We start from the raw sequence: 67,914 nt of genomic DNA, 5'->3' as shown, positions 1-67,914 counted from the left end.
GTGATTTTATTTGGGTCAATGAGTGAGTGTATTTCAGCCATTCCTTCCCTTTCAGTAATATGTTTGTATAATAGATAACCCGTTCAGCTCCTGAAACTAAGCCCACCCTTTGCTGTTTGTCAGTAAAATAGTTTTTTGCATGTTTTGCATCTGAGTGGTTTTTCCCAACCCTTTGGACCAAACGATATTCCTGGGGTCAGAGGCTGGAGGTCTGCCCGGGGCACTGCAGACTAGCAGGTCACCAGCTTAAGGGCAGGGGTTTAAGAGAAGAGGTGGTACGAACACGGCTTGAATGGTGTGGGGAAAAGCTGTGCCCAGCCTCGATCTATGATGAAGGGCTGTGCAATTTCCCCCAGATTATGTGACATGATAGATACTGTCCCAGATTTCAGCCTGCTTGTCTCCCACTCACTGGGAACACAGGGAAGCTCTAAGGTCCAAAACTGAGTTACAAAGAAGCTAAATATTTTCCTGTTAAAACCAAATTCTAGGTGCAAGCCACGTCTAGGGAGGAGGGTGGGTGTCTCTTGCCTATTGCCTGCAAGGGCAAGCAAGGAAGGCAGGGTCCAGGAAACCTAGGGCTTTGGCTCAGACAAGGAAAGGTGTGCTCGTTCCCCATTCTAGCAGAAGCGAAATCTGCCACCATGGACTAGTCCTTTAACATTCTTCATTCTGCTCTTTTCTCTCCTGGAACAGGACCACGCATACACAAACAGAGCAAGTCTGACACTGAGCGAGACGTCAGTCCTTATGCACAGGTGCTGATGCTCAAGTTGTTCTACAAGTCTGGGAAAATCTGGGCACATCTTACTCAGGCTTGGTGGAGATACTATGTGAAAGCAGAGCAGCAATAAAAAAAAAAAAACCCAACACCCAAGCAAAGAAACCCTCACAAGAAGAATAAAACTCACAACCCACAGTGGCAAGAGAGAGGGGAAAAAAAACCCACCCAGGCAGCAAGGCAGGAGCTGTCGTCAAGGAACTGACTGATGGTTGCAGGCACTGGCATCTCAAATTACATCTGGGGGTAAAAAATGGCCAGCAAGAGAGACAAATGATTTGACTTCTTTGAGGAGAGAAAAATCAGAGATAGGGCAAGAGCTGGAGGACTGCCTGGGGACTTCTCCAAGCTACTGCTGCGCTGCTCCCCTTTGCACATCTTAGAAAATAATAATGTCACGTAGCCTGGTAATGCTGCTAGAGCTTCATTCCAGGAGATGACATGTATCAGAAGACATCACCAAGATTTGGTAAGGCTGTGCTACTTCAAGGAATCAGGGTAAAGAAAAGGAAAACCAGACAGCAAGGATACACTGTCCCAGGTCATTCAAAGCAAGATCTGACCCATACCTGTCCTTCACCAGGTACCCAATCTCTCCTGTCCGTGCTTGGTAGGAAGAAACGATGCGTAAAGCAGCCTGGTGGCACTTACTGAGGGTCTAGCTGATTGAAGTCCTTTGGTTCCTCTTCTACTGCAGCTCAGATGGGCAAACCTTGCCTTATCCCAATGCCTGAGTGGTTGATCTCCGTGAGAGACATGCTGGCTGAATCACAAGGCCCAGCAGAGTACCAGGAGTCTGTGAGAACACTGACTCAGGGATGCACATCATGAATGGCCTGGAGGTTGCAAGAGAGGCAGGGTGAATTGGGGAGCATCGGAGAAAATCTTTTCTATTGTCATTTTTGGCTTGTGAAATTGTTGTGGGACAGGTGACCTACAATTAACCTTCAAACTGGATTCTAGCTCCTTGGTCCCCAAGTGATGCAGTGACACAGTTGTGCTGCTTTTCAAGACACCCCAGGACCATATCTGCGTTATCTGTCAAAAGCTGACGCACAGCAGCTGGGCTGCCCTCACATGCCCATTTGCTGCTCCAGCACCCGCTTTGTTGGTGCAGGGGTGACGAGTAAGCCCTGCAGTTGTTGCAGCCACACTATCTGCCAGCTCTTCGCCTGCAGATGGGTTTGCTGCGTACAATCTCCTGTGTTTGTTTCAGTTTCTTTGGTGGTGCTTTTGTGTGTCTCGGACTGAGAGCTGCACTGGCACCAAGGGGCTGTGCGTGACTGCATGACAGGCTCAAGAGAGGAGAACCCCTTGCCAGGGAAAGTGCCGACCTGGCAGGTTGCACACCAGGCGAACATAGAGACAAGCCACCCACAGGAAGTAGCAAACTCTGGCATGTTTTTGTCAGGATCCCTCCAATAGATCCCGTTTACTTACATCCATGTGCCAACAGCACTCGGTCGCTGGCTGCAGAAGATGGGCTGCCTTCCACAAGCAAAGAACCTCCTGGAGCAGCAAGGCTTCCCAGGGCAGGCCTGATTTGCATTACAGGCTGGACAAATTAATTGGATTTGCCACTTAAAAAAACCCCAACAAACATATAGGGAGAATAATAATGTTGCAATAAAATGAAAACAGCCACAGACAACAGATTACAAAATAATTTGAGTGTTTCTTCTCCATTCAAAACACAAACACAGGTTGTCAGAGGAATACTTCCTGGGGACACTCCTGTCTCCTGCAAGTCCTACAGCATGGGACACGCACTGGTGAGAAAGCGTGCGGTGCTCACATCCTTGTACTTGTACACCGGAACTTTCCTCCTAGCGTATCACATTCAAAAGTAAATACACTTAAGTGGATGGTAACTGAGAATAGATCGACAACCATATTATAAATCTGTTTCCCAGCTGCAATGTTGAAGCACAGAGAAGGCATTTCAGCCGGCAGTGGCAAAGATGGGAAGTGATGGATTGCTTGCTAATCCATCTGTTCTAAGATTTGCTCTCCAATACAAAATACTATTTTAATAAAGTGCTATTAGCTCATAACTCACTCAGTGTCATGGAGAGGAGATAACCTCAGCCTGGGGTTACCATCCTACACCCCTGCACAGAGTGTTAACAAATAGCTAGCTGGGTGCCACCTCCACAGGACATCATTCATCCTGTGAGCGGATGCAAACCAAACTTACTGATGAGACTGGCAGAGGTGACAGAGGGGCTGCATTTAAATCTTTGATGAGGCAGGAGTTGAACAATGACAGGCGGCCTTTTTTCTCCTTTCCTCTTGCATTCCACATGAGCAGCAGCGGTGACAGCAACTGGCACAGCTATTCAGCAGGCAGGAGGGCATGAAATCACCTCGCTGGTGGCTAGGAGCGACGTGCATAGCAAGAGGGACAAGAAACCTCTTTTCAAAGGCAGGGTTTAGAGAGCTAGTAGCTGTAGTGCCAGGGACGCATTGAGAGCACCGGCTTCATCAGTTCAACAGCCTATGGCACATGATGTGAAGGAAAGAAGAGTAGTGTGCAAGTGTGAGAGAATGGATGGAGAACTTCATTTCTTATTTCCACAGCAAATAAAGTGTCAACACTGAGAAAAGCAGCACTTTCAGGCCTGACAGCTACAGTTGTTCCAGGATGCACTAAGACTGTCCAGGTGCAGAACTGAAGAGTGCATCAGCTACCCATGTTCCCAGAATTCCATGTGCCACTAACCAGAACACAAAGCTGTTGACCTCAAACAATGGGATTACTTGGCTGGGACCTACCTCACCAGCTCCTAAAACAGTCAAAGAAGAACAAATGGCATCAGCTTGTACAAGTGGAAGCCCATGCCACTCTTCCAATGCAGTGGGAAGAGATGAAAACAACAGGGTTGGAAGATGGGACACAAGCAAAAGAAGTTGTCTACACCACCTCTGCCACTCCTTACTCACCTTACCTGACACATGTAGCACCCCAAGCCTCCTCAGCCCTCTATGAATCAGGCTCATCTCTGGCTTTTCTGCTCCACCTTCTCAGTTTTTCCCGGTCTGGGTGCCATCTCCCCCTCTTCTTCACAGGTGGGAAGCAAGAAATCCATCATTCAGCAAGACTTTGATAAATGATGTATCCATACTACTAGGCTGGGTGCAAACAGTCCTTCTGCTGCTGTCAAGGGTAGAAGTGACTGTGGACTTCCAGGCATTGTATTAACAGAGTTCTCTCAGAAAGGGATTGGGGGACATACCTGCTCTACACAGAGCCATGGGCTTCTCTGGAAAGGAGGATGAGAACTCGCCGTGAATTTCAGACACATAGATGCTGTCACAACCTACCAGGTAGGGGCTGCCGAGGGTTATTGTGAACAGAGAGAAGAAAACAAATGAGCCCTGAAATGCTCCACTCCTGGGATTTCGACTAGCACTAGGGTTGCACAAGAGCCTGCAACACCTTGCTACCAAAGTGCAAAGAGCAAAGACGTGCAAAGCTCTGACCAGCTGACTGCTTGAGGATTTTTGAGGGTGGAGGGACATTGAGACACACAGGACAAGTTCTGTATATTACAGCCCTGCTCCTAGGAGTAAGATCTTAGTATAAACTATAGAAATATCTATACTTACCCCTCTCCCACCTTTTAAAGGAAAATAAACTAAAGAAAACATACTTCATTTAGTAGAGAGCATCATCTTCCAGGCTGCCCAAGAAGGGGAAAGAACTTTGCCCCTTGCGATGCAAGCAGCACCAGCTAGTGAGTCACACCAGAGCAACGTTTCAATACACGGCAGAAACGCCAAGACATCCACGTGTTCTGAAAAGCACCCAGACAGTCCTTTCCATCCATATGAAGCCCATACAGCAAAGCTCAGGTACAGACTAGTGGCATCCATCTTTAAGAGTGGTCATTAAAAGCCCTTAAAAACCTCACTGAAAAGTACTTCTGTACTCAGGCAAACCTGAGAACCCTTAGGTCAGCCTACGCTTCTTGCCATCTTCCCTGCTACAGCAAGAGGCTACTTCTAGCTAATTGTTCTCCCAAACCTGCAATTAATCACTGCTGCACACCATAGAAGCATGGATCATAGCTGCATTACAAGCACTGTGCTCCCTCTGCTTCCATGTAGGGACTTGATGTAATCTGAAGGAGGAATCACATGAAACAGCTGAGACAGCAACTGCTGTGCCTTTCACGCAGCTTTACAGCGGGATTCTCTTCCCAGCCATCGGTATCTGCAAAAGCACAGTCAGACAGCATTAAGGACAAGACAGAGTACCTTTCCCCATCCCCCAGATCCTTCTGTTCTTAATGGAGAAGATTATAGAAGAGAGAGGAAAAGTATTGAAAGTGTATGTCACAGTTAAGAGATTTTAATCACACAATATCAGACTGCTCCCTCACATAATTCATTAGCAAGGGTCTTTTCACAGAGTGGCTCTGCTTAGCCTCCTTCCACCTCTTGAGGCTGAACAGAAATAAAACCTTAATAGGAAGGGGAAAGCCTAGAATGGGTAGTCCTCTAGTAAATTGGTGGACTAAAGGACAAGCACACCTAGGCTGAAGGGGAGGAAAAAAAAAATGGCATTCAAGTTTATTTCAGTCAGTCAGAACATGAAGTATGCAGTTTCAGTTTACACAGTGATTCCTGCCTTTCCTCTACAGCACGCTTCCCACAAGCAATGTACTTTGCAACAAGTGTTAGTGCTGCGTGTGAGCCTGGGCACACACTATTGCTGTAGGACACCTGTCCTTAACAAAGGAGCATCTTCTAAAATGCATCTTCAAATTTTGCCCTGGTATCTAGGGGAAAGTATCAGTGAACCATTTTGAGAGAAGATGGCAGCCTCAAGAACTATCTTTTCTGGTGTCCCACAGGGCTGCCTGTTCTGAGGACCTGGTGAGCAGCCCTGTTCCACTCCCGTGCTCACAGGCTCTTGTCAGTGTGCATCTCTCAAAGCTCAGCAACCACCAGGGAAATGGACAAAGCAGAGAGTGCTGTCAGTTCCTGTCAGAGGAAGACATCTCAGCAAGGTACTCAAGGGCACAGATTTAGGTCAGGCAAACGTGCTTGCATAGTGTAGTTACAGAGGGGGATTCACAGCAACGCGCAGAGTTCAAATCCAGTTCAAACTCCGGGGAAAAAAAACCCAAAAACCAAAAAATCAAATGAATTTTCTGACCTGTCTCATATACACACAGATAAAACAAATGTCATCTGATCAAGACAGGCTTGTGTTCATGACTTGACAATGGCGCATTTTTCAGTTTTTCCAGAAATGCAGCAAGAGACTCATGTAGCAAGAGCAGCTTGATGGCAGCAGTCAGTAGCAAACAAGCCCCACTCCTCTCTCTCTCTTCAGACCATGCTGGACACCTGTGTGCCAGACAGACTTACTGAGCCCTGCCTACTCACCTCCTTAGAGACAGCTGGTGCACTTGGGGGGGAAAATATCTAGGGCTTCTCTCAGACTAGCTGTAGCAGCAAGCACCTGGCTGGAGAAAGCAAAGAAAGCATTGCGGGCTGTATAGTCAGAACCTGGGAAGCAGTGGTTCCTGCTATGGCTCCTGCGCCTGAAAGGCTACCTAGCATCCTGAGCAGCGTTTTCAGGACTGTGCTATAGGACGTGCCAGTTGCTCCACTGCAGTTCAAATAACCTTTTCTGATCCAGGAAGTGTGCGCAGATATTCTACAATGCTACACTGGGGTGGGTGGGGGGTAGAAGCTCTCAGGCTTCTTCAGCACTGAGGATTCATGCTCCAGAGCTTTTAGTGCCTTGCAGTGTACCACTGGCTCTACAGCCATCCTCCAGGAGAGCCAAGCACAGAGAAGACAAAAGGCAGCAGCCAGGCACCAGCAGGTGTAGCCACATCATAAGGGAAGTCTCAGTGCTTGTCAGCCAACTCACTACACAGCTGTAGTTTTTCCTGTGTTGACTTCAAGTTAACCAGGTGAACCACACCCAATACACCTCTGTAACACAACATCTACCCTGAGTCTGTGAAGGGGTAATGAACAAGAGAGCATGGAGCATACACCACAGAGATGTGAGCAAGGAGATGTGTCGTGGGCAGGATCTGTGGAAAAAAGATGAGAAATACCCCTGCTGGAGCATAAACCCTCCAAAGTTAAGTATATGGGAGTAGCAGGCTTGGTCAGGCCCTGGGTTCCCACAGTCCCATGTCACTGAGACACTCCAGAACAATGTCAAATGGTGAAAAGGATTTGGAGTTTGGGTCTCTCTAGCAGGACAGGCCATACAGACTAACACAGTCAATCATATTTCAGCAAGGGGGTCCTTTAATACAAGTTGCTTCTGCCTTATTTAAACCAGTTTTTTTCTGGTACACTCTAAAACCATGAAATCAAAGGCAGACCGAGGCAGTACCCTCTCCCTTGCACCAATAGGCACATTTCTCTCCACACACGATTCTGCCGAATATTTGCCCAAAAGACCCTCCCTGTGTTCTCCCATGCCCACTTCCCCACACATGCTGGTCTGAAGCCTGCAGACTTCTCACACTGGTGTTCCTTTGGGGAAAGGCAGGAGTGGGTTTCTGCCAACCCCTTTGCTTGCTTCAGCACCCTCTGTTTTCAGCCACTCCATCTTCTGATTGTGTTGCTGCACAGCATCAGCTACTCGGGCATCGATCATGGCCTCTGTAAGAACACCATCCTCTGATGCATAAGCTGCAGCCTGGAGAGGAAAAGGCAGAAGAGACATAAGCTACTGATCCTGCCATCACTGAAGATCTGAGACTAGTCCCTCTCTTTTGTTTTCTTTTCCATGCATGTTTGCCCCCACACTACCTAGCGCAACATGCAGTCTTGTTTTAAGTCAGTGGTGGTACCTAGAGCCATCCGGCATATTGCCATCAGAAAGGTTTTCCTTCATGCAGCTGTGCCAGGGCCTGAAATACATCAACTGCCCAAGCACAGAGAAACATTCACAGCTACGCTAAAGTCTTTGTCTGTGAGCCACTAACAAGCACCTTTGCCTACCTGCCTCTGGATTTCCTGGAAGGTAATATCTTTGCATTCAGAAGAGACAAGGCCACAAGTTCACAATGCTGAACATAGCCAGTATGGTTAGGCTGCAGTCACATATGGCTTGTTTAAACTTTCTCTCCTGCTTTAAAAGCACTGCATGTATGAAACTGATAAAGTAAAGAGTAATACATGCATACGGCGATTGAATGACTCCATCCAAGACAACAGAAAATGTTTTAAACACATAGAAGTAAAATCAGTGCTAGGGTGAATATGGATGTGGTGTCACCTCTAAAATGACATCTAATATGCATTAATCTGGCTTTCCTCGCGTGTTCTGCTGGGAATCTCCCCTGCATCACTTCTGTGCTCTGTCAGTTCTCACCTCATACTCATCCGCCTGTGAGACCTTCCATTTTCTTCCCCCTCCATTCACACCCCAGCTCCTGTCTCTCCAATTCTGCTTGGTAAATTAACACTTGGCCCTGTTGCTACTTTGGTAGTCTGTACAAATTTGATCACAGTTCCTTGCAAAAAAGGATGAAAACTACCGACAACCTTGCCAAACAGCCCGCAGTATTTCCAGTGGCAGCTTAGGGGAAACAGGACTGCATGGCATTTCTCTTCAGCTGCAGCAAAAAGGATTGTCACTTTTGTCCAAACACGCAGGACAGCTAGGACTCCACTGATAGACATTTTGCAGATGACAACAGAAGCAGCCATACCCTCCAGGGAAGGGAAGGATGCTTAGGCTGTTAGCTGTACCCATCTCCAAGGTAACAAAGTAACTCCAAGCTACAGATTTCTAAATCTGGTTACTCCCTATGCAAGTGCTCCTGCAAGCAACTCAGTACTGTGGTTCCTTGTACAGCTATGCTAGCAAGGGAGCTTGGGACCACCTCCAGCTTCTCCCATCCGTGCTGCCTGCCCTAAATAGCTCCAAACTTCTGTCCACATCCCTCTCCTTCCACAGAGCTATCACATCACACATTGTCACATGCCAACCCTCTGTCTGCAGGGCGTTCCCCAAGATCACAGTTAGGAATATAAACTCTGGCTTTCGTAAGCGTACTTCTAAGGTATTACATACAGGCTCCCCAAGTCATTTAAGGTGCAAAACATCAATTATACCAAGAACAAGGTTTACTGCAAAAGCACCACAGAAAGAAATTACAGTGTGACCATTTTGTGCACCCACTGTCCAATGATGTAAGTGGGAGAGAAGACAAAGCTCAGAGTAAACTGTTGCACTGGCCAGTATCATCACAGTACTGCCTATTAGATTACTGCTACCTCACCTCACCACGGGGGGAATAATTATTTCAAGAAATGAGCAAAAGGTTACCCAAGATGGTTTTCAGCCTCCTCTAGCCTGCTTTCCAGTCCTTGCTTGGTAGCCCACTTTGGGGGGAACTGGTTAGATCACAAGGGGTCTCACTGCACAAACCACATGTAACCACAGAGCTGGCAGGCACTGGTTTTTACTGCAAGAAGCATCCACACAGATTCCTCCCTGTGCAAAATCTTTGTAATCCTTCCTTAAGGCAGGGGTGACAAGTTAGGCTAACGGTCATATTTCAAGTTAGGTACAAACGCTGGCCACAGGCAAGAAGTGTGGGGAAATAGAAGGTCTGCAAATAGAGAATTCACTTTGCATAAAGGCACTTGTCCTCTGCATTCAACAACAGAGCAGGAGGCATCCTGAACACAGTAAGGCAGCTACTTCCCACAAACACCAGGGGAAGAGCACTGCTTCCATAACCTGCCTGCTTCCACAAATACACAATGTGTATCACAACATGACCCATCTTCCCTCACCACTGTAAATGGGGCATGGTGGGAAGGATCTGTTCAGTTGAAGTATCCTGACTCACCTCCATAGCCCACCCCCACTCCCCCCCCGCCTTTTTTTTTTTTTTTTTGCAGGACGTGACTGGGGGCTTCAAGCTAAAAGGAGCCAGCACCGTTTTGCCAATGCAGCCCTCCAGCCAGGAGGATGTGGCATTTTAAAATGGAGTAAGTGCTTTCCTGGGACGCGCGTTATGTGCCTCCATGTCTTTCCTTCCTCCCTGCCACTGCATAGACCATAATTTCAACTGTGGAAACTCCTGCAAAGCTGTGCAGTTCATGCTCTGTTGATTTTCTCAATGACTTTCTATTTATAGAAAGCCTCAGGCCCTAGCTGTCAAGAAAGCAAATGGGAGAAGCAGCTGTCCCTTCTGGGAGTAGCTTGCACACACACAAAAATGGTACTGAGCTTCATTTATATTCATACCTCTTCCTTCTGCATGGACAAATTTTAACCCATTTTCTCCAATACAACTATTCATGTTTTATAACTCAAATCCAATTATGAAATAATCTGAAAACAAAGTATTTGGGGGGAAGTAGAGGGATGGAGCACAGATGACACGTCCAGCCTAGATGACCTAATGTTTCATTTCAGATAAGAACCATGGTTTATTTTAACTTGGCCAAACTAATCTGTATCCTTTGAATCACATTTATAATGAGAACAGCCTGCTCAAAAGAAAACAAAAACCACAAGCGCTCCCCCTCCCTTACTTATAAGGTCATTTAGCTCAGACCACTACAGAAACATTAAATTTTTCCCATAACTTAGTCAGGCAGATGATTTTTTTAGTTTATTTTTTAAATATAAGCAAGGTTCAGGGAGCAAAAAAGCATTTATGTCAATGGCACAAAAGGCAAGGAAGTGACAGGAAGCTCACCTCTATCATTAACACTGGGACATAGAACTCCTGGGAATTCTCTTGAAGTGTTGCCAAAACAATTTTCGAGAGATTACAGCTTGGAATAGTGAAAGGTTGCTTTTTGACACTTTATCTAAAGCATATGGGTGTGTTTAAGTAGAGGGTGCAGAACTAGAAAGTCTGCACATTAATATAAACAGATCCGAAGGGAATGTTTAAGTGTATAAATGCATCTAATCCATGCTATATTCATACAGGATTAGATATGGGGAATAGAAAAGCTCAAGGACAAAAGGGAATGTTCAGTCTTCTGCAGAAGAGATTAAGATGGATTTCTAGCATGCAAACTATTAGCTGTGCCAGGCAGCAATATTTTTCCCAGTGGTAGAAGTTACATCCTCTGCTTTTCTGCATCTTATTTTTTCTCTTTGGTAAATTCAGGACAAACTGAGCCAGACTGAAACAAGAGTGAACAAGAACTTCACGTAACCGCTGGTCAATCAATTTCAAGCCCAGCTTATAGTGGAATCAAGCCTATGAAAGCTGCAGCTATTGCTCAGGTTTCTAGTTTAACTGAGATGTTTTTGTTAAAAGGAGTATTGACAGAGCACTCCAAAGGCATCTTCATGGGAAATGACTGTGAGGCCACGGGACAGCACAGTGGCCATATGCAGCCCTTCTAGGTTACTCTCAGTAAGAGCTGACAGCTATGATGGTTTTTCCTCCTACTGCTTCAGAACTTCACTTTTCCTCAAACCATCTCTGAGGTTCAGTTCTGGCCATGAGAGATGACCCCAGGCAAGCTAAGTAGAGCTGATAAGGATCTTAGCATCTCAAAACTTCATCAAGTCCATGATAAATACCTTCCCGTGCTCCCTGTCCATTTCCTCCAGCACTTGTGCAGATTGAGGAATGGAAGCAGAAGTAGCCATGCAGATTCCTCACTGCCTTTCCTAGTACTACTACCTCTGCTTCATGGGTGATTTGATTAGGTTTCATTACACAGAGGTTAGGACTAGAATTGCAAGCAACAAGGCTTCAGTCAGCTTGAGGTAGTAGGACAGATGCTGTAGAACAGAGCAACACTTCACCATAGACTAAGCCTGCGATTCTGCTCCCTCTGCATTTGCCACTGTTGTCAAGACACTGGTTGAAGTTTTGTTCCAAGACATGTCTACAGAGGTATAACATATACAGACAGCAACACTGCAAATGCCTGCTGGAGGAATAAACTAATTAAGAAAATATATATACAAAGCTGAGGTGAATTAAGTGACAGGCGTGTTGCAATTAAGCCTACACTTTAAGGATTAGCTCCAAGTCCCATCAGGGCACTATGCAAAATATCTGAAAACGAAAGGCAAGCAAAGTGCTCCCATCCAGCTCTGTGCTCCACCATTCACAACCAGCAGTTTTCACTAGTGCTTTGTGCTGTAATCTTCCCCAGAATGGGTCAACTGAATTTATTTCTTAAACAGAGACCTTCGGCATATTGCATTTCAGCAGCTGTTGTGATAAGCCTATCTAGAAAAGTGTTGGAAGCTTAAATGTCTCAAGACATAGTTGTTTCAAGTCTGCTTTGAGGACTTCTAAAGAGCACTAGGCTCATGACATCTGCTGTTTACCAGCCCTGTAAGGTGTTACTAAGATCAGAAACAGAACTGTTAAGAGACATACCTTGTTTTTCCCTTTTCTTGGCTCTTCCTGCCCCTCATTTTCTCAACTTTGTGCACCATCTCAAACTCTTCCTGCCTGTGTTGTTAACTTGACATAATGCTTGGGGTGGGGGGGGGCAGGGGGGGAGAAAGCAACTGCAAGTAGGGAACTGAGTGGGAAGTCCAGATGTTCACCTTAACCAGTCACACAAGAGGCTCCCTAAATCCTCACGTTAAGCCCTTTTGTAGGTTCCTTATAGCTCCCCACATTCAAGGCAGACAAAATTGTAGCTTGCAAACTGATTAAAATTCAAGTGTGCGTTTATAAAGGTGCTGCTCATATCAGGTTGTCTCCCACATCAGCCATCTTTGGCATGCAGCCTCTTGAATTAAAAGTTCAGTCACACAGAAGATTAAAAGACCAACAGTTCAAGAGTTAACAGTCCTATCTGTAGTATATAACCACATTATAGCTGTTGCATCCAGCAAAAGAGGAAAGTCTGATAAGCATTTTCTTGAGCCAGTTATGCTCGTTCATAGAGCCCTTACCTACCCTGATCCACCCCCTCAGATGTGCCAGAACAACAGCGTAACTCTGCAGTTAGCTTGCCTTGTCAAGCTATTTTTAATTCTGATCAGCTCCCTGACCCAGTTCACAGTACAGCCATACAACGAGGTGTACCAGCACAACAGAAAGGATAGCAGAAAGTCAGGAGTATGAGGCAGGACGAACACTGGCAGAAATGCTTGTCAAACTGCAGCCTGAATCCTTCCCTGATAGGAGAGTCCACTGTATCAGCTACAAAGCCACCGGTAACAAGCTACCTGTTAGCGCGCACCCAGGCACTAAAAGATCGATACCATTCAAGAGATCAACTTGGGTTAAAAGTACTTAAAACACCTGCTTAGAGAGGCTTTTAACCTCAAGTCCCTTGCTCCAGAACACCAACAACTTTGATTTTGACACAGATGAAGCTTCTTGCAGCTTCTGCATCAAAATACTTAATTTCTTTTTACCCACCTTCTCCTGCACTTTTTTTTTTTAATACCCTTTGACCGTTTTATGACAGCAGAGAGGAATATAACCACCTGCTGCAATTTTACATAGAACCTTGTTAATAGTTCTGGAGCTGTGAGGTACATTTTAAAAAGTGATCAGGGCAACAACACTAAGGAATTAGTCACCCCCACCTTTCCCTTCCTTCAAGATCACTTAAAAGGATAAATGATAAAAGCTGAGATCAATCCTGGGGAGTAATGACAAGCTAGGAGATAAGGGGTGATAAAAAGCCAAGTTGATAAAAAGCCAGGATTATTTATGACAACTTTTTATTACAGGAAATGCCTGGCAGCAAAGCCTTTCACATACATGGGTAAGGGGGAGTCTCTTCTAAATGAAGAGAAATAAAAAAAATTCTACCACAATTAGTGGTCTGCTTTCTCTTCCACGACACCATCACTCCATTTAAAGACAAACACCCCAAGTTTTTATCCTGGATTTCAAAATCAGAAGCCCACAAAAAGCATAGCTGTACTTGGAAAAAGTGAAGCCATGATCTACTGTGAAAGGCAGAATGGCCCAAGATTCTGGTCTTTCCTTCAACCTGCCTGCCCTCCAGAATGGTATCTGAACACTAACTGGACACCATGGCAGTCCACCTAAAACCCATCAATATGCACTACGTCTCTGAGCCTCAAATACTTGCCAAGCATCTTGCCAAGCTTCTTGACTGAGCTGGTAATAATACTAAGTGGTATGTTTTCAGGCAGTTAGAGAACAGAAACAAATTAAAAATAAAGCTTTATATACATTTTCAGATAACAGCACACATTTTAAAATGTTTCAATAATACAAAATTCACATGGTAAAATTAACCAGCTAACACACAAAGAATAAAATAAGGACTGACAGCACTCAAATGGCTGCTTTGGACCTCAGCTCATGACTACTGCAGTTAAATGGATTAGAAAGGATAAATACTTTCCATACCTTAAAAAGTGGAAAAATAGGAGGAGGAGGAATGAAATGCACAAACTTCATAAAATGTTTGTGAACTGATAAACTGAATAATAAAAAACCCCACCTTTGTTTTCACAATACCTGAAAAGAAGCTGACATTAGTAAGTTACATGACATACAATTTGGAGCATATCCCTCAAACTGATATTACTAGATTAGTTTATAAAAATACAAAATCCAGTAAGAAACTTTCAGCTTGGACAAAGCAGGGTGAAAGCCTGATTAAAAAAATGCTAAAGGTTGTTGAGCATGTGAACAATTGCACTCAAAGCAATTGCATTACTTATTTCTATATAGATACCATACATGTAGAAGTACCTAGTCTTTTCAGTTCCATTTTCCAGTCAGTTTTGCTCCTTCAATTACTCAAGTTTAAAATGTGTTTAGAACAAAGTAGAATGATGTTTTAGTGTCCTAATGCAGTCACATACCTATAGGCCACAACATTAGGTGTTTCTTCTACCGAGCTTCTTGAGCTGGAACATGAGTAAAGGCCAGCATGATTTGCCTAAACTCATCCCTAAGTCACTTGCTTTGCTTAAATTCAGTAAGGGATTCCCCATTAGTGATTATAAAAAGCTGTTCCTATTTAGGAGATGAGGAATTATTTTGACATCCATTCTAGAGCTAGCAGCATTCTAGTACCACTGTACGGACATAATGAAACTTCCAAAGTGAGACAAGATCTGAGACTCCAACATCAAACGCTCAAACCTTCCAGAAAGTGAAAACGAACCAAGCAGCCCAGTGATGGAAGTCCTACTTACCTGCCATGCCACGGCAAGCTGAGAGATCTCTCGGCCAGACATGCCATCTGTCAACCTGGCAATCTCCGAGCACTTCTTCCCATAGTCAAACTGGGCCAGCTTCAGACGCCTAAAAAGCAGAAGAACAAGGATTAGTTTACATGTAGCCACATGACAGAAGGGTGAGGGAGTCAGAGGTAGGCTTTGTGAAGAGCAACACTTACAACGAAACCAAAGATCAGATCATCTCTGTAGAAAGATCTAGTCTGAGTACAGAAGTTGTTCTCCTGGACCCAGGAAGCCCAATTTTATGTCAAAGTAAGGTGCGTATCTGGATTAAGACCAAAAAAGTGCAAGACTGCACAGCACACAAGGAAACGAGTCACTTGGTCTGATTTGTCTCTGTTAAGCCAAGCAAAGACAAGCGCTTGGATACGAAGAGTTCCAACAGTGTTCCTACTTGCATTATTGCCTCCAGTACAGTAACTGGGCTCCTAAATTTTAAGGGTTAAAAGTACTTAAAACACCTGCTTAGAGATGCTTTTAACCTCAAGTCCCTTGCTCAAACAAACCATGGCATAAAATTCTAGGATGGCACCTCATCCCAGGATAGCAAGAGGCATCTCTCCAACTCTTATCTGTACTATTTGTTTAAAGTAGGTTTACAGATAGTGTGACAGAATAGAGAACACAGAAAAGGAGATGAAGAACAACAATAAAAGAAAGAGAATCCTATAGGGTGGGAGAGTTCTGCAAAGATACTCACTGTTTACCCTCTGTGGCTGGTTTCAAGACATGCCTATCAAAATACATTCTCACAAGCCGCTCCCGTTCTTCTAGCTGGGGCAGATCAAAGTTCACCATTTCATCTATTCGGTCATTGATAGCCCAATCAAACTGCTCGGGCTGGTTGCTTGCTAAAACAAGCATAAACCTGGAAGTATGAAACAAGAGGAGAGACTGAAAAATCCATAAAAGTAAAAATCAATGAACCAGTCTGAACACTGGGAACTGCCATGGCCAATATCAAAGACCTTTCATCACCTGACACGTCTGAAGAATCCTTAGAAACAGCTTTGTAACAGCATCTCAAGCAACATACTAAAATGCAGGGTAGTTTAAGCTATTTAGAACTGAAATGCATTTAATTCAGTACTTAGCCTTCCAATATCAGCTTCCCCAGTCTGTCTTTGCCATAGAAGCATAATATATTACTTTACCCACAATCTCCCTCAACTTAGGAATATCACAAACATTCAGCCAGCTCAACAAGCTGCAGAGTATTGAATGGAATCATCCTGGCCTAAAAATAAGGGGAATGTACCACTGCTGGGTCTGTGTATGGGAAGGTCATTCTTCAGCAGCTGGTAAAAGTTAACTTGCTTCCTTCAAGCAAGCCTGACAACACCTTCCTGCTACCAAGTCTAACGTATGCAAAAAGAGAGGCATTCACAACGGTTACCTTAAAACAAAGGTGGTTTGTTTTACCAAGCTTGGCTCCATGGTACAGATGTGCCAGCTTCCAGGTCCTGCTCCCTGCTGCTGCATTTTGAAGCCAGAAGCCCTATAGTTTGCTTTGTAATGATGCTTCTTCCCCATGTCAATTATATTTTAATGCTTTAATTGATGTTACCAGCTTAATAGTGCATAATTTGAATCGAGCTTTTAGCCACAGATATTGCAATATTGATGTTCTTGCAGTCCATTTAAATCCCAGAATACAGGGGGCTGTATTCTTCCCCATCATTTCTGAAGATAACTTCAGCAAACCAAGAGCCACACAGGCATGAAACTCTCCCTTTTCTACTAACAAAGACTTCCCCCAACCCCTGCAGAAACGCAGCTTGGATAAAGGATTGATAAGCAACCTGATAGTCAGGCCTTGCTGATTCCTATCATGTAAATCATATAATTCACATGAAAATGATACAAATGAGCAAGAACAAGAGATGCAGCCACAGTCAGCTATCCAGCAAAAAGATGCAGAAAGTTCTTTAGGAAGTTAAAGCCAGCAATTCACAATACTTAGTACTTAGGCTGGTGACAACTGACTGGTAAAATAACAGTACTCCTCAGCATCTCATCAGAACAGCTGAATTTACATGCACTGTTAGAATTAAAGTGAACTGTCATTCATGGATACAGGACTCCTTATTGCCCAAAGCAGCAATAAAACTGTTCAGAAGTAAAACGCAGTGCATGAATCATAAGGACGTGTTCAGTCTCCTAGAATGGCTCACAGTTTAAATTTGGGTTCAATTAAACATCTGACAAAATGACAGCACAACTGTTTTGAGTGTAGGCATAGCACCCACCAGCACCAAAACAAGCATGCCCAGAGCTCTGGTAATGTAATTTAACATCAGGGGAAAGAACTGTCCCCTCACCACTCCCTGCCAGTCACTGGCTTGCAGTGCAATTATAGATCTGGTCAAAATGATAACTTCGCTGGATCCACAGCAATTAGACATTACAAGTCTGAAAAGGACTATTTCCTAGAAAAAGAGGGAACTATCTACAGCTAAAATATACACTCTATTATAAGTTCTGTAGTTCCATCTAAACATCTTTATCATCTTTGCAGGTACAGGGCAAAAGACATTTCTAGAGATCACCTAGGAGCTCAGCATAACTACAGTTTTCACCTGGGAAAACCGTATTTCTGTCTTAAGCACCATTTGCTCTGCAGAACATATGTATTTTGCCAATATATATTATATTTATTCCTGCAAACAACAAGTGCAACATCATTTAATAATATTTACATTGAATTCAGCATTTATAGAGCAATTTTACAGATAATTTCAGAAGCGACTTGGTATCCTCCCAAAGAGGAAACCAAGGATCTTGCAAAGTTCTTGCAGGCTCAACACCTTGCTTTCTAGCAATCTACTCATTCTGGAAAGGCACACTTTCCAAGGCACCTCACTGTGACAGAGAAGGGTACAGAGAAGCTACATACAAGCAACTATCAGTTAGAGCTGCATTAGTTTTAACAAGTTCAAGACAGACCCCAAGGACAGAAAATGCCCTGCTGTTGTCCTGAAACAATGACCTTCTAGAATATTTATTTCAATATCATGAGGTTACTCTAACAGGTGTTTCACTACAACCTTACTTAAGGGAGCAGTTCATCACTGAGAAACTCATCTTCCCACATACAGACAACTCTTCTTGTTGGCTCAATTTCTTTGTAAAAGAACTTTAACAACTAAAGTAAAGTTCACACACACAAAAAAATAAAATCAGAGGTTATCTAAAAAAAAAAAAAGATCAAGGAAAGGTCCTCTATCTATTATGATAGCCAAGAAATAGCTCTCGTTAAAATAAGCAGTGCTCTGCAGGAAGTTAACATTGATGTGACAACATGAGCATGGACGGATTAGCAATGAAATTCACACACACGCATTGTCAGTCAAGTCAGCCCTGAATTTGTGAATCTACTAGGAGCCATGAAGGCAACAGCTCTGGGATTCCTACATTTACACACAACATTGCACACAGGCATACTGAGCAGACAACTCATGCAAAAGAACTGGGGTCAGATTTAAACTCCTTTGCCTCTCAGTTTCAAACCCACCCCTACCACACAACGCATGCACAGCATGGAAAGAGGCCACCAAAGCACCTGAGAGGAACAGCAGCTCAAACAAGCACCAGTTGAAGCATTTTTTAAGAAGTCATGGAACATCCAGACAGTATGAACCCTACGTTCTCTTTTGTGATACTGATTTTCATAGGCTCAATATTGTCCTTGTATAAACAACAGTAACTTATCAAGAAAGAGAACATACTCACAATCAAGATGTTCAAATACCATCCCTGCTTCAGGAAACAATTTCCCTACAGTGCTAGAAGGGAGCCACACACAGTATGGAGGACACATGAAAGGGAACTGCTCACCGCCACATACCCTATGCAGGAGAAGTGTTGTCTTGAAAGGCACTTCAAGATCCCTTTTGCACATCTGCTAACATGGGCCAAACAAACACCCTTTTCACAAGCACTGATCTCTACCCTGTGTACAGCCCTTCTGAGTTCCAATTTCCAGGTCCCAGGAAAAGATAAAGGAGGAGCAAGCTACTTCCAGAATATAAATTGAAAAGGGGATATTCTACGTAGGTTTTCTTCAAGTCCTTAGTAGCACAGATCATATGCTTCCAACTTTTATTTGTGCACCACAGACCTTTTACTGACTTTCCTTAATTCAGGGAAACAGTAACTGCCATTAATGGCTGGAAGTGGATACTTACTTGTTGCTGTGTTGCCCTGTTCTGTGCAGGAATGCATTTAAAGTTGCTCTGAGATCTTCGCTGATTTTCTCCTGCAAAGATGAAATCCAAAGGAAGATCAACTGCCTGGGGACCCAAGACAGGTCACAGCTTTAAGCAGTATTATTGCCAAAGTGAGTTCTGTTATTGTCAAGCATTTGCATTACAGCAGAATCCAAAGCACTGTAATACCTTGGGGAAAAAAAAGATCAATTTACATACCCAGGAAAAAGGAATTATTAGGAATTGAAGCTTCCAGCAGAGAGATTAAATATTTACCCACAGTCATTCAGTGATTCTCTTGATTTCAAACCCAAGGCTCTAACCACTGGCCCAGGTGCCTTTCCATGCTGAACACTATTTTAGCTGGGAAGTCCAATAAGATACTTGTAGGAAAATAAGCTACAGCTTATTAATTCTTTATTAAGAATTCACTTACACATTCAAAGTAATCTTTTGGGGATAGCCCTTTAAACAGACCACTGGGGTTCAAGTAGCAGGTCCAGTTTCAACGTACAATATGGTGACTTACTTTGAAAACATAAATCTTTTGCATGGGGGAAAATGCTAGTGTAGCTTTGTTAGTTTAGTGAAAAGCTGTTATGAAAACCTCCCAAGATAAATATCTGTCAGGACAAAAAACAAACCCTGCAGGGTACCAGCTCTGCAGTGCAAACAATCATCTTTGTTTTCATGATACACCTCTTTCTTTCCTACTGCCCAGTCATGTGCAAAACCTCCAAAAAGATTATGTCACCCATCTTTTGCAGGGAGGAATTCTCAAGTCAGTCTCAAGATGCTCATTCCATACAGCTGCAAGATGCTAATTTCTTGTCTCTGCATCACTTAATTAGATGACTAGTAAGGCACCTGCCAGTTTTAACCTTTTGCCTGTTGAAGCTAGTTCATCAGGTTAAACAAGAAGGGTGTTGGCTAACTGCAGCATGCACAGATAACGGATATAAAGTACTTACTGTTGCCCTCTTCCGCAGAAATGCATCCGCTTCATCCACAAATAGCAAAAGGCTGTAAAAGGAAAGCACTACACAGTAACAGGAGACAGGTAAGTGAGGCTCAAATGGCTCAAGGATTCTCCTGTCCCACTAACAGACACCCATAACTGTGACCAGCTGTAAGCCCAAAGGATTATGCAAGCAAATAATTTCTTAAGGAGACATTTCTCAGCTAAGCTACATTAACTTTTCCATTGCATGCACTTGGCCCAGCCCAACAGTTAAGACAGACATATTAGGCCTTAAGACACCTTAGACATAAATCTGACTCCAGGCCTCTAGAGTTTTGTTTCCTGCTGTTCAGAAACAGACTGAACAGAAGCAATTCTAGGGCACATGACCTTAGCCTCCTCCAGATTTTTAAATACAGATGGGAGTTTTTATGGGCATGGTTTGGCAACGGGCTTGTATCTAGCAGTGCTGGTATCTTACTGCCAAGTTGGCGTAGATCTTTGAAATTTAGACCTGCTCTCCAAGTATTTGTGAGTGCTTATTTTAGCATTCCCTCCCATTAAGAGAAATCTGTGCAAGGGTACAAGACAGGTACACAAGCATACAAGAAATCTTGGTGACAATGGCATCTTCCTGCCATTTTTCTTCCTTATACCATTCTGAAAACTTCAAACCAGAGTCCTCCCCTGCAACTTGCTTTGTTATTTTGTGGGTTTTTTCCTTCCAAACCACACTAGCAATAATACAATGGTTTTACTACCTGTGGAGAAGTGAATTAATAAAGTCAATGAATAATTCACAAAAATAAATTCACTTATAACCCAAGGGTAGTGCTCTTCCCAAGAGGCAAAGCATATAAAGATGTTTATCAATAACAGAACCAAGTTGCTCATAAAGCTGTCACAGCTTGTATTACCTTCTTGCCTAGCTTCAAAACCAGCTTTCTTTCAAGGGATTTCAGGGCCTATTAACATCCTTTACTCAACTCCAGCTCTTCTGAAAATATTCTCAGCTACAGTCTCTGTAGAGAAGTGTCTTCTACCACAACGGCTTTCATCTAATAAAGGCAACACAGTACTAACAGCTAACATTGCTGGATACCCAGAATAAAATCTGCTTAAGCACTTCAGTGTTACTGGAGGCTAGAATATTAATGTATATGGACACATGTAACCTTTGATCACTACTTTCATAAGATGGCTACCTGAAGTGTATGAAGTTCAAGTGCACAGAAGATTTTATCAGGACAGAGAATAAATTCAGACCCAGGCAGTGTTGTTAAAGAGAATTCTTTAGCGGAAGCATCCAGCAGTCTCCATCCAGTTGAGTACCCTCATATCTCTTCCAACTTCTTTTTCTAAGCTCATTTAAATTCTTACACCATTCCTTCTGTAGCTCCTCAAGGTAGGTCTCCTACCTTAAAGAGTTTAAATCCTTAGGACATTTAATCTACATACTTCTGGTTTTTTTAAAGGGGAAATAGAAACATTTAGGATCATGAATGCAGCAAGGATTAAAACAGACACTACAAGATAATGTCTATCTAAAGCAATCAGAGAACACGTAAATCACCAGTTAGCCACACTGAGAGAAGACCTGTGATCAAAACAGTACAAAAAACCCAAACTGACACCCACTGCAAGTTCTCTACTGAATTTTAATATCCTGTCTGGACAAGCAATTTCTTAGCTACTTGTCAACTGCAAAAATCCACTTACACTAGTATGAACAAATTAACTACATATTCTTACAAAATCAGGGAGTCGAGATTCAGCCTCAACATGAATGCTTTTCTGCAGATAAGAGTTTGCTCTTAAAGGTGACTGAAAAAGCACAGCAGCTTATGACTTTTACACCTATCTAATGTCAATGCCTTTAGCATCTGTCTCCCCCTTATCGTCTTCTATTTCGCTACTTCTGCTTGAGACTCAAAAGTAAACAAGAAGCTGGATCCAAACACTATCAGAGTCTAAAATCTCAGTAATTGCAACAGGGAACATAATATCCAGAGAGTGTAAACACCTGGCTGCACCTCCACCTTGTTAAGTTTTCTAACTACTGTCAGAAAACTAACCACCCTGAAAGAAATGTGCCGCAACCTTCATGTTGGCAATCTTTTTCCACGTGCCTAGTGCGATCAGCAGAGAATCAAACTATGACTGATCTGGAAAATCTGAAGTAAACAAGAAGGGTTTGAGAGAGCAGAAGAGCAAAAGCTTTCAGCCTTTTCAATATTACTAAGCAGCAAGAATTCACCCATTCTAGGAAAACTTTAGGAGATGCTATGCCTGCTCAATGTTACCTCATCTGTGCAACAGTATCATTCAATAACAAGCAGAGATTAGGGGCCTGAACTACATCGTTCGCAGTGAGTTTCTTTGAGCAAGAAACCAAATTCAGGCCAGACGAACCTCTACTTACCCTCTCCTACTAGTGTTTGCCCAGTCGAAGAGTTTATGCATGGCAGTAACTCCTTCCCGCCCCATGGGGGCAACATCGCCACCTGTCATGATGGCATAATCCATGCCTGAGTGCACAGCTAATTTCTGGAAGGAAGCAAAAAACAGTGAGTTAAGCACTCTCTTTCACTGCAAGACCCATGAAGATGAGAAGGGAAATAAAAGTAGTTCAGTCCTATCAGCATGCTTATTTGCAGAGGGTAAGCTCTTAGAGAAGAGAATACTTCTTTAGTCACTTAGGGAGAGCTTTTAGCATTTTTAGCATTCCCATTGCTCTGAATGGGAATAAAAGATGGAAGTTTAGTCTTGTGGCAATGCACAAAATTTTAATGCTAGAAGGCACTGCTGAGAGTGCTCAGACCTTCATCTTTAACATGTGTATTGTTTATTTCTTCCACTGTTTTCTTCATGGTCTAATTTATAACATGATTCTATTCTCTACTAGACAGTTAACTAATACAATTTAATTAAATTTTATTTGTTTGAAAAAAGTTAGAAGCCTGGAATTAAGTGGTCAGTGAACCCAATGACTATTCAGACAAAGTAACAGAATTTTCCATTTGTATTTTAAAGCCTGCCACAACTCATTGGTCTGGTGGCTACTGAGCGAAGGGTTTTGATGAAGCTCCTCAGGTAGGCTGGAAATATACCCCTTAAGCCTGCAGGGGAAAAAAAAAAATCCTCTATGTTTTTTTGCTGGGACAGAAAATGCAAGTTCTTCCATAAAGCAAGTTTGACAGGATGTAGCCAACATTAGCCAAGCACATCAGAAGAGCCTGTGGCTTGCACTGACCAAAGTTCGCTTAGGCTGTCATGTCACTGCAAGGCAGAGTCTCCCTCTACTTCAGCCCAAACACATCTACCAAAAGCTATGTAACATTGCAATTAAGCTCCCATCTTAAACCTGCTCTCCACCATTGAGATTTTACAGTGAAATGAATTAGCCCACAAATGCCTGTATCTGCAAGAACAGGTTTTGCTAGGATTTGAAGGCAGTAACTGGCAAGATCTGTGCCTCTCCCATTTCAGAAAGCAGTTCACAAAGCAGCTACCAGTTGAGCACTGCCATGGTGACAGACAGCAGACAAGTTAAGATACCATTAGCTGACCCAGAGCTGGCTATCCAGTTCTGCCGAGTAAAGTCATCTGAAGGTTAAAATGAACAAGTCAACCCAAGTATATCAGCAACCGCCGCAGCAAACCATGCTTAGCTGAATCCAACCAATTATCTGCTGTGTAGCAGGAGGCTGAAAAAAAACCTTTGCTCTGCCCATTAAAACCACCCAGTTCCTGCTACTAATGTTTAGCACTTTGTATCAGTCCAACAAAGCTGGAAGCTTTGATGGTTGCATCCAAGTGCATTTACATCTGTCTCAAGAATACTGTCATACAGCATTACTACTTACCACCACAGACTTATGTATGCCTTTGCCCTGCAGGAGTCAGGGAAGACGACCACACTATGACATGTTACCTTTTTGGAACAGCAATAATAGCAATCTGTATTGTCGCTGCCATTAAGTCAAGTGCAAAAGTCACAGCTCAGAAAACAGCTTCCATAGTATTCTCTCCTCTCTAGAGCATACAAGTCTCACTCTTACATCCATCTTCCTTCTGACCTGCCCCAATCTTTTACAGCTACCAGCACCATCCCCTTGGAGTTTCTATCCTATTGGGGAAAAGTCTTAAGAGGTAATTTCAGGACTGTTTAATAAACTTCTCCTTCATCCACTGCCAGTCACTTCTCAGCTCTTACACTTCTCCCTTCTCCTTATGGTGCTGTTGCCATTTCCTAGACCTGTCCCTCCACTGGCTTTAGAAATCTGAACTAGGTGGCATAACGTCAGAACAGGCAGCAAAAAACTATTGAGATATGGGTTTAATGTACTGATACAGAAAAAAATTCAACTTGCATCAGCATGTCAAATCTGCTACTGTTAAACAAATATATGAAACCTCAGTTCTAACAGACAAGCACTGAAGGGCAAGTGAAAAATCAAATCCTGACTCAAATCCATGCAAAAACCATCCTGGTAGTGCATACGCACAGTGAGAAGCCATACCTATCTCTCTTCTGCTCTGGGCTTAATAAGCAACAGCAGGAAAGACCCAATTTAGACAAGTGCATAAAATTAACAGAGGTGGAAATGAGACAGCAGGCTGGTGTTGCGATTTCACAAGTCACAGTTGCCAAGTGCCTTTTCCAGATGGAAGGGCCCTTCTGCCTACGCTTAGCACTAGAATCCAAGTGACTGTACTACTTAGAGTTGAAGCAGGCTGGATGCCCTTTCCCCCCTTCACAATGGAGACACAAGAACACAATGTTTATGCAATACTACAGCAACAGATTTCAGTCTAGGGAAGATGTACAGACCCTGAAGTTTCCAGAGCACCCTGCAACATGCAGGTTGTCAGAATCTTGGCAGGGTTTTACCTTGGCAAAGAGTGTCTTTCCAGTGCCAGGAGGACCGTACATAAGAATATTCCTGTATAGGCTTTTGTTCTTTTTCGTATTTCTTGTTGCTATGGCAATGTCTCTCACACGTGCTTCTAACTGTGGCTGCAAGAAAAGGGTTAAAATTAAGAAACAGAAAGTACCAAGAGACCTGCATCTTTCAACTACACAGACCAGTACCAGCACGAAGTAGGCAGCACTGACAGCCTCAGGCTTTTAAGCCTTAACTTCAGCAGCTTACTACTTCAGACCAGGATCATTTCCCCGTCTATGTCAGGATTTACTCAATCTAAAGTTCTGTCCTCTTGGCTACAATGCTTTTACAAGAAAAAGCAGCAGTGCAGGATGTAGTGCAGTAACTACTGTAAGAACTGATAACACCTAAATATTCACTTTCTATTGAGTGCCCTGGAAGGTATATGTCAAACCATAACCAACATTTTGCAGTACTAATTCTGTTCATACTTATTACTGCATTTGTAGAGACACTGGGAGAAAGCTAATCCTGCAGGAGCATTTTATCTCAGCAGCTTCAAGCAGCACTTAAATTTGCCTGATATCCAGGAATCAAATTCAGAAGCAAATACACAGAAGTAGGCCTAATTAGCAAGTTAAGAACCATTCAAAAGATCAGCAAATGCACATGCTTCTTCAAGTTTTTGGCCTACAAGCAGATCTAGGTTCAGTAATCCTTAGCAGATTAGATGAGACAAGTAGAACTCTATATATTAACATGCTGACTAAAGAGAAAAACTGCAGCAGGGCAAGGACTGAACTAAGACTTCCAACTGCTTTGCACAGAGGAAAAAAAGGTTAACAGAGTGCTTAATACATGTCACACTGAACACAGGAGCTTATTTACAGACTCAGTGCCCCAAGGGTGCTACGCCTCCAGAATTACAGCCTTTGAAGTGTGTGTAAGGAAACAGCTCCTCTTATTCAGATTCCAAAGTCATCCTTCACAGACCAAGATAGCAAAATACAGTACTCACACTAAGAACAACTCCTTCAAGGGCATCCTGAGCCTTGCTGGTAAGACGCTTACCAACCTAGAGACAACAAATTCAATTACTGACACATAGAAATCAACCGCAGTTTTGACAAGTCACTGGGACTAAAAGGTCATATGAAACGACAATGAGCTCAGCCCACCTATGCTATCTCTAACAGCGCATTTACTCACAGATCCATCAATAGCTCCCCACCTGTCACAAAGAGCTGCAAAAGGACTTTTGCATCCCAATGGCTGAGCACAACACAAAACAAAAGCTAAACCTTACCTTGATAGGATGCTTCAGTGCCTCCAGCACAGTAATGCGTGAGGTTTCTCTCACCAGGGAAGGTTTGCCCAAACGTGCTTCTATGAATCGCCCTGCTACTGCTGTGGCATTCTTGGCAGAGTAAACACCCACTGCCAGCAGGGTTAGGCCTGCCACCTGCAAAGAAAAGGCAGGAAGAGCTGAAAATCCAGGGCTAACTTAGAAGAACTCTAAAATAACTGGCTAATTCTTACCTTGTAGTCATTTTTCAAAGCAACTTGGGAAGGCAACGCTATTGTGTGTAGCATGCCCTGTCGTGGGGAATTAAGATTCAGGACAAATGCTTATGAATAGTGCTATAGAAGTTTATTTCTGGTAAGATGTTTTGTCCCTGTTCAGACAGCCAAGGTCTCACACTCCCTGTTCATAGGGCATCTAGGGCTCTTGCATCTTGCAGTGTGAAAGGCAGCGGAAGCACTAGTAATGCATATAGTCGTGTACCCAGAAGTATGTACTCCGTGCTCAAAATGTGTGTGGAGCCAGACTTCTAACTAAGGAGAGTATGTATTACGACAAGTAGCCATCAGGCTTTCCTACAGACTAGAGGTATAAGCCTCCTATGAGAAAACAGTACCTCCCGTAATGCTGAAGCTTTAAGCTTCCAGTGTTACAAACAAAAAGCAAATTGGAAAAGTGGTGCAGTTCGGGTTTTTTTCCAGTATTCTGTGCAGACAGTTAATAATAAGCCCACATCAACCAGGTGCTGTCTCCCAGACTACTCACCATACAAGAAAATGTATGCTGAGTTAAAGATGCCAAGAGAAACATCTGAGTTGTGGCTGCCATCAAGGCAGTACACAGTAGGGAACAAAAAGGACCAGCCAGGGTATACCTGCTAAAGGTGAACAGTCACTCCAAACCGAACGCAACAGGAAAACAGGTACTCAAGAGGAGCTTCAGAGCCGAAACCACCATGGGAATTACCATCACTGCATTAAGAGACTGTTCTTTCAGAAACCCCAGAACATGAGACAGTCCCATCAATTTGCCAGTGAAGCAGAAAGACTCCAGACTTCTCCGTGGTTTACGGTTGCTGCTCGGTTCAGCACTATGTTGGCTCATATTAAACCAAGAGCCCTGCAGGCAGCTTTTTCCACCATAGCTAGCTGTCAGAATAGACAAGGAGCTGTGCTGACAATGCTAAAGACACTCCAGGAGGTTGCCAAGAACAACATTTCAGGACAGGATTTGAAAGCAAGACTTTACAGAAATCTTTAGTATGCATAGGATTGTTCCCTTAATTCTCAGAGGCTAATAGCACTGATAACTTTTATAAAACTTTACTTAAGGTGCACAAACATAAGTCTCCAGTTCCATCTGTTTTTACATATCCAAGCAAGTTCAGCTGATTTACCAGAAGTCCTATTCACCTGAAAATACAAGGGAACAAGGGGCATTACTCTTAAACTGAGACGTCTTTGGGAAGACCACAGTTCTGACTGCAAGTAATCATTTGTGTTCAGCTTACATCTAGATGCCAACAATTCACAGCAGAGAAAGCCCAGATAGACAAAAGAGAAAGCTGCAGCAATTCCTTTTAAAGTAAGCAGATTTCTACTACAAGTACAGAACAAGGTCAAAAGCCTCAAGGACAACAAGGATGCCATTGTTCAATAAACCACGAGACACCATCTCTTCAGTTTCACTCTGCTTAAGTGTGTGACATCACCTTTGCTTTGGATGGAAACATGAACAGTTCAGAACAGAGTTCCAAGATGCAAAGAGTAAAACAACCTCTACACCCGATTCATCTCAGTTTACAGGGACTTTAGAACACAAAAGAGACTCCACCTTTTTAGCAGCCTCCCTCTTAAAAACAAGGTACCATGACAAATGATCTCATGCACTCTTACACCACCTGCTTTAGCAACATCTAGTAGTAAGCAAAGTTACAGGTTGATACATAAGATCCATTCAGGCAGAGATAAGTATTTCAGACTTTTGGACTTCACTGACGTTCATGTTAAAAGATAGAGAAATACAGCTTTAAGCCTGACAGCTATGCATCAAACAGGAAAATTACTCAGCGCTCACATTCACAGAAGAACCCAATTACTATGCCAACTCCACAAATGAGTCTGATTACAGTGCATATCCATTTATCATTAGTTATCTAGCAAAGGAATGAATCTCTGACTGATAAGCAAAGTAAAACCAACAAACCCAAAAAACTACGAGCAGAATCTTTGGAGTTCTGCTTGGATGGGAAAAGGTAGGGAAAGAGCAGCCCTTTCAGTAGGCAGGAAGAGCTGAAAATCCAGGGCTAACTTAGAAGAACCCTAAAATAACTGGCTAATTCTTACCTTGTAGTCATTTTTCAAAGCAACAGAAAATATGACTTCCAGCTGTGTTATCTCCTTTCCAAAAATATACTTCCTTTTTTTAAGCTAAATGTCCTGAATTCACAAGACAAGAGCTTGCCAGAAGCAAAAATGACCATAATGCAGGAAACTGGTATTTGGGTCAAGAGAATGTCCTGCTAAAAGCACCGAGCACTAATCTGCAAAAGGCTCTGAATACTGCAGGCATTCCAGGTACAGCCTACAGATTACAAAAGGATCCACTAAAAGCATGTCTTGTTCTTCCCAGTGCACTCAGGCAAAGTGTCTTTTGTATCAACCTGTGTGTAGAACTGGAGGGTGGAGGAGATGGTGGTTACTGACTTAAAACAAAAATGTCCATTTTAACATGCCATGCTACTTAAAATGTATTTTCACTGTGAAGTTTTTTTGTAGGTAGTAAACTGAGAAACAACTTTATGTCCACAAGAAACCACTGCTATGCTCTTTTGTCCTGTGAAAAGATGTTGGTCCAGCTTTTAATCAACTTATTTAGCACACATAACAGTTCTTTAAGTGCTGTCTAGGCTACATCAAAATTAAGATACAAAGTTGTGACATAAGCAGCAAAGCAAGTTTTAGATCATGTCCTGCAAGGTCTTGAAGTTCCAGAGACTAGGAGTGCTCCTGTATAGATGAAAATGGTACCCTCAGACTCCCTGATCACAGAGAGCTGATAGTCTGCTATCCACCTGGGATGAGTAGCAAGCAAGTTCTTGGCAGCTAAATTGGTGGAAATAAATTGCAGCTGTAAGAGTGAATGCATGCAAAAGAGGAATACTCAAGAGTTTCTCTCTGTGGCCTTAAAATTATGTACCTTAATATTATAATTTAAAAACAAAACAAATTATGCATTTCTTATATTTTCTGGGGGAGTGTTCTCAGAATTTTTTTTACTCTAAGGGGTACGTGATCAAAAAAATTTGAGACCAGTGATTTCAAGGGAACAAATCCCTTTTCTGTTCACCAGATCAGCTATTACACATCTCCAATATACCTTCCCTAATCTTCCTAGAAAGACATTTCCAGTTTGTAGTTTAACTGCAAACATACAAAAGACATCGGGGTGGGATGAAACAGGGATTAGATCACTGGCAAAGAAGTCCTGTAACAGCAGCGTTAAACATTTCATAATGCTCTGTTCACCTACAAACATTTATAGATGTTCATGCATCATGAAAGTACAATGAACATCAATTACTGAAAAGCTGAATGAAAACTTGTCAGCTCAGAGCCTAGTCAAACACAAAAACTGCATTCAAGATCTCAAAGAAAAAAATCTGCAGTTATTTCTAATTGCCTATTAGATAAAACCCCTGCTCCCCTACATATATAATAGACAGCAAATTCTAGAACAATCTGTGAAAGAGACTCATCTACTTTTTCAACGTAATCTGCATCTATTACTTGTAATAGCTGGCAAGCTTTCAGGAAACACGTTTGTAAAGGTGATGGTGCCTCCAAAGACAGGACAATTATATGCTGTTAATCAAAGTCAGAACTTCTGTGGCCAATGAGAAATTAATTATCTATACAGAGAAGAATTAATTTGAATAAAAATCTGAAGCACAGTATCTCCTTAAATGAGGACTGCACAGAGCACTAAGTGATAAGCAAATTCCCACCCTTGTTTACAGTTTATAAACGTATCAGAGCAAGGAGTTAGTTTAACACACATTTACAGACAGACTTTTCTGGAAGCTATCAATACATGTCACAATCTTACCGTAGCCGTAACTTTATCCCAGTCTGTTACAAAAGCACGAAATCCTTCCCCAAAGAGCGTCCCAGCCGTCCTATGGTAAGCAAACAGCAAGGCAAGCATGAGAAGAGAAAGTGATTTCAAAACTGAACTGAAACAATTTACAGAACTTTATACTGCTTTATACCTTTATGGCATACGTTCAGAAACTGAAAGAACTCAGAGTTTTCAGAGCAACTGAGTCTCAATCTTAGTGAATAAGGCTTGAAGTAATCTGTTAGAAAAATTGTATTAAATTCACAACTCTATAAATAGTCTCTTTGGTTCACATTCAGATGACAAAGTAGCAAGACAAGTGAAAGAGAGGGCTCTCTCTAATATAATTCCTATTGTTCAAAGTACAAGAGTGTATAAACTAACTTTTGCTGTTCCTCAAGAGCTTAGAGAAAAACACAGCAAGGTCTCCTACATGATGGGAGAAATTTGCAAAAACAGCACGGCAACCCATGCCCTTTTCCTGGTTTGCACATACTTGAGGGACTCTAACACTGTTTGGCGATGTTCAGCAGCTTTTAAGCGGATCTGCTCCCGAATGATGTCTGCGTTTTCCCGTTCAGCCTTGGCACGGGCTCTTGCCTCTGCCTCAACACGCAGCATTTCATTCTTATGCCGCAGCTCCATCTCTCGCTCTACAGTAGCTTAAAAAAAAAGAGAGAAGAGGACAATCTTTTGGGCTGGCTTAATCCCAGGTAGCAGGCAGCTGAAAGAGATGCATTGCTTCGTCCTAACTTCACAACAGCAGTGTGTGGTCCCACAGCAGTAGACCTTAGGAACTTAATTCCCTCCCACCCTGCCCCAAAAGGCAGCCAACCAGTACAACATATTACAGAAGACAGACAATGAATTTCCCCTCTGTGCTCACACAGAGGGAAAAAAAAAATCACACAGGTGTGTGATCACACACCAAATAGGTGACCTTCTCTAGATGGCACACTGCAAGACAAGAATCATGCTTCAGTTCTGGAATTTCATTACCAGAAAAATTTCTCAGGGCAAACTTTAGTCAGAGACGAGCTAGACAATAAGGCATAAAGCAACAGAGAGGAAAAAACCACAGTGCTCAGCACTGCTGCTCCCCATCAACATCATTTCAGAGAGGAAGGGTGACATGCTACAGACAATGGACAACCCTAGGCAAGTAACTACACACAGTCTAACATACACTGCTTGTAAGGAAGAGAAGTAAAACAGAGTTGCCTGTAAAATGCTGTCCCAAACAGGATTTTGGAAGCTCTGTTACTTCAGGTGCACAGAATTGGGACACATTAAGACTGATGTGAATGGCAAATGAACGAGAAACCTAAGAATAACCCAGGAGATGAGGACTTCATAGCCAGCACTCTGTCCAGCATCACTGCAAGAAATCTTGATCGAATCACCCAGCTGCTTCATAACTGACACCCATCTTGATACCTGAATGCTGGACAGGCTACCTTGACATTCCTATCTTGATGCCTATGAGTTGGTGGATACTACAAGAATAAAATCACCCTCTCCTACAGGGTTTCACCACTGAGCTTTGTTATATGGTTGCTACACCACTTCCCTCAAGGATATCAACAAACACAGAGTACACTAGATGGCAGCAAGGAGCAGTCAACATAGTAGTACACGTCTGCACATGGAGCAAACCAGCCTTCTGATCCCATTTGGTCATACCCAAATTGCCATACATTTCTAAGGCTTGTGCCCTAGTGGAGTCCCACTGAAGTTCTGCCAAGCCAGTTATTCTGGCAATTCCAAAACAACGAAAAGAAACAAAGCAAGTTTCAGACTAAAACTTCATTACTCAGCTTTTATTTTCTACAGGAAACCGTGAGCAGAGACTAGGTCACACACATTCAAACTGTTCCTCCCAGGAGCTATTTTGTTTCTCATCCCTCCTCAAAACTGGTTCTATTTTAGAACGTCCCAGTATAAAATCAGAACTTCAGTAGCTATATCAGGAGATGCTGACAATTCATTGGGAAATCCAGGTACCACAGGGCAGACATTTAGGAGTGCAGCCACTTCTAAAACTGATCTTGGAAATAATTGGTAGTTCTAGTACTACTGGGATTTACCTGTTGCTTGCCAGTATGACATTAACACATGACCTTAATGGAGCATCAACCAATATGGACGAAGAGTCAAGGATCAGTAGAGAGAACTCATATGCCCACCCACTCTATCACTAAAGAAAAACTATTAGTTTACCACGCCTCATGGCTTCCTGCTTCTGTACAGATTCTTCCTGCTTCCTCAGATTCTCTTCATTAGCAAGTTGCTACAGGCAGAGATGACAACAGAAGATGTGTTAAAGTTGTAAGGAATCGGTCAAGTAGGTATTTGTGTAAGCTTAAGTACTACAGATGTTTTCAAGAAGCTAGTGCTCAGGTTAAAGTGCATTCTTCCTCTCCCCATCTCCCAGATTCATACTCTTAATCCCACACTCCTAGCTGCTTTGTCCTAATTCCTGACCTTTGATTTGCCTGGACAGCACTGCTGATGCAAAGCAAATAGTACGGATGAAAGCAATTGTGCCTACCATCAGCCATCTCGCCAGCATGACAGGGCTCAGCTCCAGATCACAGCTTAGACTTAGGAAAGCTCTATACAGTTCCCAGCTGGGTTAGAGAAGGAAGCTATCATACCTGCTGTCGCATCTGTTCATCATAGCGCTGCCTTGCCAATTTGTCCTGGTATTGGGCTCGCTTAAAAAAAAAAAAAAAAAAAAAAGAGTATTCAGAATATAAAAATTAGGCATTCAAGACAGAACCCAGTCCTGAGAGCAATAAGGTTTGGAACATGCACGGGGAAAAAAACCAAAACCAAACCACCACACACAAAACAAAAACAATCTGAGTTTGAATATGAACAGGGCAACGTTTGGGGCAAAACATCCTCAGCCAGCACCAAAAACTCTATGCTGAGAAATCTATATAGTCTGACTTCATTTTAAGGTGTCACAGATATAAAACCAAAGAACAAATGTTCCTTGGCCCAGAAAAGGAGACTTACTTTACTGGGAAAAATGTGATTTTCATGTTCTAAAACACATTACCTGGACTGGTGATTGCAAGCAACAGAACTCTGAAGATACGCTGCCTGTCAGATGAGCTCTGTTTCTGATTGATTTTCTTGTTCCTCATTAATTTCTCTCATCGATATTCCACTGCAACTGGCAAATAAACCCATGTCATCTACACTCAACTGAAAGTGGTCTGAGGGGACATATCCATCAGCAATGAGGACTCTGTGCAAGGGATGATATTATTCTCTATTCCAAATACACAGGCTTCAGAACAGCTTGCATGTTATCTCCTCAAAAACTGTAAAGCATGGCTCTTCAGAAGTAAATGATGATCAAGTTTGCTTTGATTTCAAATGATGCCCTGTGAGCTGCGAAAGTTCAAGAGCTAACTCATGAATAGAGCAGATGACTGTGAAGCCTGCTTCCTGAGCCAGCCCCGTTCAAAGTCCAAACTCTGATGGGATAAAAAGCAACATGTGCCAAATAAGCAGTTTTAGCTATCTTTCCAAGCTAGATAATCAACTAAAATTGATCAATCCCCTAATTTCCTGTGCTCTCAAAGTAAAAAGTCACCGTATGTGGGCTATTAGCATAAAAGCTAGCTTACGTTTCCCTGATTTCAGTATTATTGCCACTTCAGTAACTCGTGATAAAACATAACAGAAAGCATCAACATTGCTCACAACATAGCCTCTGGCAACTCTCAGATTTGCATTGCTTTTCCTCTTAAAGTATTTTTTTCCTGTCTAAAAGATCAAACTTGGAAGAAATAGGGTTGCAAGCTACTTAAGACTGAAAACCAAATAACTTGAGACATTTTATTGTCCAAGCCAACACATATACTTGATAAGCAAGCAGTCTTCAACCTTTTAATGCTACCAGCTGTTAAGACACAAACAAGTGTGTATTGGCATGTTCAACTGCACCTCCCTGGAAGTTGCTTTAGGAAAATTTCAAAGAGCACAAAATAAGAGTAACTGCTACTACCAGTTCCTTTGTATGTTCGAGAATTTGGTAACAGAAGTTCAAGACAACAAAGCTGCATATAAGTACAAATCAGGTTCAACGTTACAAAGCCAGGGTAGAAGATGGGCTCAGTCTGTGAATTGCCTCACATCTGTGGCTGCCTGTGATGCCTTTTCCCACGTTCCCCAAAAGGGACAATTAATGCATTGTTGCCTTTTCCATAACGGAGGATACAAACAACGTCTCCCAACACTTGGCTTCCCCCTCATTCCCTTACTGCTTGATGCTGTTTTGTTTCTTCACTGAGTGTTTTTCGTCTCTCTTCTGCTTGCACCCGTAGCTGCTCATTCTTCAGTTGTTCTATGGCAGCTTCATACTCCTATTAAGATAAAAAGATAATCATCACAAATGACCTTACTACATCATCCTATACAGAAATGCTAGTGACAATCATAGTCCAAGAAATCCATCCATAAATCAGAGTGGTACCCTGCAAAGCCGGCCAGTGATACTAGAAAGCTAAAATATAATCATAAAATACAATGTAAGAAGACTCATAAGTAACCATTTCAAGATTAAATAAAATTACTTAAAAAAACCCCAACAGTCAAACAATCACCAAACTCTTTTATAAAACAGAATTCTGCCCTTCACTCAACTATTTTACAGTTCCCTGCAGAAAGCCCTTGTCATTCCCTAAAAATGGCGGTAATATTCTAAGAGTTACAAAACCACTTGGAACAAGCAAGTTATAAACAAAGCCATAAAAATGTCCAAACATAGGCCAAATCAGCTTGCACCTCACCCTCCAGATTTACTTTTTTATTTTTTAAAGGCAAATAACTATTATCTTCTGAAGCTGAAGAGCAACAAGAAAAACTTAGCAGCTTCCACAGATTGCTAGAAAATGAGACTGTGACTTATGGCCCCCACAAACCTGGCAGTTGCCTGAGGTGGGCTGGCTGTACAACAAATGATGAGTTCCGACATACCTTAAGTTTTGTTTGCTGTTCCAACTGCAAGGTCTGCTCTTGCATCTGGGCAAGACTAAGAGCATCTTTCGCATGGCCTGAAATAGACAGTGGGAAGAGCTTATCGACAGTACAAAGGCCTTCTCTTGAGTAAGAAAACGCTCGGTCTATTCAACCCAATCTGGCACTAGCCAAGACTCTCTAGCACATAGCTCTGAAGCAGTACGTTCAACCCTCCCTGCCGACAGCTGGTCAGAAATCTTCTCAGCACATGCATGATCTGAAGCCAACAGGTCTGCCCTGCTGAAAAGGTGCTCCCCGTCCTCTCCCTTCACAGGACCCGGAGAAGGCGCTCTGAGAGAGCCAGCGACCCGAAGGGCCGACCTCGGGGCCCTACAGGCCGCCGGGCCCTTGGCAAAGAGCAGCGGCCCGGGCGAACACTGCAAGAGCCCGAGGCTGCCCCGGCCCTGCCCGGGCCGGCGGGCGCACACGCTCTGACATGCGGGACCTGACAAGACGCAAGGCACCGACTAACGGCCGCGAACCCCGCCGCCAGGCTGCATGCGGCGCGAGCGGCGGGGTGCCCCCCACCCTGGCCCCAACCCCGGCCCCTCACGCACGGGACGCGTCCAGCTCCCGCGCCGCCTTGGCCGCCCGCTCCAGGCCTGTGGGATCGAAGTTGCTCCATTTGTCCTTGGGCGGTTGGCGGTCCCCGGCGCCGCCCCCCGCCGCGGCGCCGCCGCCGCCCGGGGCAGGCGGGAGGGAGAGGCTGCCCGCGCCCGGCGCCGCATCCCCGCCGCCCGCAGGGGCCGCGCCGCGGTTCAGCCCGAAGAGCCAAGACATGACACCGCCGGCGGCACGCACGCACGCACGCGGAGGACGCGCCGCTGCCTACGCGCGTGCGCGACGGCCGCTCAAGCAGCCTCCTATTGGGCCAGGCGCGGTCGCACGAAGTGCGTCACCAGCGGGACGCCCCGCCTCTGTCACGTGACGCAGAATGCGTCTTCTGATTGACGGAATGGCGGGGTGGGCTCGGCCGGGGATTGGAATTCGATTGGCTGTGGAGTAGGCGAGTGGGCGGGACCGCTGGGCTGGGGACGGCGAGCGGAGGAGGACAAAGGAGGGCGGGCGGCGCCCGTCCATAGCAACGGGAGGGTGGTGGTGTTGCTGAGGGCAGTGCAGGGAAAATAAATTCGTGTGCTCATGCTTAATACAGAGGTATTTCACTTGCAAATCTGCCCCTAGTCACACCGCGTGTAATGCGAAAGCCCACAAGAAAGCGGTTAGGAAAGGGGAATAGAGGCAAAAGGAAGGAAAGTACCTGGAAAAGTCAGAAACAGCGCTGAAGCTCACATGTAAAATGGTGGAAAACGTAGTTACAACCTATGTGACCTTCAGCATTGAGAAGCAGGCCCGGGACAGTCATTCAGGTGTCTTTTTTTCTTTAAGTGTTCAGGTTTTTTCTGATTTTTCTATTAGACTCTATTATTAGAGGGTAGTGTGGTTTTGGGGGGTTTTTTTTGGTTTTTTTGGTTTTTTTTTTTACTGTTGATGTCCTAGCAGACTCATTGCTTGTTCTAAAAAAAAAATAGTCAATGTTGTCTCTCCTGTGTGATTCCATGGTGCCATGCATACATTTCAGAAAACCAATACAGCAGCAAAGTAGTTAATGTCTGTTACAGGGTAATATCTTAAGCACTCCAGCCCTATTCCTCAAAATAATTAACCATATCTTATCTGCAGTTTTTTAACTTATATTTTTAATTTTTCATCTTGGGTCAAAGACTATATATGGAACGTTTAATAAAGTACTGTTTAGCGCAAAAGCAAAAAGACAAGCTCTAAACATCTGTACTTGCGCTTGCAGGCTATTTTCTCAGCATATTTCACTGTCTAGAATGGAGACTCCCCACCCAGCTTGTACAATCAGCACCGATGTTGTATTGGGTGGAATCTTTTCCTTCATCTTAGCAGTAGTAAAAAACATTTCCTGGACCTTCATACCTTTGAGATGTATGCTGGCTCATATTTCTTAGTGAAGCTCTCAAAGCTAAGCCTATTTGTACCAGGCAGTTATCTACCACAGTAAATTAAGTGGCTACTGTCAGCCAGAAGGGCAAGTGCAGATATAACTCAATATTGCTTTGAGAAATTAGCTAGTGCATCCTAACTATAGTGGTACTTTGACATCTTAGTGAGCCTGGGATTATACGGGGGAAGGCTGCAAGTAGTACCCACTTAAGAGCAAATTTCTTCCAAGTGAATATAACCACTCTAGCAGAATTCTGGAATTGGGGAAGTATGCTATTTTTCTTCAGAAAACCATTAGGTGTCTATCTAGATAACAATCAGCTGAGTGGGATAACCACTCCAGTTCCTGGCAGGTGGTGTTCAGAAAACCCACAGTGTCTTGATAGAGGATGGTGGACATCTTTGTGTCACTGAAGAACACACGGGAACTCTCTCAGCAGATCACACTAGCAACACCAAGTTAAATCTTTAATTAAATAGCCAACACCACATGCATCAGCACGTGCAAGGACCCTAAAGATAAACCTGGGAACAGCTCATCTACAAATGAAGCTCTTTATATCCCCCCCCCCGCCGAACTTCGCTCCTATTGGGAGCCCTGATTGTTTATGCACTCATCCTACATAGGTGTTTGGGTGTTATACCCATTATGTGGGTATAGATGAGATGTTTAAAGAGCCCCAGAAATCATTAGGATTTAGTTTAACAAAAGTTTCATTTAACTTACCTGTCCAGCTTGGACTTTTCATGTTCATGAGTACTACCAGTTCTGCCAAGATTTAAGGGACATTTGCTTTTTGGCTTGCTGTAAAACAATTCTTACTGAAGCTGAAACGTTATCGATATTGATGTATTTCAGCTTATATATTTCTGACACTTTTTTTGGGGGTAGTGGGGGTAAAGTCCATGTAAACCAGACTATGAAGTTATGGGTAGAATGCTTACTTTTTAGTCATTTAAAATTGATATTAATACCAGCTTTTCAACCCATACCTCTCATTAGAGCAAAAGCTATGCTTAACAGATTTGCCCTTATTGCCATCAAGAACAAAGTAATCATTCAATAGCTTTTCTATTGTATATTTAATTGTCTTCAAAAAGATGCATTACAATTGGGGGGGATGACACGTTAATGTATTAGTAAACTATGCAGGGAGTTGTGCAAAATTAATTGTTGTACTACCGCAAGAATGAACAAGATTATCTTACTGCATGAGAGATTCCAGAGGCTTTATCTTCCCCTCATCACAGAGTCTCCATTAAGATTAATCAGTCACAAAAGCACATTCCAAAGAAGAACACAAATCATATGAAGTCTTCTTATCAAGTTAATGAATTACTCACCTCCCTCCTATCCCTTCCTCCTGTACAAGAAGACAGCCCAAGGCAAACGTTCCATAAACCTAGACATGACAAATTCAGCTTTCAGGAGACAAGGTCAGTGAAAAATTTCCTCTCAGCTCCAAAAAGAGCTGTTTTAAGAAGTCCATAAGCAGAGCTAACAGAGTTTGCAAGATGGAGCAGCAATGCATGTGGGCTCTCCAACATACAGCACAGCTTTAAAAAAAGTTCCATATGTAGGACAAATAAGCCATAAATTTGAAATAGAGCAAGCATTACTGAGGGAAGGTGTTCCCATTGATGCTGTTTTTTTACAGCCCTAAGCCTTGAATTTTGGAACCATGCTGCTCCAATGGCTTTGTCGCTAGGTATTAAAATTGTCCTTTTTTTTCTTCCAGCTCCCCATTCCAAAGAGTAGCTTAGTGACAGCAAATTCAAGCCTGGGGCCAAAGGGAAAGAATCAGATTTACTTGTCTCTCCTAAAAACCCAATTTTTAAGCATAGCTCAAGCTTAGCACTGGGTGGAAGCCCAGGACAAGACACTGAAGATGTGCTAGGTGTTTTCAGAGTGCAGAGGATAGAACCTGGAATGATAGTGCTGGAGATTTACTGCCCATAATTAGTTGCAGAACAGGCTAATTAATCTCTATATAGCTGCACTGATAGCAGGAGTCACATCCAGTTTGGTGAAACTGATTGCAGGTATGCTACAGTAATTCAGTGGTCATGATCCAGGTAGTTTGAAGGTGTGTATTTGAATGAGAAACAAAAATAACTGCTCTAGATGGTCTTGCTGTCTGGCTTTTCTTGACTCACTGCTGCTCCTTGAACTCAGCTGAGAGCTCTAGAATAACCTGCTGGGGAAGCAAATGACCAAGTTTGAGTTTCCTGCTCTCTCAGACTGATACCAAACCCCAAGGCAAGTGACTTGGGGGAACTGAACCCTTCAAAGTCCATTTGGGATCTGTATTCATTGCAGCAGATGAATTTAATACCAGTGCCAGAGGGAGAGTGGAACAGTGTTAATGAGACTCAGGAATTCAGCAGGCAGACAGTAAGCAAACTTTACTGCTAGAGCACTGACAGTGCTCATCAGCCCTGGCCTGGCATGTCCCTATCGTTCCGTTTCTCAGAGTTCACCAACCAAGCTCTGCCAAAGACCATCCGGGAACACTAAACTGTCCTTGCACTTTATGAAAGACAGGGTATCTTTTAAAGTGCTTTCATGTCCTGGCGAAATGCAACAACATCTTTTCTTCCTCTTCTCAGAAATCCTGGTGGCTTTTACCCGATCTCCTCTGCATACTGTACATTTTTGTATTATGTTATTATTCTTTCTCCTAATGCTTTTCCCTTCCGTCCCCGAGATGCTACACTTTTGGGATGCCTAATGTGAGCTGGCTGTTGAGTACACTGGATGAGTTGGAGGAAAGCTGCTTGGTCAAGAGTGCCAGTTTCAATGGCTGTTGACAGCAGGGATGGATTTGCCTGCATGGAATCTTTCTCTGAGTGCAGGTGCCAAGAATGAAAGGCCAGGGCAGTAAACATCCAAGTCTTGAACATGCTCATAAGCTGCAAAAATACAACTGTATCAACATTTAATAAATAGAGAACAGGCAGTAAGCAAGCAATAGTGAGGATTCATCACTTCGCCTTTTGTTTGTTATTTGTCAGGCATATTTATAGAGGAGGGTGGAGATTTGGGATCGATTAGTCAGATTGGTTGTTCCAGCCAGCCAAGCCAAACCTTTAAGCTTTGGAAGAAGTTGGCTGAGGACAGCCTTTAGGCTTGACAACCAAGACACCCGAACAGACAGTGCAGGCTGGGAGATGATCTGCGAGCTTTCTGGTTTTCTCCCGTAGCCCCTCCTTTTCATCCCAGTCTTTGTCCAAGCAAGATTCCTTGCTCTGCCAGGAATCGGTTCACTCCAGAGTCTGTCATGCTCTCTGTCTGTGCTTATATCCTTGGGCCTCTGTAGCTGGGAAGAAAACAAGAAGTTTGTCAGCTTTATCCATCCATTCTCCCAATCTGACTGAGTCAGAGACCTCATCCCTGTGGTCATCTTCACTATCACTCCAGCCTCTTGCTGGGAAACAGGCTGTGCTTCTGCACTGTCACACAGCTTCTTTTTAGCTCTTACTTCGCTTCAGCCTACCAAGAATCCCTGTGAGTTTCATGACAGTAAGTGGCTTCTGGCTAGTGGAAGGAGGAAAGCAGATGTGTTGTGCCTTGGTAGCTGTGTTTAATAGTTAGCCTGTCCCTGCCACGTTGAAAAGTGAAAGGTAGCCAAGAGTTCAAATGACTTTTGAAGAGCACTTCCAGTTCCCATGCCAGCTTTTAGCAGTCTTCCCACCCTTGTTGCAGGTGGTTGTGCAGGGTTGTCCTCAGGGTACACTCTTCTGCCTGCAAACATAATGCCACTAGGAGGAGTATTGCTCTTAAAAATGGGGGAAAGCGCCCATCTTTGGACAGTACCTTTTGGGCCGGTAGCTGTGATTAAGCCCTATTGGCAAGCTAGCTGATGAGCACAGAGTATTTCAGCCATGAGGGCTCCTCTGTGTTGGATCTCCAGCACCTCAGTGTCCTTCAGGACGGTCTCCCTTGGCCTAAAGTGCCCCAGGACTCTGCCTTGCACCCCAGCTCACCTGGCTGCACGTGTACCATGCGACATAGCCCTTTTCCTGGCTGGTTCTTGTACATGGGCTTCACACACACTTTGTTAGTGGTACCCGAAGCCAGGTCTGTGAGGAGCACGCTGTGGATCTGCGGAGAAACGCTGATGACAGATGAAGGGCCAGTTTGCCGCCGGCATCTGACTCTGTAACCGAGGACTTTCCCATCGGCAGAGTCCCAGGAGGCTTTCAGGGTGTTGGGGCCCATGTCTTCAAAGCGAAGGTGCCTCACTTTGGAGCCCTCTAGAGAAAGAAGATTCATGTTACTGTGGGCCATTTGTATGGAGTGGTGCTTACCACCTAGCTCACCACCAATCCCGCGAGGGGATTGCTGAGAAGGGATTGCCAGCCAGCCTGGTCTTTCTGTTGTAGAGATGCAATAGCCCATCATTCTACATCTCCATGCTGGAGAAGCTCAGCCTAATTAGTCCTTAACTTTGTCCTGGTACCAGCACAAAATACTTTCGGTGGCACTGTAAGGCGCTGGTTGGCCACGTCCCACACCCTCAGCTGCTGTCATTCTCCTAAGAGCTAGATTTTGCTTACTGCAATATCTTTACAGGTACCTCTTCAGAGCAGAAGCTTCTGCTGATGAAATTTCCCCCCCCTCTCATGCTAAATCACACCAAAGAACAGACACTGAAGAAATAGGAAGGAAAGGCAGTTTTCTTTCTATTTTAGGGAGATTCAGGGATCTCCAAGTCCATTCTGCCTGTGATTGCATGAGCAGCTTAGCAGTATGCACCCTGTAATAGCAAGTCATATTGTGCACGTCTGATTTTCTCTCAGTCCTATGCCCTATACGTCTGCTACATCCTAATGGCATATCATGTGCTGTTCAGAAGCTGCAGCTTTCCCCTTCTCTCATCCCTCCCCAGTAACTGGGCTGACCAAGATCTCTGGCTTCACCTAGAGGCAGATGATCTGTGCAAAGAAACAGGCACATTTCATCGACTCCTTGTGCCCATGTAGTTTGCTATCAGAGTGCTGCTCACTCACCTTCTTGAGTGCATGCTTTAGCTGACAGGGATTTCTCCTTTCCCGATTTGTAGATTGCAGTCACTGTCACTAGATAGGTTGTATTGGGTGTCAGATTCTCCACCACAGTGCTATTGTGCTTGCCATCCACCTCCAGCAGCTTCACCGAGTTCCCAGGGAGTGGTCCATACAGGATCTGATAGCTGATCACACTGTCCAGTGTAGGAGCCCAACTAACATGGAAGCTGTGTGGCCCAGACTCTGAGATAAGAACCTGAGCTGGGCTTATTTCCTCTGAAAGCAATGTAAAAAGATTGAAATGAGTATGCAATTCAAGGCAGAAGAATGCTGTCAGAGGAGCATAATTGACCTGCACCATATTTGGCTTCCAGGAGGTAGAAGAAAATCCATCCAGCAAGTGGATGTTGATAGTCACCCAAGTCAGCACAACCCAGCTCAGGCCTAAGAAAATGGTTTCTCCACCTGTGCAGCATAGAGTGGATAAAACTACTCAGCCAAAACTGTTCTTACATGCAGAACATCAATACTGGACGTAAGTTCATCTCGACTGTGTCACCCCTGCTCAGATTTTCAGCGTGCTGCTTTTTTGCCTGTTGCTCTCCAGCACAAATCTGAGTTATTCTTCTGGCCCAAATGACTAGTCTGCACAGAGGGGCTGGCTTCTGCTCCGAGTGCTCCCCCTCTCCTTCCCTCTTACACAGGGGTTCCCCATCAGTGGATACACGTCCCTGGAGAAGCAGCATGCACCTGCTTCAAGACCATTACTCTTCCCTAGCTGTACCTGCAGCCACAGGTAGGAGACAGGGATCTCCCTGCTCCCGTAGCAGCCACTCAAGCTATGAACGTCAAAATTTCCCTTTGGCAGTAACCCACACAAGGCAGCACTGTTTCTGCCTGGCCATCACACTGGGATAGTGAATAAGGATGTGCAGCAGCCTGTGCTTTATCCCCAGTGGGCTCTACACCTCAGCCCTGTCGAATACTTGCAAGCTGCAGCTCCTGCCTTCTCCCAGGGCAGTGGGCTCTGCTTCCCTCCAGCATAGAGTTTTAAGGTTGGCAGGGCATCTTATGAGCATCATACCTGATCCCCTGTTCTTGGCAGTCCAGAACATCTCTTTAAGAAGAGAGCTGCCGGCTGAGTGCCCGCATAAAGCAGCTCATTATGTTCTGTCCTGACCACAACCATCTGCCTCCTCCAATCAGACCATGAGGCTGTGGGATGCAGACCAAGGGCTGTCCTCTTTGCTTTATATATGTGAAGCTCAGCACAGTGAAGACTTCCCCCTCGGTAACAACTGTGCACGTTTTACCTGCCAGTGTAGTAACCCTTGTTGTCTGGGGAGAAAAGTAGTGGATGTTGGATTCAGGAACGAGTGCCACCTCGTAAGTAGTTTCTGGTGCAAGGTTGCTTAGCATGAGGCTAGTGTGAGCCCCAGACACTTGCTTTGTCCTCTTCCTCGCTAGATCATCTATCGGGGCATACTCTACGGTGTAGTAGCCAGTCTCTTGGGCAAGGAGTTTGGGCCACATCAGACGGAAGCTGCCTGAGGTGATATCTACTGCATGGAGCCGATTTGCTTGGATAACATCTGGAAGAGAAACAGCAGCAAGAAATCACTACTGACATCAATACACAGAGCACGGCACATCTAAAATACAGGCCTTTCTGGATGGGAGATGTAGTCTACAGCAACACTGGATGACAGCTGAAGTCACCTTGGTGTAGCAAAGCCCCTTCATAGCAATTCAGTGAACCAGACCTTCTTTGAAAGGTTCAGGAGCACAAAACTAAATCCAAGCCAAGCATAAAGCTAAAGAAAAAAAAAATATGTAAAACACATGCCAACTGAGGCGGCAATATTTGTGTTTTCACACCACTCCTGCCTCTTGGATAAGACCCTTTCACTGAACAGAGCTTGGAAGGGAAATGCATATGTCCCAACCAGCATGAGGTGGCATTTTGGCTAAAGTAATTGCTCAGGTCTGTCTGCACAACAGCTTCAGCTCAAGAATACTACTGCACCTTGCCTCCTAGGCATCTCCAGCCTCAAACCAGTTCGCCACAAGCCTCCAAGTTGGTCTATAAAGCCCCTGCTTTCCCTCCCCATTCCCTCTGTGCTAAGGCAAAACAGTGCTGTGATCTGCTGTGACAGCGAGGTGTAGCACAGCAGGAACCGTGCCCCTGCCCATCCAAGTCTGTCTTGTGCCACCAAGAATGAACCTGGAGTGGTCCAGCAAGTTCTGGGCAAGCTGCTACTGCCCAACAGATGTGTGGGAGTTACTGTTTGCCCTGGCCAAACAGGCAGCTTCCCACACTCAGCAAGACATTACCACGCACCCAACATGGCAAGCAGCACTGGCACTGCCTGTGACAAAGCTGGAGACAGAGTCTGGGCATCCAGGTTCCAAAACTCCTGTGGTCAGTTCATCCTGAGCTCCTTGTGGAAGTCACCTACTAGTGAAACCAAACCACTGAAGTTTTTCATGTATGTGAAGCAGGCCAGAGTGTGAAGAAATAAATTTCTCCCTGCTCTCTGCCTGTACCCAGAGGCCTGGAAGAAGGGGCAGCAACTGGGGACTGTCCAGCATTTGCTAAGCCAGCTGCATTCATCCCAGCTGAAGTCACTCCCTGCAGTGTTTCAGAGCTCCATTGTTTTCTGACATTCAACATTCAGAGCCTCTTTTGTGCTGTCTCATCTCTCTCCCCCTGCACAGAGGCTTCTCTTCAAGGCTTATGCTACCTTTGAGTTCTAGACCCCAAATACCTCTTCTGATGCTCTGCAGTTCCCCCGGCTTCCTCCGCTACTTGACCCTCCCAACACACATGGGCTGCTGAGCCCAACCTGGGCAGAATTACACTGTTCACTGGTCTTCCAGAGGGGCAGAAATACACAGGACTTTGTTTCTAGCTCCAGGGAAGCGATATACAAAGAGAAAGGTGCATTTTTATTTCCTAGAAGGATTTTTAAAAGCACCCTGAGCCTCAAGGAACAGTGTCACTCCTAAAACCTTATGACAGTGTCACTCCTGAAACCTTATGACAGTACCCTCCAGCTCAAGCTTAAATGCTTCAGAGTGCTGTAAGCAGCTCTCACTGCCTACCCATTACACAGAGGTAAAGGGAGGCACGAAAGTCTGCCCAGACCTGTAAGAGAATAAGGGGTGGCCTTGCGTTCTCAGACTTGTCCCTTAACTGGGAGAAGATCAGCTCTCCTCCTCCAAGCTGCTCTGAGTCCCTGCCAACTTCCCTCTACCAAATAAAGCAGCCTCAGTTTTTCCTCTGAGCTGTTCTTTGGCTCTCCCAGGCAGGCAGGAACATTCCCCTTCTCCATGCCCTGCCCGCTCCCGTCCACACATGCTGCCAGCCAGCAGCGCTCCACCCCGTCGGAGCTCGGAGGAGGCAGAGGGTAAGAGGCAGCACCATGGGGCCGGGGACACTACACCCTTCTGAGAGCCCCACAACTACCAGTGGCCAAGCCACAAAGGAACAGGGAACAGAGGAAAGGCTGCAGTGCCAAAAGTCCTGCCAAAAACTCAGGGAATGGAAATAAGTGAGCTTGGAGGAAGGGATCGGGGACACTGGGAATAAATCAGAGATTAAAGTGAGAGGGTACAATACCTGAGCGACATGCTGCAGGAAGCCCAGGGCAAATAGCTCTGCCCCTTGTTGCTAGATTACAGATGTCTTGAGAGTATAAAAAGGGCAGTAAGCCCCAGAAAAACAGATGCCCATGGCATGCTTCCCTGTTTCCAGAGGGAAGCAGCAAGTTAATTTGTGGTATTAGACCCAGGTGGTGCCTTCTTAGCAACTTAGAGACAGCTTGTGATGCACTTGCCTTCCACCTCCTGCCTCTTGGTGACTTGAAACACCGTTTGGCATCCACAAGTCTGCTGGCATATCATGAATGCAGACAAGGTCAAGATTAGACTCGCAGGAATGTTCCTACTTTCACCATGTGTGCAAGAAATGCAGCCAGGCAGCAGATGAACCTGTTCTAGTCCTGGGTACATGATCACCTCTTAGCAGAAGCTTCAGATAGGGCTTGGGACAAGTCACTCCTGTTTCGTTCCTCTATTTCCCTACTTTGATATGGATGCAGGGGGAGGGTTCCCATTCTGGGAAGGGGGAACACACTGCTCCATTACCAGGGTGGACATTCAAGGCCCGAGATCACTCCCTCCGGTCACCTGCTTATATTCAGTGCTAAGTGAGAATGTCAGAGGACTCCAGTCACAAATGCTTCACTGCAGCAGAAGTTATCCAGGACCTTGTTTCAGATCAGAAATGTGTTGCCCTGAATATGCATGGGAAGTGGCTGATCTTTTGTGACTGCTGGGCAGGTGGGCTCCTGTAGGACTTGGCTCAGAAGATGGTGCCAAAGGATGAAACAAGTCAGCAGTTGTCAGTTCAACTGGCTGAACGGAGAGCGAGTGGATGCTAGCACAGAACCTGATGTCATCTCAAAGGAATGCCTTGGTTTCACAATATTTGAAGGTCCTTCCCCAGAAGGAGAGCACCAAATGCCATATATTTGGTACATAATATGTAGGATGCAATGGAAGAAGCCTGAACCAGAGTCCCCTTCCCTTCACACTAGGAAAGGCAGAGGTATTTGACAGTAGCCAGCGGTGGCCACAGCCAGGCTGGCTAGGAACAGCAGCCTGCTGCATTCTGCAGACTCATTGTGTTGGGACCATGAGCTAAGGAAAAAGAGAGGGAGCGAGCATACACATCCATCCAGTCCCTGCCTTACACCCTTCTGCACAGTAGCGTTACTGGAACTATTCCAGGTCCACCATAGCTAAGAAGCAGCCCACAATCTTTGCTCTGTGACACAGACAGGTTTTTCAAAAAGGGAACTGAGGCAGAGGCACCGCATCGCTTAGCCTCAGAGCCCGTAGCAGGGCCAAAATAGAGTTTGGAAGAGTAAGGCACCTTCCTTTTGTCTCCCTGTCCAAGTAGTGGCCATCTTGCTGCGTAGGACCAAAAATCCTTGCTGTGAACTGCAGACCCAGCCCTGACAGTTCATTATATTATTTGTCTGCTCAGATCTCTGATCAAATTCCTGAAGACAAAGAAAATGCTTCTGAACTGAGCAACGCCTACATAAAGGTGTCTACCTTTGTATAGCGAGGTACAGCTGCCGAGACGGAACTGTTCTGCGGAGGGTTCTCAGCCTACAATAGCAACTTGGTAGCCAGGGGCCATTGTGTTGGAGTATGTATGGAGCAGGCATGAAACACCCCATTCCTGGATAGGAGGTGGAGGGAGAGCAGCTCTTAACAAAGCTTGTTTGTGCATCTACAAAAGGCTGTTAAAAAACAGTAGCAAGAGATGAAGATAAGATAGCAGTGATAATAAAACCAGCCTGAGCCATTCCAGCATTGGAAAGGCCTAATTTCTGCCTGCCAAGGATCCTGTCTGTCTGTACTATCCCAGGGGCCAGAAGCAGGAAGGGTGGGGATGAGGGCTGCCTCCTCCTGACAAGGAAGGGTGGACATATGTGGCTTTATTAAGGCTAACTCAGGTGATGCTACCAACGTCTGGTATTTTGCTTAAAGCACCAGACCCTGGATTCCTGTGGGAATCTCACCTTCCATTAAAATACCAGACTAGTAACTTTTAGAACTGATGAGTGCATGGAATACTGCTCTCGGGCACAGCAGAGTATTTATTACCTTTGCAGATCTTACAATCTTCAAGACAATCTTGTGCTGCAAAGATATGCAGTTGATTTCTCATTTTGGGATGCTATGTTATACTCTCTGGATTTAGGATGTACTAGAAGCTGAAACAAGCACTTGAAGTGAAACGTCTGGGGGTCTGTGTGGCATCTGGTACAGTAGAAGGACTGCTGGTACTGCCCCACACTCATACGGGAGAGGGGTGGATGATGGAGGGTAACATAGTCCCTGTGTGTGATTTGTTAAATGAGCATGGCTGGAAACAGAAAGAAATTGCTACATACAGAGGATTCTGTGGAAAGGCTTACTTGGATACTCAAAGCCAGTTCTAACCAACTCACATAGCAGAAAGCCAAATGAGAAATTAAAGCAGTATTTCCAAAGGAGAGACAACCTCCAGAAAATGAATGGAAAAATCTGCAAAGTCATAGTAACTCAGCTTTCCAAACAAATCCAGAGGCATCTGGGAGGCTGAGGCCAAATCCTTGCTTCGGGATCACGGGCACTCCCATCGTGATGGCATTTGAGAGCTGCAAAAAAAGCACGCACTGTGCAGTGTGGCATGCGGATTAGCATGAGATGTTCCTCTTGGCTTCCAAATGCCTGTCTTCTGGCTCAGGTTATGGCTTTAGGTTTCCTCAGACCCTCTCCTGGATGCTTTAAAGAACAGGACTGCTGAAAAATTGAATCTGCTGTCTGTTCCTGCTCCCTGCACAGCAACCGCCACAACGATGTTAGCAACAAAGAGGTAGGAGTTGGTCTGCTAAGCCTAACAAGTTAGGGCTGGGTTTTTCTTCCGAGGGCTGTGCTAGCCAAGTCAGGCTATAGATCTGGTGGATATGGAACACGTTACAACAGGAGATTTATGGAACAAAAACATTCTTCTCCTACAGTCTTAATGCTGATAGCAAGCACCATCCTAAATTGCTCTTTGTAAGAGAACAACTGCCCGCCACTTGTAGGCGAGGTAGATATGTCGGTGCGTGCCAGCCACTGTGCCTGCACAGGGCAGAATATATAGGGAGTCAGATCTACCCTGGACAAGAGCTTGATGGAGCTGACAAGACCAAATCTTTTCCAGGCATACACATCCCATTTTGCGTATGCAATGTGTTCAACACATCTGTGTCCTCCACCTCCATCACATGGCACATAGCCAGGCAGCATTTCAGAGAAAAAAATTCATCCTGAATGTGAAAGTCAAGTCCAAGGGACCTAGGCACCTTGCTCCCACAGTCAGCAGTCTCTTACTGTAGTTAAATCATTGCCTGTTTGGGAAGCCTTTAGTTAACTATTAACCTGTGCAGGTGGGGGTGTTTTTGTGCTGCACCTCAATTGTACAGATGTCTATGACCTGCATGATTCATTTCAAAGTCTTGTGGGTTTTTAAGGAATACAGATAATATACTGCCTGAGCCTCCTTCCTTCATTAACAAACATTAACTCATTACAAACACAAGTTCATCTCTCTAACGGTCTGCAGAAGGACATTTGTCCCAGTCAGTCATGGGACCTTCCAAGGGGAATAGAGAGATATCTGTCCCCAGACCTCCTAAAAGCCTTGATTTATACTTGGACTTATAGCATTGTGGACAAACGTCGCAGTTTGCAAGGGCAGCAACTGTGGGTCAGGGGGACCATTGGTTTTAGGGGATTCTCATGCTGTCTGCCTTGCAGAGCCAAGCATTAACATTCAGCCTGTTGCAAACTCCCAGTGACCACAACCCAACCATACCTAGGATAGCATCTCGAAGCTCCTTTGTGATGATGGGTAGGTCATCAACATCCACAAAGTGCAGGTGCTTCTCAGGAGGTTGGCTGGCAGCAGCAGAGAGTTCCAGGTAATTCCCCCGTCCAGTGCTGACAATGAAGACTGTTACTCCCATGTCCTTTAGGAGCTGCATGGGTTCAGAGATATCATCAGTAGAGAAACCATCTGTCACCCACACCAGTACCTTGGGCACATCTGGCCGGGCACCAGCTTCATCACTGAAGAACTTCTCCTTGGCATAGGAGAGCGCCTTGCCTGTGTTAGTGTCACCCATGAGCTGTTGAGTGTCCCGGATGGCTTGTTGCAGAGTACCACTAGACAGGTATCGGTCAAAAGGGAACTCCATGGTGGGCATAGTGCTAATGTGGATGATGCTGGTCTGGACATCTTTGGGGCCAAAGGTGAAAGGTTGCACAAGGTCCCACATGAATTCCTTGACCTTGGAAAACTCACAGTAGGAGACACTGCCAGAGCTGTCCAGCAAGAAGAGGAGGTCCCCCTCTGAATTGGAAATAGGCGGCTGGGGACCTAGCAGGGGAAGAGAAAGGGAGATATGTTAGTGGATGATGTGAACTCATACCTGCACAGGCACCTGCTAGGAAAGCTTGGTTATCTTGTGCCAAATCTCAGAATTCAGTGAGAATTTTGCTCGGTAGAGACCTCAGGATTTGCCCGTTTTTATTATTTGCATCTAGTGTGAGGGCTCCTGGACTTTATTCTCAGTCCTCCTGTCAACTGACCAGGAATGTCTCACCCCATCTCCCTAGCACCCCCTCTTCCCTCCCTGGACAGCTTTGCTTAAACTCATCTGTTTGATCACAACTGTTCTTTGTGAACACTTTGAGATGCTAACACTGAAGTGTCAGCCAGGGGTGTGCCTGTGATTATTCACAAACTAAGTTCTCTTTGCACCTTTGTTTTAAAGTACGTTGCCAAAAAAGCTGTTTCTGTTATGAACAGAAAACTGGTTCCTAGGTCCTCTGAGGTCCAAGAACCTGGACCTGATCACAAAGAGCAAGAGGAAAAAAGTTCATGAGACCCCACCACCTGAATAGCAGGATTATGACCTGTGTTGGTCTGTTTGTCTTCGACTGCTTTCTTTGGGTTCAGTCTCACTTTGGGACATCACAGCTGCTCAGCCTGATCTAGGCCCTGCCCAAGAGGGTCACTGTAAGGAGAGAAGCCAAAGCACTGAAGTGGAGCTGGAAAGAGCTCTTGAAGGCACTGCAGGGCAGCAGCCTAGTGCTGATCTGCCTGGCCATGGGACCATCTCAGCAGCGTGCTACAAATATACCACCTACCCCATAGGGTTTCATGTTGGCCAAGAAACATGCAAAGGAACAGTTGGAGCATCCCAGTGATACAGCAGCAGCAGCCCTGAGCGCTGCTGGTGTGCTCGGTCCATTGCTGTGAACAATGGCACAATATCCAAGCGCACAAGCGTTGCAGCTGCCATACTTCACGTCCTTCGGCTGGCTGAGACAGACAAAGTCTCACAGTAAACAGTCAGCACATCCCAGCCCTGCTGTGTGCAGCTTGCCCTCTGGCTCTTGGCAAAGGCCAATGCTGCAGACAAGCCTGGCCTTTTGAAGCTCACTCCCTTTGCATGCTCTGCACCTCACCTACATCAAACCCCATTCCACAGAGGTAGGTAAGGCTGAAGATGCATCTCACCTAGCTGCTGTGGTGAGCTCTCCAGGAGCAGCCAGAGGAGATCCCCTGGCTTCTGCATTGCTTCCCTGCTCTCCAGGATTTGTTGCCAAGTTTTGTTTAAAGTCATGTTTTACACATTTGCAAAGATAAAGACAGAGAAGAGGAGCAATAATTACTTTTTTCCCCTCCTTTCCATTCACATGCATGACCCCTACTGTTCCAGGAGCTATTTGGATGGCCAGAACAGACCCCGTGTCTCTCCGAGGAAAAAGGCCAGTCATGGGAGAGGAAAGGCAGGCCAAAAGATTGAAAAACTGGAATGAAGTATGCCCAAATTCAGCCTAGCGCCTGAATCCTGAGAAAATACAGCTCCTCGTGGAATGAGGGCAGGATGAATGCCTGATATTCCTCTGATCCAAATTCAGTCGAGATGAGTACCAGGTGGGAGCAAAGATGCCATTGCAGCAGTGAAGGGAAGCAATTTCCCAGGACTCCAGTCTCACCTCCTCATTCTTAGGAGGTTCTGCACCAGGGCAGGGGCTGGAACAGCGCAGGGAGCCACACAGGCGGGGTAGGAGAGATGAGCTGGACCTGACACCGCAGGAGCGACGGGAGCTCTGGCTCCTGAGCACACCTGGCACTTCTCTACCATGCTCAGGCAGGGTCTGCAAGCACCGCACAGGCTTACAGAGCCTCACGACAGTCTTTCCAGGCCCATGTTATCAACCTGTTACAGATAAACTGGAAGGCCAGTGGAAGTGTGGGAGCTCAGGCGCAGGAATCGGGGCAGAGCTAGAAGTACAACCCACACGTCCTGCATCCTGCCCTCGCTGCTGCAGAAAAGAAATGCCTCTGAGCTACATCAGCTTGCACTGACACCCCTTGTTACACAACACCAGGCTGATCCTGAGTTCTTTCCGCTCCAAGCTGAAGGTGGACACGTTCCAGGAGCTGGCAACATTCATGGTCAGCCTGAGCCAGCAGGTCAGTCATGCCCTGTGCCAGGGAGGAGCCTCTGCCATTCAGAGCTGCTGCTCTGGGCTAATGCACAGCAGTCCCAGAGAAAGCAGCAACTGCTGATCGCAAGACCGACCAAGAGCAATTGCCAAGGCCAGGAGCAACTTTTGGGTCTAAAACAACTTACAGGTTTATCCCATCTTATGATAGTGGCAGTGCCTGGAAGAAAAATGGGCTGTATTTGGAAAAGAATGAAATGATAAAGAAACTTGATGAGAAAAACTGCTGGCTCTGCTCTCCCAGGAGAGGTGTCTGATTCTCAGAACTGGCTGCCTCTCAGTTCAGAGACTACGGTCCACACAAGACTGGCAGAAGGCTCCCTGATTTCTACCACTGTTGGCAGGAAATTCTGGAGTGGAGGAACTTCTTCCTAGATTGCCTTTTACAAGCTAGGCTAATTTGAGGTTTTCTTGCTCTTCTGAATACACGCTGACCTCCTTTCCCAGATAGTCTCAGCAGCAGCACCTCAAAGGGGCCCCGGGACAGGATGTCAGGGAAAGGGCTGCCCAGACCCATTTGTGCAGAAGAATGCAATATGTCAGGAAGAACATGCTTCTGAGGGTGTGGCTTGGAGTCCCACTCCATTTGACTCATTTTCTTACCATTTCAATTAAACTGCTGTTTGGGAAACACAAACACATAGGGGACTCCTCCTACTACTCTTAGAGCGTAGGAGATTTACAATAGCTGGAATATCAATAATAAATGTGGAATTCTTTTAACCACCGCCCTGCTTTCTCACAGCTTTTGAGGCGCAAGAAGGGAGAAAAAGCCTTGAACCAGAGATTCCTGCCTGCCCATTTGGGCACCTCTATCAGTGAGGGGATCAGGAACGTGGGGTGGCCAAGGAATGTGGGCTCAGGAGCACAGATGGACTTGGTGCAGCACACAATGGTTGAGTGCTGGAGCCATGTGCGGAAGCCAAAACCACAAGGCAGTAGACAGCTGAATGGAAAGGCTCCTGCAAAATTAATTGCTCCAAGGAGACAGCTCATGCAAACAGTTCTCCCCCTGCAGAACGCCATGTCAAGGCAGGCCCAGACACAGCGATGATCCTGGCAGAGATGAGCAAGGGGTTGCTAAGCCCCCACTGGGCGGATATGAGATGGCGAAGTCAAGAGGAGGGAAAGGACCAGGGCAGGGGAACAGTCAGTAGGTACAACGGGTCTATTACATGTCCCGACAGTGAAAGCTAACGGCCTGAGCACAGCAAAGATCGTGAACCAGCAAGAGCACAGCCATTGCGGGTACAACACGAGGGGCTCCAGGGGGAAAACAGAAGGCAGAGAGTGGTTCAGGCTTCATTTGCACAGTCTGCTATTTATTTCCCTCACCGGGCACTGTCCAGATGCCTGCCTGTGCAGCCAGCGATGAGTGCCTGGGTCCGTTCCATGGCAGGAGCGCTCACGTCTGTGTGCTCAGGAATGTCAGAGCGGGGTACATTGCAGCAAGGGCCGGGTGTGCTGGGAATGGCTACGGGATGGGGGACAGAAGTGACGTGCATGAGTCGGGACCACACTTACTGCACGTGTTACCGTGTAGGTGTGCGCTGGAAAAAAGCCAGAGTGCTTGCACACGTGGTCCGTAAACATGAGCATGCTGCCCACAAGTCCCTGTGCTGCTACAGAGACCAAGGCAGCACAGCAGCCGCTCTCCTGTAGTAGGTGCTGGCTGAGAGGGCAGAGGCATCACACCCGTGATGAAACAGAAGAAATCAGATGGAGCCTTCAGAACTTGAGAACATCAAAATTACTTGGAGGTGACTAAGCAAGAGGTGCTAGGAGGATGCAGGCATTGGACCTGCGATCTACATGGATTACAACCAATTCTGCGTGACCCAGCACAACTCAGCCCTGTGTTGCAGGCACACACCCCCAGCAACTTGGCATTCAGAGCTGAGCAGAAAATAAACGTGAAGGCCAGTAAGCTTTGCGGCATGCCCATAGCAACATGCCATTTCATCACTACATCACACAGAGCCGAACCTGTGACCTACAGGTCCCTGCCACTGGTTCCTAGAGCTCCCCAACTCCTAATGGTATTCCAGCAGGGCAGAGCAACGAGGGCTTTCTTTGGAGCTTCTGGCTGCATGAAGCAAGTCAAACACGTGTAGCCACAGCTCTGTGCTCTCCCCTCCAGCAGAAGAAGCACAAGCCACTTACTTGGCTGGCAAGCCATAGCAAGAGATCTTGCCAACACGATTGCTGCCTCCCAGGAGGAAATCACTGTTTCTCCTTCTCCCCTCTGCTCCTCACCAGTTTTGTAGTGTCACTCATTTCCTGAATGTTGCAACAAACATCTGTGAAAGCTTCTGATCCTAGCAGATCAGAACGGCCAAAGGACACTGCTCAAAGGGGTAAACAAGGTCATATGCAGTAGCACTCTATGAGGAGAATTTGGAATTCACCACGAAGGAGCAGATGCAAGTAAAACCGACAGAACTACCTGCATGGAGGAACAAATGGGTGAAAACCAGCATGGACCACCAAACACCAGAGTCAGGAGCCAAGCCTCAGTCAAATTGCACTCTTGACCGTACCCTGCAGCTCTGGGGCAACAAGAGAGCTGGGAATAATGTTAACATCCTTTAAACACTGGTTTGACCCATCGTACGTTGCTGGAGATAGCTGTGTTAATGAGAAGGCTCTGCAGGAAGAGCTGCAGCTTCATACTATGATGTTCTGCCTGAAGGGTAGAAAGCGCTGGTTAGCAACAGTTCGTTAACAAATGGCTAACAAAAGCAACAGTTACACTGACAGGCAGGTATATATTTTGGAGCTAAAGGGATTGTCTGTGGGTGGAGCAGGCGGCCAACCCTTCATACAGGCAAATACCATCACAGTTACCTCTACTTAACACTCAGCCCTACACAAGATGGAAACAAATTCCTCCCATTTGGATTTTGTCAGCAGAAAGGATCCATAAAAAAAAATCCAGACAAAGAATCTTACTATAGCAGAAGTATGGCAAGGCTTATAAAGTGACTGGACACTCCATCATCCTTCCCTTCAGGTTTAGGTTTTCAATTCCCTTCTCTTCCTGTTCTTTGTCCTTCATCCAATATAAACATGCCATCTGTGCCAGAGGTGGGGCTGTGAAGATTTGTTACCAGTAAATCCCTGCATTACGCAAGCAGCTTCTATTTTCAAGCCGTTTTCTTGCTTTACAGCAAAAGACGACGGGCTGTTTGGCAAGATGCCAACTGAAGATTTCTCACTTTCAGTGGGATTCTGAGAGACGGGGCATTCATTCAGCATCTCCCTGCCTCCCAAACTTTCAGGCTTTTGCTTCTGAAAAAAGCTGAGGAATAACTCCGTAGACCTCGTATCGCTGCTGCTCCTGAGCTCCACTTAAGTCCAGGGAACAACAGAGAACACCTCTAGCTGATACACAATCAGTACACACAGATCAGTCATGCAAAGAAGTGTTTTGAAGGAGTCAATATGGGAGCCAGATGTCACCATGGAGTCACAGTGCTGCCTTTTTAAACACTTGGCTTTTCCAGGAGAAAAACAGCTGGTCAGACTTCTCTGTCTTACACTGAGATGCTGACAGGAGACATCCACTTCAAGAGTTCCCTGGACTCTCAGCTGGGACCTGAACACATGCCACATGTCTGATTTACATGGGACTTGGAACTTGTAGAGCATAAGGGAATTAACAGCCAAAAAAGATCATGTCCTGTCTTGGTTAACTATGTTTTAAATCCCACATTTGTCTTCCCTTCTCACTGTTTGGCCATGCAAGGAAGAAAGTTCCACAATGAGTGGAGCTGGGCTTGGAGGCTGACAGAAGTAGTCTGCTCCTCCCTGTGGCCCCTCGGGATCACAGTGAGAAGCAGGAGGAGAAAGGCACCGCCTCACCCAGAAGAGAGGTATCCCACCAAGCCATCCAGGAGATGTTTCACACTTAAAACCGTGTCAAAGAGGCCTCTGCCATGGGAGATGGCTAGGTAACCCGCCTACTTAAAGAGCTGAGCCCCACCAAGCAAAATATGCTTGTGTGACTAAAAGCCCAAACTACCTATGCAGGTTCCGGCTCGTCCATACCACAGATTACAGGCTGTAGGTTGAGAAATGGCCCTTCAGACAAATTCCTCTGGCAGTAAGGAAGCTGGGTTGCCATCTCTTATGATGATCTTTTCAGGGCTTTCACTATCTCTGCTGTTTTACTTAGAGCCTCAGGTGTCCTGAAATCATGGAATTATGCCAGGTACCGAGTTGCGTTTCAGAGATCAGTAAGCGCGGGGCCTTCTACAAAGTACGTATGGGTGAGCCACATCTTTATTTCTCACTCACTGTCCCCACAAGGACAGCAACATCCCCATCACTTTCTGCTGATGCGAGTCCAGAGTGACCAAGCAATGACAAGCTAAGTTTCATTTATCAAAGCCCAAACTATCAAACGGTCGTACATTACAATGATGCAACAGAGATCTGAATCTGGACCCTAAGAGGAAAGTGGTGGAACTGGCCATGCACTGCTCTGCCTTGACTTTGTGCACTAAGTCAATAGCCATTGATCTGAAAAAGCTAATCACTCCTGAGCATGTAGAAGGGCCACTGGCCACCCAGTAGCTTCCTCATTGTCCACTGCAGCTGAGACTAAAGCTACGGTCATTCACATTCAGCCAAGTTCCTAGGAAACAGTTATGAACATGAATCTGTACCTCTCAAACAGTTTCCTCCCATTGAGTGCTCATGGGACACCACACAGCACCTCCAGACAAGAGCTACCCCATGCCCAGGAGCCCTGCCAGACTGGCTGTGTGCTCAAGGTTGCTTTAGAGAGCACCTAGGAAGAGCCTAAGAGGCCCCCACATCAAAGCTGCTGGGGAATGGGCACCTTGCCGACAAGCAGGTTCATTTCCTCTAAGGGTGCTTGGCAGCGTAACACAACGCACACAACTTTGCCTCTGGAGCAAGGCACAACCCTTCTGGAACAACACGGCTTGCTTTTGCACATAGTCTGAATGTCTGAGCATTGTTTTTACGCTGGGCTGGGGGAACTGCCACATGCACTCCCAAGGCAGCAGAAATGCACGACAACAGGAATAACTGCTGCCTGTGTGGACATCAAGCATTCAGTACCGTTCCTGAACCAGCCTGTGTCACCGAGGGACAGAACCCAGTACCCCATAAGGGGATCCAAGCAATAGACACAGTCTGCTCTGCGTACCAGAAGCAGAATCAGACCCCAGCAGTCTGGGCTGGGGTCTGAGGATGTCCTGTCCAGCAAGATAAAAAGTTTCCTTCTCCTTTCACACTGGATTGCATTTCTCAGATGCAGTGAAAACCAGATGCAGCCAGCAGTAGTCCTGCAGTCAAAGAACAAACCTTTTTCTCTACTTGTGAACACAAAGCAGAACAAAAGTAATTGCATCAGCTCAACCATCATGGTATGAGCTAAGTTTTCTGCCCAGCATTACAGTGCATAAACCAGAAATGAGATATTCATCTCCTCCACGTCCCTTTCCCCACTGTTGGTTCTGAGAGGCTGACCCATAATCATTTTCCCCGAACAGTATCCAAGAGAAAGATTTTTAAAGAGGGAATATAATGAGCGAATGACAGAGATTAGCAAGAGAACTACAACACAGGTATAGTACCAATCACCGTTTTTACTTCTCTTGATTGATGTGCCTCAGTATGTAGGTAGCTGAGGAGTCAGGACTTTTTCCATTTGATTGGACTAAACTCTTCAAGTTTCTGAAACAATTTCCTTTCTGCTACTGGAAAGAAGCAAGATAAAATTTCTTTCTAATACGGCAATTTTAGAAAGGTTTTTTGTTTTGCCCTTGTGCCAGCAAAGTAACATACAAGTATAAACTATACACCTAAAGCAGCAATATAACTTCAGCTTTTATTCTGAAAAGGTTTTATAAGAAGCTCTAAGGACCACGAGGTATTAAATGTAGGAAAGTAGTAAGGGAATACCTTGCCTTTTCAGGCACTCACCTCTCTCAGGTGTGTTCTGTCCCGCAGCAAACCGCAGCCACAGACCAAGAGAAAGCACTGTCTTGGCCAACATAGCAAAGTCTGGTCCTGGGCAAACTACCTTAAATCCAAGAGCTCGGCTCTGTGAAGGCAGATGAAAGGCTTAAGATCAGTCATATTACGTGCAAGGATCCACCAGATCACAGGGTGCCACTTTTATGCTGCTCATGCCTCGAGATCCGACTGCTTCTTTATGTCTGTTTTGCTGGGCTGTGGTGTAAGCTCTGGCTCCCGTAGGCAATTCCCTCCCCCCCTTCTTTTAAAGCCATAAATCCATCCTGACAGGAATAGCTGGAGGAGAGGCACAAACAGCACCCCTGCTGCTGTTCCTCTCCCGAGTTAAACTTGCCCCAGGAGTGCGGATTGAGTTGCAGTCTGCGTGCAGCTGGGCTGGTTTGAAAAAAAAAAAATATATCCTTATAGATAAAACTTTGGCCCTGCAAGACACTGGCTACAGTCCAACTACCAGGGGAAAAAAAAAAGAAAAAGCTCAGAAATCCAAAGCTGCTCCGCTCTGGAATGAACGAGAAGGAAAAACACGTTTATAGAGGAAAGAGCGAGCAGAAAGGCCGGGGAGCGCCCCGGCCCCGGCAATACCGGCTGCTCTGCGGGGAGGAGGCAGGCGGAGCGCTGCCCAGGTCCTAGCGCGGCCCCAGGGCGCCGTGCCTCGCTGCGCGGCCGCGCAGGGGAGCTGGCGCGGAAGTCACCGAGAAACGCGGAGCCTGCGGGAAGCCATCGCCGCCGAGGCGGGGAGCGCCGGCCGTGTAGACAAGGGCAGGAGACAATGTTGGCTGGCGCAGCTGGTCCACGCAGCAGCCCGCAGCACGCCCGCTGGCATCTCCCTTCAGCGTGGCCTTGAATACATTCTCAAGTCTGTGACTTCCGAGTCAAAGGGGACTCGCGTGCCTGAAGGCAAACCCGTGACAAATATCGTGGAGGGGCAGAAGAGTTTGGCAGAGAGCGTACACCGAAGACCCCACATTCAGCCTTCACCAGCATGCAGCCTCTCCGTGTCCCCAGTACGCAGGAGACTTTTGCCAGAACAGAAAATGGACTAAGCCTAGTTTCCCCTCTCATGGCTGCCCTGCTGCCCGTGTATCTGCTTATGGCTCCTACTCTTCAGGTAGAGGTGACAATAGTCCCTTTCCCTTTTTTTACTTTAGGTTTTAACATCTGATACTTCTGGACAGATCCAAGACGTTACTTGTAGAAAAGAGCTGGAAAGTTACACCCAGTTATGAAAAGACCAATCAATAGTCATCGCCCTTAACATGGGGAGTGACCAACAAGACAGGCTAAAAAGTAGCCAAGAAAGAATGTTTAGACATCTATGGCATTTCTGAAACTGGTGAGCAGTATTTCTTCCAATTTGATTCTCTCTCTCCTGGGAACTGTAAAACAGTGAACAGGAATTAAGAGCCAAGGAGCTGTGCAGGGTGAAAAAAAGTTGTATCCAAACTCATCAACCAAAGTCAGAACAAGCCCAAGAAATGAGATCCAGTTAAGAAACCACGGATCCAGTCATCTAGTTGAATTTCCTGGCCACTTGTTTGTGTTTGCCCTCCCAGTTTGGTACCCAGCTGCATCGCAAAGGAGCTTTGCAATATTGGGTTGTATGATACCTCAGTCCCATGTAGCATAACCCTATATGAGTGACAGGCTCACCCACTGATTCATGCAGGCTGGAATAAGCATTATGCCAGGTACTCAAGAGAATTAGATACCCCTGACCTCATATACCAAGAGCATGTAACTTGTGAGATCCCCTCAAAGATGCATCTGGATCCTGGTGCAACAGCTACAGTGACCAAATACTGTTGCTAGCTGGTTTCCCTGATACATAGAGCAGCATTTCTTAATGTTACAGCCTACTGAAATAATTCTGGGTGTTAGCTGCTGAGTTACATCTAACCATAGGCACAGTGGGCTTGATCATTGCCTCTTGAAATCAAGAGCAGACTTTTTCCTCTGACTCAGTGTGGTTTGGGCCTGCCCTTGTCAGAGCTGTGCTTATTTAACAGCACTCATGGTGAATTCAGTAGGAAGTGCACGTACTCTAGCAGTGAAGCTGTCAGTCTGTAATCTCATTTGGCAAGCAAGTTTCCAGGGAAAAACTATACAGCAGAGCAAATTGCACCGTGGTCTAGTTCACCCGTCCAAGCAAATTCATCTATTCAAATTGCACAGATTCACACTCAATTCAGTTGCTGACATACTGACCATGATGGCAGCCAAGAAGATAAAAGGCTTTCCAAACCACTGTTGAGTGAAGTGCTTGTTCAGTCCCACCCTTGTTCTCTGCTGGTGAATATGCCCTACTTGCTATTCTCATACTGGTTGCATCCTGGACCTGAGATGTGGAAGGGATGGGCTGGAGGAAGCAAGTATTGTCCCGTTGCAAACCATCTGCTTCTCATCAACTAACCTGGACATCCATCTGCTCCTGTCCTATCCTCCTTCTGCCCCATTGCCCAACGACCTCTTCAGAGAAAATATCTGCAAAGACAGCGGGCTGGAAATGCTATAGGTCTGGTTCCCAGGGCTCACAGATGCCCTTGACTAGGGCTGGTGAGTATATGGAGGTGACTTCCTTCCATTACTCACTTCCCAAGGAAGTCTTTCCACAGAAGGTAGCTCATCTTGGAATAATTCCCTTTTCTGTCAGTTTATCAATGTAAATGCCATTCAGTCTCACACCCTGCATCCTGGGGAGATTTGTGCCTTTATCTCCCTGCAAGTCCTGCTGTGATAGGTGAACGCCGGGGAAAAAACAGCCTGGAAAATAATTAGACCTCACTCAATTACAGTAAAGTTTAAAAATAAAACAAAATGATCAGATCCTGTTTCCAGTAAGACTGGTGCATGCACATGCCAATTTTTTCCTAGTTGCATCCTGCAGTCTGAAGCCAGCAGTATCACTCCAGATTTGCTCCCGTTTAAACATAATCAGACTCTGGCTGCAGATCTCAGCTTAGGCTCGGCTCCCTGTTGCTGCCAAGCTCATGTCTCCACCTGTCATCGACTTGACTGAAATTCACTCAGAATGATCTTCTCACCATGCCAAGTTACAGAGCAGCTCAGGAACAATTAATGATTGTAAAAAAAAAAAACCACCCAGACACCACCAACCGATCTACTGTATTTTGATAGTGGTATTACTGAGACTCAGACACGTACACACACACGTTGTATAGCACAAACCCGCAGTGCTACGCTTCATTGTCCTGTGCATGGGAAGGCTTTGGTGGCGTGACGCAGCTGCCGTGACATTCTGGGGATGTAAACAATACGCAGTTTCTGAAGAGATGCAATATCCTCCGAGACAAATTACCGCAGCTGGAACAAACAGGCTTTTGGGAACACAGCCTTTTTCAGCTCTACATAAAAGTTTTTGTTTGGAAGGGCTATCTATATATGGCAGTTTGGAAATTCCCCATTTGGAGAGGAAGCAAAGCAGCTCTGCAGCACTGGAAGAACAATGCTGGTAAAAGCTCCCTCCTGATCTCCAGGGAAGGCTTGTGCAGCCCAGCACAGGTGGGCAGTTACCCAAGGTGCCAGTAACCCAACTTGACTGCATGTGCCAGGGTCTTGGGCTGGAAGGCAAGACCTCCGCCTGCTCATGCTGACACATCAGCTTGGTTCTGAAGCAGAGGATACAGGTAGCAACAGAATCGCCAACAACGTTCACAGCTGACTCCAGGTTTTCCTCCAAACGCTGACCACACATGGCTTACCTGACTGCCCCGCTATGTCACACCTAACTTTTAAACAGCTAGAGGCTGCACGGCATGAACTTGAACTCCACTGACCCCAGAAATGCCATTGTGACTTACAGCAGAGAGGATCAGGCCCCGTCTTGCCAGTTCTCAGTTAACAGTGTGTCATGCAGCGCCCAGCCTCGAGTCAGATCTTATTTTTGTTTGACTTGGAAGACAAACTACAAAAATAGACATGTTTACTCCCTGCATTCACCCGTTTTATTTTTCTCAAAAGTTGCCCAGTGACTAGGAATGGCTCCACAGTGAGGTAAGGTCTAGCTTATAGATGATCTCTTTCATCCCAAAGCATCCTAAAAAGTCACCCAGCACAAAAATACAGCTACTTCTGGGGTGAAGTGTGGTAGCTTTTCAACTACTTGCAGCAGTACTACACTAAAGCTTAGGATGCATTAAAAAAGCTGCAGGACACATCTACTCTAGAATACACTACTCTGTGTGGTTGCCAGTATACTGAGAAAGGCTGCTTCCCATCCTAATATTGAAGAACTGATTGCAGAGTTATCAGGACCCTCTTAAAAATAGCCTGGTAACATCCAGCAATAAGAAAATACTTCTTCAGAAACCGTGTCATGGGTGGGCACTCTCGCTATTTCCCCTCCAGCATGGTGTCATGCCAGGACACAGCATCCTAGTTTTCTCTCTCATATATATTTGCAGCAGCCCATTCCAAAGTGAAGGAATTTATGGAGGTAACACAGGTAGACACAAGCATGTCAGATGTCTAATGCACAAAGAGGCATGAGGTTCTCTAAGCAATTGCCTGCTCATGCTAAGGGCTTCAGTTCCCTCTGGCTCCCAGGCAGCCTACAATTTGCTCCTCAGGTTCTACGAATTCTGGACAATAAGTGCTTGGGTGACCTCTGAAGGAGTCAACTTGTCACAAAGCATCAGCGCTCAGACACTGAAGTGACCTACAGCCCCCAGGATCCTTCTGAGCCGGGATGAGATAGACCAACAACCTCAGTTCCCCTCCAACTCCGCATCCTGGGCACGTCCCGGTCTCTCCACAGAGGTCTGCCTTGAAGAATCCCAGACAGTATCAGCACTAGACACAGGGCAGTGGCAGCTGGACAACTGCCTAGTCCTCCCGATAGGCCACAGGACAGCCTTCAGCTCCTCTGAACTCCAGCTTCCCAAAGGAGTTCCTAGAGCAGATCAGCCTCAGCACACAATGCCTCCATACCTGCTGCCTCTTGTGATTTCCAACCTGCATTACATCTGTGGGCAATTTTATGGCAGAGAAATAATATCAGAGCAAAAGGAAACGGTAATTAATGCTATTGCAAATTTATCCTGAGAATTAGCAGTTAGATAAACGAAGTGGGGAAGGAGCAGTTTGTTGAGCAGGACGCCGGAGCCAGAGTTAGAATCCTGGGGACAAATCCAAGGTCAATGGTGTCTCCTCACTGTAGCTTATTAATGCCCAGTTGCACCAGCTGTGCACTTGGCATCTCTCTTGGGACCGAATCCAATTTGTCTGATCCTTTTTACTTTTCTTGAGCACATTTTCATCTATGTTTTGGTTCGCTAATATTCTAGACAACTGTAGCAGTTCACTAGTTCTTTGCAATGATATTTAGAAAGACCATCACAGAGTGACTATCTGAGTCACACCACAGCATTCCAGGTGTGGAGAAGCATTTAAGTGAAATGCCTTTTCACTTGTAAAGGGCCATTTTTTCCCACTTTCCAGTGAGATGTAGTGGCTATCAGTGCTAGAACATGTGAGCAAGCTGCTGAAGAACATATTGATGAAAGGATCTTCTCGACTGCAAGCAAGTTTTATAGCCAGGTGAGGGTGGGGTTGACCCCAGCCAGCAGCTAAGCATCCACCAGCAGCAAGAAACTCATGGGTCAAAGTAAGGACAGTTTTATAAGTGAACCAAAGCCACATGTGCAAGCAAAGCAAAATAAGGAACTTATTCACTACTTCCCGTCGTCAAACAGATGTTTAGCCACTTCCTGCAAAGCAAGGCCTCAGCACATGTAAAAGTTACTTGGGAAGACAAATGCTATAACCCCAGAAGTCCCCACTTCCCCATTTTCTCTGCGCTTTTCTTGCTGAGTACGTCATATGTTAAGGAATATATCTGTTGTCAGTTCAGGCCAGCTGTTCCAGATGCATCCCTCCCAGCTTCTTGCACACTCCTAGCCTACTCCATGGAGGGGGTGGTGGGCGTAGATGGAAGAAGAAAGCCTCAACACTGTGCAAGCACAGCTCAGCAACAGCCAAAACGTTGGTGCATTATCAATGCTGTTTAAGTGACAAATCCAAAACGCAGCACCATACAGGCTGCTGTGGAGAAAGTGAACTCCATTCCAGCCAGACCCAGCAGAGTACGGCAAATCACGAGACTGCCAAGTGCAATAAAGAGCCTACACAGGAGGTTGAAGCAATGGAAGGCAACACCTCTACACCCTTTGCCTCACAGCATTCAGGAGCTCAGGTTGGATTCCAAGATGCAAGAGAAGCAGGACTTCAGATCCTAAAACAGAATAGTTCAGCAAGACTGTCTTCAAGGCAAGTCCAGTGTCCAGAGGGACTGGGAAAGTGTTGGACTTGACCCTCCTCTGTCCATCCAGTGACCTGCCCAGGACCAAAATTCTCCGAGTGCTCTAGCTACCTCAAAAAAACGGGCTTACGACAGCATTGGCAAGGCTGGTTATAAATGCAACATTTGTAGTGAGCACTGTTCTTTTATCACTGTTTTTGTTTGACTGCATTTAGTGGATATGAGCAAGAAAGAGAAAGCAAAGTAGGACTGGAAGCGAGAGCCAAGGCCAGCTTCAGCTGGTAGGTCTCTGTGCTGCTGCATTGCTACAGAGCTGATGCAGAGTTCTGACTCTGCAAACTCCACCACCTGCTGAACTTGTCCCAGCACAGCTTGTGGAGTAAAGCTGCTGATATCAAGCCAGCTTATTTGCAAGACAGCTCCCACCACCAGTCAGTAAAATTGTCCCAGGCCTGAGAAAGTGTGCCCTGAATGAGTAGGGCATTCAGAAATTTAGCTGTATCCAATGTAATCCGTATATCAGGGCAAGAGATCACATAATTATATAGTAGGGCATACAGGGACCATATTTTAATGGTATTTTAACGCTCCTGTTGTCTTCAGGACAACCAGCCCAGAGCTAACATCAGCTGCTGCTTTTTTCATATTTGCAAAGGCATTTACCAGAAAACCTGCAGTGATTGACTGGTGTGGGGCTTTGCACTGTTATTTTTGAGCCAGCCATAAAAGACAGACTCGACTGTTGCCAAGGGCTAATGCATACGGTTTCATTATGGACAGAAGGGGATGGCATTAGGACAAACAGACCTCTGTGTGCAGCAGAACTTTGAGTCAGACTTGTTTACGACGTAGCTGTGCAGCAGCCTGACTTTCTGAACTGCAACAGGGCCAGTTCTGTTTACAAGCTCACAAAATTGCATGGAGATCAACCACCGTCTTGCTTTCACCTTGTCTCTGGGTTCTAAAGGGTTTTAAATTTGTAGGAACGAGTGAGATCATTTGCAGTTCCAGGAGCAGGTCAAAGAGCAGCCTGATACAGAAGGGAGAAAAAGCAGGAGGGCTGGATACCAGCAGTGCAAAGCAGAGCCCAAGCACTCAGGCCTGACTAGTCTGCTCCAGTCCAGGCTCACTTACCCATCCGAATTCAGGGTACTTCAGGCCCAGAGATTTCCTTTTTTCCTTGCTCCTGCCCGGAACTGGTACAATTCCTTTGGCCTATCATACCTGCTCACAGCAAGGGTAGGCTACCCCACGCAGATACGCAGCAGTGAAGGGGTAAAACAGGAGAAACGGCAAAAAACGATGTAAGTAGCTCATTCAGAGGTTTCTGGATTTCTCCTTTTGCCGGGTAGGTCAGAAATAGCTAACGTCCCTGGCCCTGTCTCTCCCAGTTACTGGGGAGGCTGCTCGTCTTTAGCGCACAGCGGGCTGAACTAGTAGCTGTTGGGTTGTCGTGATGCGTCCCCCACCCCACCGCCGGAGACGCTGGTGGCTGCCCCCAGGCCTCAGCTTCCCTGCCAAGGAAGGGCCGACAGAGAACTCTTCGCTTCACTGCGTCAGTCCTGCGCTTTCAGCTCGGCACAGGACCAGCAAGAGCTGGGTAGCGAACACCAAACCTCCCAAGAGGCAGGACGCAGGCTCAGCCATCATTGTGTGCGCAAAAGCCCCAGACTCCCCCAAAATACACGCTGCCTGTGCAGTGACCACAACCCCAACATTAATACTAGGGGAGGAGGACACCGATGTGCAAACACAACTGCGTCCTGCAGCCTGAGTCTCTACAAGAACTGTGTCCCCAATCCCTGCCTTGCAATGACAACGTTGCTGTAATTAAGTGGTAGAAGTTACACGTGAAGAGCCGACTCCACAGTGTCAAGAACTGCAAAGGACTGAGGGTACAAACCTGCGTGGGCCCATGCTAGTCCCTAGCAGAGACCCACCAGGTACTTAGGCCGGAAGCTCTTTCCAAAGACTGGAAAACTTGTGTTATAAGCATCAGGGCTGCCCAGTCACACAGAGGACTTACGGGAAGAGTGGCCGATCCAGACTATAGAGATTCCTATATCCTTACTGAGCCAGCTCCTCCACGCAGCTCATACTACTTCCGTGGACTTAGCTGGGCACATGAGCTTAATGAACTCTGAAGAGGGGGACAACCTTTCATGTTTAGCCCCGAGAAACCATGGGCATTTACAAACAAAAAAGGGGGAAAGCCCTGGGGGAGAACTGTATTCCCTCCTGAGCTGCAGAAGCTGGAAGGAAAGAGCAACGTCAGCCTAATACCAGGGTGGAGAGCAGCAGCCATGCTATAGCTTAAGCAGAACATTACACGGCAGCTCTGCGGTGGACACCAGTCCCACTGCAGGCCCTGCTCCAAAGCACTCCTAACACCTGGCTTCAGAAAACTGAAGCGTTTTCCCTGGAAGTGCTTTTCATTCCAGAGCTGACTTTTCCAGTAAGTGGTCCCTGGAGAATACAGCCCCTTCATATTAATGCGAAATCTGTTACCTTCCCAAAGCCAGGTTGCACTGCAGCACTTCGGTCGCGTCCGAAGCAGCATCCTTGCCGATGGGACACACGGGACAGAACTGACTAAAGTGCAAACAGGGCTTGTGGTTGTTGTGCAGAACTCACCAGCATACTGGCTCAGACTCCGCTTTGTGCGTGGAATCAGAACCTGGGAGTCTCTAGCAGTCATTCTCTAAGGCTTCAGATTCTTTCCTCATTTCCTTCACAACACAGGATTTTACTGTGTTTTTCCCAGTTGGACCCAGACTCTAGTCTCACTTTGCTTGCCAGGAACCAGAGTAGCTCTGAAAATTGGACCCACTTCTAAGCAGTACAAATGAGGTCTGGATGCAGCGGTCAATTTTTAAACCAAAGGCCATTCTTTGGAGTGGATAATTTTCCTTATTGCTTGACTTTTATCCCCTATCTCTATCCTGTTAGGAAAGCCCAGACAATTGGGAACAGCCAAATTTAAGAGAACCTCCTTAGAACCGGGTTTCCTGAGGAATTTCCAGCTACGCAATAAGCTATTTCCCACTG

At 45.5% G+C, this 67,914-nt stretch overlaps 2 protein-coding genes across 2 annotated transcripts; both read right to left on the bottom strand.

The window, feature by feature from the left end:
• Positions 1-7,280: 7,280 nt before the first annotated feature.
• On the bottom strand, positions 7,281-35,489 carry ATAD3A (ATPase family AAA domain containing 3A; the record flags this gene model as incomplete). Its single annotated transcript, XM_082009483.1, has 15 exons — positions 35,430-35,489; positions 34,715-34,816; positions 33,092-33,151; positions 32,655-32,724; positions 30,931-31,096; positions 30,423-30,492; positions 26,319-26,474; positions 26,031-26,087; positions 25,018-25,143; positions 22,546-22,670; positions 20,134-20,185; positions 19,142-19,212; positions 15,655-15,822; positions 14,910-15,018; positions 7,281-7,460 (listed from the first exon to the last, which is right to left on the bottom strand). The coding sequence occupies exons 1-15, from the start codon at positions 35,472-35,474 to the stop codon at positions 7,281-7,283; spliced, it is 1,557 nt and encodes a 518-aa protein (XP_081865609.1). The 5' UTR covers positions 35,475-35,489.
• A 5,229-nt stretch (positions 35,490-40,718) lies between these two features.
• VWA1 (von Willebrand factor A domain containing 1) lies at positions 40,719-58,608 on the bottom strand (the record flags this gene model as incomplete). The annotated part of the gene is made up of 6 exons (XM_082009462.1): positions 40,719-40,759; positions 41,427-41,696; positions 42,453-42,725; positions 43,763-44,041; positions 49,873-50,436; positions 58,536-58,608. The coding sequence occupies 6 exons, from the start codon at positions 58,606-58,608 to the stop codon at positions 40,719-40,721; spliced, it is 1,500 nt and encodes a 499-aa protein (XP_081865588.1).
• Between the last annotated feature and the right edge of the window lie 9,306 nt (positions 58,609-67,914).

Source organism: Phaethon aethereus (assembly GCF_964289735.1).
Source record: "Phaethon aethereus genome assembly, chromosome: 21".
Classification (NCBI taxonomy): domain Eukaryota; kingdom Metazoa; phylum Chordata; class Aves; order Phaethontiformes; family Phaethontidae; genus Phaethon; species Phaethon aethereus.
Note: the sequence above shows the minus strand (reverse complement) of the source record. Positions and strands in the feature narration are given on the sequence as shown.